At 36.6% G+C, this 67,659-nt stretch overlaps 2 protein-coding genes across 2 annotated transcripts; one reads left to right on the forward strand and one right to left on the reverse strand.

Moving 5' to 3' along the window:
- The first annotated feature begins 20,606 nt into the window (after positions 1–20,606).
- ABP1 (endoplasmic reticulum auxin binding protein 1) lies at positions 20,607–48,044 on the forward strand. Its single transcript, XM_090005824.1, has 5 exons — positions 20,607–20,743; positions 39,473–39,579; positions 40,658–40,861; positions 47,334–47,401; positions 47,696–48,044. Exons 1-5 carry the CDS (start codon positions 20,644–20,646, stop codon positions 47,808–47,810), a joined length of 594 nt encoding a protein of 197 aa, XP_089861950.1. The 5' UTR covers positions 20,607–20,643; the 3' UTR covers positions 47,811–48,044.
- Positions 48,045–49,751: 1,707 nt separating this feature from the next.
- LOC149837110 (RNA-binding CRS1 / YhbY (CRM) domain-containing protein) lies at positions 49,752–55,970 on the reverse strand. The gene is made up of 5 exons (XM_090007250.1): positions 55,260–55,970; positions 54,849–54,976; positions 51,003–51,228; positions 50,780–50,907; positions 49,752–50,393 (listed from the first exon to the last, which is right to left on the reverse strand). The coding sequence occupies exons 1-5, from the start codon at positions 55,918–55,920 to the stop codon at positions 50,271–50,273; spliced, it is 1,266 nt and encodes a 421-aa protein (XP_089863376.1). The 5' UTR covers positions 55,921–55,970; the 3' UTR covers positions 49,752–50,270.
- Between the last annotated feature and the right edge of the window lie 11,689 nt (positions 55,971–67,659).

Here is a 67,659-nt window from a genome sequence, read left to right on the forward strand (position 1 = left end):
AAGACTCGCTTGGCTTACCAACGGGGGCTCCGCTTGTCTGGTAGGAGCAGCTAGTGCACGTCACCTTGTGTTGAGATGTCGCAGGTTATAAACCCAATGTATAGTTGTATAACTGGTAGGGGTCCTAACCCCAGCTTGACTTTAAAAAAAAAAGACTCGCTTGGCTTGAAAGTGTCACCCAGGTACATCACCAAATCAACCAACTTGAGTCAGCTAGGAGTACTTCAAATCCACAAATGCTTAGCCTTAGCCTATGCCTATTCTAGGATCAATGGCACCTTTGCGTGCTCAATATAGATGGACATAGATGAGGCTGCAACTGAACATCTGATTACTGCTTTCTAAAATTAGCCTAGCATGCTGGATCTATGCTTGAAGGAGATAGAACAACAAAAGGCATTGATAAATTAGTGATGAAGAGAGCATTCTTGGCCGTAGTACTGCAAATAACAAGTATAAACTTGAACTGCTAATGCCGGGCAGCGTCCCCAGTGGATTAGGTCCGGCAGAACTGTCTCTATTCCGGTAAAATCAGCTGCTCAGCAGCTGATTCTTCTAATGTGTCTTCCTAGTTGCCAAAGGATAATGGCATTGTATACAATGTGTAACAGCAGTGTATGAAAGAGCAACGTTGAAATCATTGGGAGCACTTCATAAACACACAGAAAGTGGGAGCAAGAGTTTGATCAGTTCTAGGACTGCTACAAAGCAAGATCAATGACTTTTGACTGTTCAGGTGATTGCACGCAAAATGCGAATTCATGCGATTGGATTAAAAGATGGGAGAGAAAATCAAGTTTGTTGGTAGTTTTTGTGCTGAACATGCATCAACATATCACTATCAACAGGTATAATTTACATAACTAATGTACAATAGCAACAACACGGATTGGAATTCAATCCAGATCAATGACAAGTTTAACAGGTATTTCACTTTCACAAGCAGTGGAAGGCAGACATTCACCAAACTATGTTGTCATGTTGGTTCTTGTAACATTCAGGCAGGCATGGTTTGGTGGACAGAGGTTTGTTAATGGATGAACAGCATTGCACAACAAACAAACAAAAGATCACTGTCTGTGTGATTCATATCCTGTGTCATGTGGATTCTCTAGAATAGATTAAGATAAAATGCGATGTAATGCTCTATGTAGTCAAAAGCATCCACTAGTCTGCCTAGTCAGCCTAGGCATAAGTAAAACACCTAGGCTTTGCAATTCTTAGGTGGGTACCTTAAAAGGTACCAATTTTGCTAACTAGCCATCGACTAGAGTGCCTTGTCAGCAGCTAAGCTGCCCTCGCCTAGGTGCAAGGGAAGTTTAGTCATATTTTATTATTATTATTATTATTATTATTATTATATATATATATATATATATATATATTTTAAACTGTACGAAGGGAGGAGGGTTAATTCTAAATAATGATGTCTTTTATATTTCCAGTGGCCAGTTTCCTTTTCCAGCTCTAGTCATCCAAGTATGGAAAGGAAAAACTCCTAGCCAGTCTCTCATGCTAGTGCCAATAACCCCAAAAAAGTATTGGGCAAAGGGAGAAGGTAGTACTGGCCATCAAGTCTTTTTTTACTGTGACGCCGGTATAGATACACAGCTTGCTCTTTCACAAACCAACTTAAAGAGAAAGAGTAGTTCTTTGCGGAAGGGGAAGATCGATGTGTCCCCGTCAAAGGCAACCTTTGCGGCTAGACATTCTGTCTCACTTCTGTTTGATAGTTTTGCTTGTCCCTCCCTTGTATGTTAATTTGTTTTTAATGAATTTTTCGGTTAAAGGCTGAAAGTGATATATATATATATATAGAGAGAGAGAGAGAGAGAGTCCACCCCCTTCAAAATGTGCATGTTAGATATGTTTTTTTGGCAAATTTGACCATAAGGATGTGATCTCCTGGTTGAAAACATATGAATAGGCTCTTGGATCAAACTTTTTTAATGTGTAGATAGGATTTTACAAGGATCTAAAAATCAACACTTTTAAAATTTATAAAATTTTTTATGTTATAAAATCTTACCTACGCATCAAAAAAATTGATCGAAGAGTCTAATTATATGTTTTCAGCCATGGAGATCACATCTATACGGTTAGATTTGCCAAAAAACATCCAACATATAGATTTTGAAGGGAAGGACAAAGAATGGACCATCCCTCTTCTCATATATATGTGTGTGTGATTTTTGTTTGTATATATGTGTGAGTTTTTGTAATTTTTTCTATAAAAGCTTGAAATATATATATATATATATATATACCAGAGTTATCAGTCAAGAAAGCGGAGTGGGAAGCAAAATACTTCTAAAATTTTAAGAAGCGGGAAGCGTGGGACGACTTAGAAGTGAACCGAGAATCGTCTTTGAAGCGATAAGAGAAGCGAACCATAAGTGACCTAGGAAGGGAATAAGAAACGAATAGGGAAGTGATGTAGGATTCGAGTGAAAAGCGAATAGGAAACGATTTTTCCCGATATTGGGCAAAAAAAATTTGTTAAAAGCTTCAATCCTCCCAAAAAAAGAAAACTCACTTCCTGGTATTGGAAAGCGAGTGGGAAGTGAGCAGGAAGCGATCAGGAAAGCAAAATGGGAAGCACGCTTTCTATTTAAAATGCTTGTTTCCCACGCGTTTCAGAAGCAACGTGTTTCGCGCTTCCGAAACACTTTCAGGGAAGTGTGCTTCCCTAAGTGCTATAGTGTTTCTGGTAACCTTGATATAAACACACATAAAAATCATATTTTTTGCCTTTCACAGCAAAAAATCATAGAAGCACACACACACACACACACACACACACACACACACACACACACACACACACACACATATATATATATATATATATATATATATATATATATATTTGCAGATCCGACCCCATAAATGTGTTGGGCATGGCTGATTTACTAGGAATCCACACCTGGATCATGTGTTCTCGATCAAAAAAATGATATTTGGGGACCCAAAAATTTATAAAGATTTTGCATTGTTGATTTTTTGAACCTTATAAAAACTCATCCATGTGTCAGAATTGAATGCTTAAAGAGTTGATCCCTATAAAATCAAGTACATAGATCACATCTGTATGGTCAGAATTTAAAAAAAGATAAAGCATGTCCCTAATGGACAACACCTATTACAAATAGGCAAAAAGATCAAAATGCCCCAAGTGGACATTACCTATTGCATTGTATATATATAGACATATTTTAACATTCAACACTAGGCATTCTAGTTACGGGTGCAAAGGTCTCTTTATAATCTATCTCATACTCTTGTGAATATACCTTTGCAACTAACCTAGCTTTATATATTTCTAAAGTCTCATCACTCTTAGTTTTTACCTTAAACACCCATCTACAACCTATAGGTTTCTTTCCAACAGGTAGACTAACAATTTCTCAGGTATTGGCTTTTCGAAGGGCATATAATTCTACATTCATGGCTTCCATCAGTGAGGGTGATCTTGTGAATCATTGTAATGTGATGACTTATGATAAGAGTGGAGTTTAATCAAACAAGATCTATAATATGGAGAAAATGTTTTATAAGAAACAAACCTATTTGGAGGTACGATCACACGGTTAGACCTTATAAGATTTGAGTTTTCTAGGGGTAATCCTTGAGAATATTTTTCAAGTGCACACGGTAGATCTTTCCACTCATGTAGGTCATTATTTGGTCTCTCATTAGAATTATGAGACAAGTCAACCACATGTTCTCTATTAGTTTTATTGACTACAGAGTTATCACACAATATCATGATCATTCATATGATCATTTCCATAAGCTTTTGATTCATTTGAACCATATCATCTCTCACTAAGAGATCAAACTAGAAAGAGTAGTCCACTTCCCCTTTAACATTGTTTTCATCAAAACCATTCTCATTTTCTATGAAAGTCACATCCTTAGAAACATACAATTTATTATTTTTTAAATCAAAACATGTATAACCTTTTTTATCTTCTCCATAGCCAATAAAGGCACACTCATTAGCTTTTGGAGACAATTTATCATTTTTATGAGTGATTACAAAGCATTTGCAACCAAAGATCCTTAGTCTCTTGAAATCCAGAATCATATTGAATAATTTTTCAAATGGAGAAATATTTCATAAAGAATAAGGCATTTTATTTATCAAATATGTTGAAGTTAAAACAGCTTCGGCTCCAAATTTTTTAAGAACATCCTTAGAAAGGAGTAGAGTTCTAGCGGTTTCTATAATATGTTTATGTTTTATTTCCACTAAACCATTTTATTTGGGGGTTCTTGGACAACCTTTGATAACAAATTACATTTTGTTTAAGGTAATTTTGAAAATCTTTTAACATATCGTCTCCACCCGAATCGGATCTAAGGATAGAAATATTACTTTGAAATTGGTTTTTAACAAGCATGTAAAATTCTTTAAAAAATAAGAATACGTCGGATTTAAAACTAAGGAAGTAGATCCACACATATCTAGTGAAATCATCAACAAACACAACATAATATGAATAACCTCCTTTAGACATGACCGGAGATGGGTCCCATACATCCGAATGCAATAATTCAAATGGTCTTTTTGAGATAAAAGTTTTATTTGAAAAATGAATAGACTTCATTTTTTCAATAATATAGTTTTTGCAAGTAGTATCATTTTTATTCCAATTTTTCACAAAAAGAGAAAGATACATCTTTGATAAGCTTGGATGTCCAAGTCTTTTCTGTCAAGTTACAATATCTTTATCTTGGACATAGTTACAAAAAGATTTAGAAAGAAAAGACAAAAAATGCATAAAGTAGAGATCTCCTATCCTATGACCTTGCCTAATCAGCTTCCCTGACTGAAGATCCTGCACAAAGCAACCCTTAGATGAGAAGGAGATTTCACATCCATGATCAGAAATTTATGAAACAGAGAATAAGTTCAAATTTAATTTGGGAACAACTCTAACCTTTGGAACAAAAAAAGTTGAGAATTTTTTAACTCTTTTAAAGTTCCAACACTTTGAATTTTTAAAGTAGTTTCATCGAAGGTTAAAACACTTGACAAATTTAAATTAGTGCATATATCGGATAAAAGAGATTTGTGAGGAGTCATGTTAAAAGAATCTCCTGAGTCAAGGATCCAATAAGACATACCTGGAAAAGAGGATGATGCAATTGCGACATCGGATGTTGAAGATGATGACTTAAAAATTTGTTGAAGAGCCTCGGCCAATTATGCAATGGACAAGTTTTTGAAATCTCCTTCCTTTTTGCTTGTCTCATTGTTTATCTTGGATAAGGGGTCTCCAACGGAAGCCACCTTATGCTTGAGTTTAGGGCATGCCAGCCTGATATGACCCGGTTCATTACAATAGTGACAAATGATCCTCCTTGGTCCTCTATTGTTATTTTGTCTCCCAAAATATGGAGGCTTGTATGTCCTAAAGTTGTTGTCGGGTATAGCTACCGCCAACACTTCATCTCCTCCTTTGGTCATGCCAAGACAAGTTTCTTCTTAACACACCTCGGCAAGTACATCATTTATAGGGATCAGAGATGATCATTGTAGAAAGGAGCCTCTCACTTGCTCAAATTCTGATTGTAGGCTATGAAAAAAATGAAAAAAGTGTTTTTTTTTTCATTTGTTTTCGCCTAAGTTCAATGGTGGCACATTCCCATTGGGGTTCAAGAAGTGCTAACTCATCCTATAAAAGGGATAAGGCACTAAAATGATCCCAGACACTCATGTCCCCTTGCTTAGTTGATCTCACCTTATCTTGCAAAAAATATTGTCTTGCAAGATCCTTTTGAGTAAACATATCCCTCATAAAGAACCATGTCTCATTTGCCATTTTAAATTTGGCAATATTGGCACATATTTTGATTTCTACATTATTCATAAACCATGCCAAAAATTTGGCATGGTTACTTTCTCAATCATCCATCTTTACTTGATAATCAAGTATTGTTTTGATTCGGCCATCTCCTTCAAGAGCCTTTTCTTGACCTCCTTCAATCTTTCTGAGTTCTAATTGAGGCTTGGAAGTAGTGCCACTAACATATCCCCAAAGCTTCTTCTCTTTTAGATGATTCTCCACTATGGCGGACCATATTATATAGTTGTTTTCATTTAATTCAATCTTGAAATCATACTCCATGATGAAGAAGAGAAAGAAAGAGGATAGATAAAGGAGAAGGGTCACAAACACGCGTTCTCTCGATCACCACAAGTAATTAGGTCCAAGGTTCAAGAACCTAAAGGCTCTAATACCATGTAATGAAACAAATAGTGCACAATAATATGCCACTGAAGGGCTACAAGAGTATAATAGAGTGCACAAAAACAAGAGCCACTAAAGGGAAAATACAAACAACCACAAAGGCACACACAAAATACTCACAATAGAGAGAGAGCACAAGAGTAAAAATATAAAAACTCTTGATTAAACTCTTGATTAACAAATGCTTGAGCAAAGCATGATACAAGGAGGGGAAAAACCCCTTTTAAATAGGCATTAGAGAGGCTCTTAGAGCCGTTGGGAGTTGGGATGCTCCCAACGGCTATAATTAAAGTCGTTGGGAGCTCTTAATGACTCTTTTGGTTATTAACCAAAAAGCCTCTATAAACAATAAAAAAAATACAAAGGAGAAAAATAAAATAAAAAAGACAAGTATGTCCCTAATGAACACCTATTACATACAAGTAAAAAGACCAAAATGCCCCTAGATGGCTTTACCTATTACATATGTACATACATATATATACACATAAATGTATAAATATATATAGCATATATTTACCATGTGTCTTTCTTGGATATGGTGAAAACCAAAAAGGATTTAGATGTTATGATTTCAAAAATGATAAACTTTATGTTTTAATGAATGTCTCATTTATAGAAAAAAAAGTTTTTTTTATCAAAACGTGCCTAAGTAAGCCACTAAATATTCTTTTTTGTTCCAATTATTACCTAAGAGAAATGATGAATGTGTGATTGATGATGTTGATGATGAACCACAACTAAATACCAAAGATGGTGAAAATAATGACATAGTTAGAACTAAACCAATGATAATTCAATATAGTAGGCAAAGAAATGATAGACAACCTAATGCCCTAGAAAAATAGTCTAATCTAGAAGGACAAGAACAAAGTAACTTAAGAAGATTTGATAGAATTTCTAGACCTCCAGATAGATTTGTATCATATGAATCATTCTCTCCTTTATATGGAGTCTATCTACCTAAAATTATTTCCTATTTTGAATCTACCGCATATAACCAAGACAACCATAGGTTGTAAATGAGTTTATAAAGTTACGACCAAGAGTGATAAAACCTTAGAAAGATACAAGGTTAGATTAGTTACTAAAGGTTACTCCCAAGAATATGATATAAATTACGATGAAACCTTTGCACCTACAACTAGGATGAACTCTCTTAAAAGTTAAAACCCTCATAGTTGTGGTTGTTGTTAAGGGTTGGGTCATTTATCAAATGAAATGAATGTAAAAAAGGCATTTTTAAATGGAGAATTAAAAGATGAAGTTTATATAGATCCACCTCCTGGATTTGAGGTTCCATCTGGAAAGATTCATTTAGGAAAAGCTTTATATGGTTTGAAACAGATACGACAAGTTCAATTTTGTAATGAATAAACTTTGTTATAAGTCTTGTTATAATGACACTACTACATTTGTTAAGAAATCTGATGTAAATATCGTTGTCCTGCTTCTTTATGTCGATGACATGATAATTACTGGAAGAGACAAACGGGGAGTTAGTTATATTAAAAGTGTTCTTAAAGAAAAAATTGAAATGACTGACTTAGGGTTTCTCATATTCTTTCTAGGAATTGAAGTAGCTTATTCTCCTCGTGGTTATTTGTTAACTCAAACTAAGTTTGCTACTAAAATTATTAACAGGTCAAGGATTACTAATGAGAAGATGATGGACACTCTAGAAGTAATCAATGCTAAGATGAAGGAAGATAACAGATCACCTCCAAAGAATACCACTTTGTACTCTCAGATGAATGGAGTGCTCACGTATTTGACTATTACTTGACCTGGCATAGCTATGCAGTTCATACCATAGTTGCCGGAGACGGGTAAAGGTACGAGATACTAGTACAGGTACGCAAGGCCCTTAAAAGTTTCGGGTACATTTTTATTGAATCGTTGTATCTAAAAATTTTGGTACGAGTTTCTAATAGACATTGATACGAGATTTTGGTACCTAGTTTCCTTGATGATCGTACGAGTTTTTGAAAATTATATCTCATCATTTATGTTATAAGAATAATACCACCATATATATTATGACAAAAGAAATGCTAAGAAAAGCAAAATCACTAAAAAAAAAATCACCTAATTTCACTATGTATAGCTATAGCAATGGGCCAATCTCTAAAGCAACATAAAATCAAAAGCAATATTTTTTACGATAATAACTAAATGGAAAAAACATAGAACAATCTCAAGCTAATGATGTAAGGGTTGCCTCTTACAAGAATATATGAAAAGTATATGCAAGTATGAGAATGATTTCTTGAATGTCTTCTTAAATCTCATTCATGAAATCGATATAAAAAGTACAAAAAACATATTTAGATTAAAGAAAAAGAAATAACCTCCTGTGGTAGCCTCAATGGAAGTGAGAGAAGCTCGTTGATGGTTTTAATGAAAGTAGGCTAGATCCACACATATAAGAAAGGTGTAAGAGGGGGCTGCAGAGGTCCTATTATCCCATGTCTTACCTTGTTTGAGAGGGATACAATTATTGCCACCACCATAGATGAAATCAAGTTTGCTTTTGGTTTCACTTATATAAGAAACTGGTTTCCTATATTTTTAGGGATGAGTTTCATATGCATTTATAGATGAAACCAAGTTTAGTACCAGTTTCAATTATATAAGAAACTGGTTTCCAACATTCTTAGAGATGAGTTTCATATGCATTTAGAATTGGGGTTCTTGGTGTTTCTGAAACTGGTTTCAAAGTTTTTAAACCAGGCACTGGTACACCTAAAGCGGGATACGTAGGGTGAAATATGGTTTCTATGCAACTATGGTTTATATTACGAGTGAGTTCCAACACTCACCTACCACAATACATATGAGTGCTATGATGAGAATTATTAGATATTTACAAAATTTTGCTCCTAAGAGTCTTATGTTATCTTCCTCCTCTTCACTGGAGTTAGTTGCTTATTCTGATCTAGATTGGGGAAGAGAATTATTAGATATTCACAAAATTCTGCTTCTAAGGGTCTTATGTTATCTTCCTCCTCCTCACTAGAGTTAATTGCTTATTATGATCTTAATGACAAAAGCTCAACTACCAATTTCTATGTCTTTTTAGGTTATCCTCAGGTGTCTTGGAAGTGCAAAAAGCAATAGAAAGTGTCATTGTCATCAACCAAAGTTGAATATTATGCTATGGCTACTACAACTAGGGGTGTCAACGGGTCAGTTTGGTTCGAACCCAGGTGGAACCAGATTTGGACCCGATTTTTGGGTATGGTATCGGGTCTGAACCCTAGTCTAATTGGATCCACTATAAGAGAAACCATACCCGGACCCGATAAGGACTACATGAACCAGACTCAGACCATACCCGGTAAAATAATATTTGTTATAATTTTTATATTGAAAATTTGAGGGTCTTAATCGAAACTCGGGTCAAGCCTGGGTATGGCTTAAAATCTCACAAACTATACCCAGATCCATGTATTAATCGAACCTTCAGGTCCAGACCCAAGTCTTAATCGAGTCTTCTTATTTATCACCATACCCAAACCCTATAGGGTTTGGTCCGGGTTGGGTCTTGAGTAAAACCGACATATTGACACCCCTAACTACAATATCAGAAATTATGTAGTTGAGAAGATTGCTTGAAGATATAGGGGTTCACCTCCAGACACTCTCAAAACTATATTGTGACAACAAAAGCACACTTTATATAGTTGGCAACCATACATTTCATAAAAGAACTAAACATATTGATATGGATTGTCACTATGTGAGTGAAGAATACTTGAAGAAAACTATCACCTTGCCTTTTGTCACCTCAGAATATCAGTTGGCCGACTTTTTCACCAAGGCGCTTTCGTCCCCTCGGTTTCACTTCCTACTTGACAAACTTTTGGTGATATCACAGTAAGTTTGAAGGACAGTGTTAAAATATATAGTTCTTTGTAAATATATATATTAATATATATACATTACATATGTATATTAGGATTTTATATGTATTTTTTCTTATTTTTATTTTTGTTTTGTTTTTATTATTATTTTTATTTTTACTATAATGTAATAGGCAGTGCCCATTAGGGGCAATTTTGTAATTTGTCTTGTAGCGGGGTTAGCCCAACTAGCTGTTGGGCTAGTTGAGCTCCCTCTCTCTTCTTTCCTGTATAAATATGTGGGATCTAACCCGCATATTTTATGCTTCTCTTGAGCATTTTGTGATAATAAAATTATTAATTTTTTAAGTGTGTTTCAGCCCTTTAGTGGCTTGTGCTTGTGCTTGTGCTATCTATTAAGGACTTGTATTTGACCATAAAGGCACTTTGTGTTTGCCTTGTGTAGCTTTGTATTTGTGTAGCCCTTAGTGGCATCTACCTGTGCACACTCTTGTTTCATTACATAGTTCAGCAGTAAAGCAGCTAGTGTTCCGACAGAGCTTCCATGATCCTGTATTGTTTGTGTCTATTTCTGATCCTGGGTATTTTGAATATTTTTTGTTGTTACTCTATGTAGATGACACGGTTATTGCAGGTGATGACGTTCATGCCATTCAGAAAGCGAAAAGAAAGTTTGCTAAAGTATTTGAAATGAAGGACTTGGGCAAGTTGAAGTACTTCTTGGGGCTTAAAGTAGCATACTCTCAATGAGGTTATCTCTTGACTCAAGCATGCCACTGACTTGATAGTAAAATCAAGGTTAGCATATGACTACAAGCATGTTGATACTCCCATAGAGCCTAATGCCAAGTTGAGACATGATGTTGGAGACGTATTGGAGGATCCAACTGTATATAGGAAACTAGTGGGCAGCTTGATTTGTTTAACTATCTCCAGACTTGATATCACATTTGCAGTGCATGTAGTGAGTCAGTTTATAAGTTTGCTCAGGACAGTGCATTTTGCAGCTGTTCTCAGAATTATTCGATATATTCGTGGTACTATGCACCATGGATTATTTTTCTCGGCATCATCAAAATTGGAACTTAGGGCATATTGTGATTCTGACTTTGGAGAGGCATCCAAGGATAAGCATTCTACCTCTGGATTTTGTATGTTCCTGGGTGATTCAATGATATCTTGGAAAAGTAAAAAGCAACAAAGGATAGCATTGTCGACTATAGAAGTTGACAATAGAACCATGGCTAAAACTAAAGCTGAAATAGTTCGGTTGTGATGGTTGCTTGACGATATGGGTGTGAAGTTGACTAGTAGACTATGCTATATTATGATAATCAAAGTGTAATTCCTATAGCCAAGAATTCAGAATTTCATGAGCGCACTAAGCATATTGAAATAGATTATCACTTCACTAAAAGGGCATATTTGGGGGGCATTATATCATTGTCTTACATTGGGACTTCTCAACAGATAGCAGATTTCTTCACTAAGAGTTTGTTCACATCCCTATTTCGGACATTTCTCACCAAACTCAGGATGATAGTCTTTACATCATCTCGAGTTTGAGGGGGAGTGTTAAAGGTTGCTGTAATATAGTGTTGTATATATAGGTGAATAGAGTCAAAGTTGAGAGTCAAATCTGTCCTGTTTTCAGTTCTTTATGCATTATTGTATTTATTCATATTGTAAAGAGGACTTTAGTCAAGAAGAATGTTGTAAAGGGGAAGTCGACCCCTATATACTTTGTAATCCCTAAAGGAAATATAGATATGAAGTCTTACTTCTCTCATTTACTTCTCTTCTTCTTCCTCTTGCATCTTGATACTTGTATAGTATTTAAGCTAGCAGTTGAATGTAATGAACATAAAGTTGAGGGGTTTTCTGTAAAGAGCTGATAAGTTGGGTGGTTTTTTGAGCTGATAGGTTGGAGACATCATCTTACTTAACATGTGTCCTTTCTCTAAAGAATACAATAGGCCAGTTTTGAAGTCTAAAAACTTAATAGGTCTATCAAAGATCATGAAAGTACAGTGCATAGTTTGATGTTATAGCAACAATTTCCTCTCAATATCATTAGTAAATCAACAATCTATTCAATTACAAATTTCTTCGAATAGAATACAGTCATGTTATGTAAAATTATCCCCAGATTGCCAGAATAATAAAAATACAATTCAAATCATTCTGACTTATAACGATAAAAGATTTAAGAAATAGCTCCTAGAAATAAGAAGCTGAAAGAAATAAATCTGGAAAGAAAAAAACTGCTCTAGCAAACTGTTGTTGAACAAAATGTGGTTTGAAAAAGAAAACAGCCACAGCAACAGAGATCAGCACTGGTGCTCCATATTGAAGCAGAGGATTGTATAACTATCAATTTCATTGGTCAAAGAAATTATTACATGGCCACAATTTAAATGGGAGCTTTATGTGTTGATCTAATATGGCCAGGCCTTTTGCATCTACCACAAATCAAGGTCTGTCTTCCTGTGTCCTGTGATTCAACTCGTGTTTCCTTGGACGTCCAGACAATCAGTGAGGGTAAGAAGGATCGGATAAGCCATATGCATTAAAGATGGTACTAAGATCAGAAATTGCATTAATGGAGTCAACAACAGGAATTGGATTGATGCATTCTGAATATGTTAACTTATGGCAGTAAGTTGTAAAATATCTCCCACAGTAACTGGAAGGATGCACTGAAAGCAATGACATGCTGGCATGGAATACCTGAAAGCTTCCAGTTAAGGCATGCACATGTTGCCAGCTCAAGATCAACACAGCTACCATGATCATCAAGCACCTCAAACTTGCTGACCAATTGCAACAGAAAGCGAACTAAAACAATCTCTGTCTCCACATTTTACTTCTCTTTACATGCAAGCCTCGTCGCCCATTGGGCAGATTCCTCCAAACACACATGGATCAACTCCATTATTTTGCACCTTATGGTCTCTAGCCACACAAGAAGTGGTAAATTATTTGTCTTTGATATACTGCTTCTAGGTTACAACTACAATTTTGCTCAAGTAATGCAAGAAGATCTACAATCTCAAAAAGATCCATACACCCCATATTTTATAAGGGAGGCTACAAATACTCAAATAGAAATCTTGACGTTGCCAGAAACCATGCATTGCCAACACCAACAAGAGCTATACCTACCGAACTTCAAACTCATTCGTTCATAATTGCCAAATAAGCCAACAAGGGTCAGAGTATATCACCATTAATACAACCTTTTTTCTTCTCTAGCACGCAGGATACGTGACAATCAGTGCATGGCAGAAAGAAAAACTTCTTTAGCTACTTCGTCAAACGGATAAGTCCCAGTTTCTAGCATTCAGACCCACAAGGTCTGCATTTCTATGTCACCATCAAACTACCACTTTCACATGCTTAAACACGTAGCCCAATCCATTTTATAACAAGAAATCAGAAGCCTCTCTGAGGCATTTCATCAAGCACTTGTCCCCATGGTTCGATTCCTTACATCTAGCAGAAGACTCCCACAAATTATGTGAACATCTAAAACAAACCTATATCTCATAAGGAAGATGGCTTACCTCTCTTAATCAATAAAGTAATAAAGAAGCACTTCTAAGGGACAAAAGTGTTGGAATGCTGGTCGAGTCCCGGCAAAAAACAAGCGAACTTCTGGCCCTCAATAGACTGAACACCCCATCAATCGAAACCCTGAAAGAAGCAAGGATTGCTTTAGACGGTATTTGGTGATTTGGGTCTGAAAGTTTTGTGGGATTCGAGTGAATTCTTCTCTTTTGATGAATCTTGTGAATTTGGCGGGAGGGGGTGGCTTTGGAGTAGGGTTTATTCGGTAGGGCTTCTTGGGCATCTTAGCCCTAAGGGAAGGACCCCCAGGTCATTTGCTCATAAAAAATAACGCGTTTTTGCGATGTGCCCAAGACCCAAGTATTCTTAACAAGAATCATTTTCCCAAAATGAATATTTTGACGGTTAACTTCTGGTCACTATCCGTCAGTTTTCAAGAAACCTGTGACTTGGAAAATTCAAAAAAGTTAATGCTCATTTTTGGAACTAGGTGCAAAAGGTTGAGCCTTAATCGAAAATTTCCTATGTCTCACTTTCAGCTTTGATTAATTTTTTTTGTTTGTTGGTGTCATGACGTGCTTGCTTAAGGATGGTTGACCCTGGAAACGCCCCGGCCTACCTTAGTTTGGATTGGGCATGAAACGGGAATCGATTGGGGATGGAGGTTAAAATCAAAACCGATGTCGGTACGCGGGGATTGTAATGTCCTAAAATTTAACCTAAATTTTAAAAAAAAAAATATATCAATAAAAATATTTAAATTAACCACATTAAACATTTCAAGCACATTATAAGAATCATCAAAGCAACTAACATTCATTGTATTTCTAATAAAAGTTTAAAACGTGATATCAGAGTTCGAAATAAATGAATGACATAATTAAAATAACCAAAATAAAACTTAACATCTCGAAAACACAATAGATCATATATCCTGATCCGCACATCATTCTGCAACCATTGTTTATCTTTTACTATTCTCCTGAAAAATGATAAAATAATTTGTGTTAAACTACAACTAGTCTGCGTAGGAGAATACTATGATTTTACAGATATACTATGTAACAAGTATGCAATGTAATTGAATAGTCATAAATAATAAAATATAATATTGCGCATGACATAATTGAACAAATAATGAAGAAATTAATTTATTGTATATTATAAAGCTAACTCACTAAAAGCATATCATGAACCATTACCTAATCAAACAAATAATTACACATTTAGATAATTAATCACATGCTCAATTAACTATTTGCAAGTTAACAACTTCAAGTTCAAGTACAAAGTTCATAATCTTTTGTCTGAGTGATAAAAAGTGAAATGTAATGTTTCTCTTGAATTATCTCACGGGTACTTACAGGCCAAGGCAACCGTAACAGAAGAGAACATTCAATGATTTATTATGCACTGATATTTTATTAACCCGAATGTCTAACCAAAATTGAAATCCTAAGAGAGCGGTTTAACATCTGAGAGAATCTCTCAAAGGCCCAAAACAAAAGGATGTGTCCCTAACTTCTACAGAAAAATATGGAGCTACCGCCTAAGACAAGATTTGGTAGTTTGGGTCCCTAAACTCCAAGAATTGAGGACCAACGAGCTATTATCGCTCGAATCAAAAAACATATATCCCCGAAGTTGTGTACCACCTACTTTCTCCAAGGTAAGCCTGAATCTGAGCGGGTTGCTATTTTATTAATTTATATTTTTTTAGTTATTAGGGTTTTTTCCTGGTCTTAATCCAGTAGCTCCAAGACACTGGAGTATTCTCAAAATTTTTAATCATACTACAATAGTAGAAGATCCACAACCGTTCATACCTTAAATGAGTATGTTAACCCACCTTTATCCATTAAATTGTATAAACCCACCCAAAGTGCTCCGGTACCTTAAAACCGTCAAGCACGAATGCCTTTGTACCTTTAAACCAGTCAGGCAAAAAATATACATATATGTTTGAATCTACTTGTGTATTCATTCTATAATTTTGAGGGTTGGTGTATGTCCCTCAACACTCAGGCTTGTCACTTATATATCCACAGTAAACCGACCTACAAGCTCGGTTAAGAGATTGTCATTTCTCTTCACTAATGGCAAATTGCCACAACCTACCATTAGGTTTTACTATGTTCCATACCTGGTGACGTAAGTTGACAGCTTTTGCCAAACAAGTAGAGACCCGATTGATTCATTTAGAGATCATGCTATGTAATCTCAAAGATGTTGTAATACATTTATATACATCTTTCTTCAATCACTTTTGCTTTCGATCATTTCATATGATATACAATTAAATAGGCATTTGAACGTCTCAAGAAATATGCAACCTTATATGTATTTGAACATCAATTGAATATGTAGCTAAATAGGCATTAAGTATCAACTTGATATGCAACTTTGTATGAAGTTGAACATCCACTTAATATCCAGTTACATAGGCATTGAGCATATGATTAATATTCGTATGAAGTGAACATCAACATGTAGGCAGCTAAATAGGCATTTGCATATCAATATTAACTTGAATATCAACTTAATATGCAACTAAATAGATTCTCATTTAAACATGCTTCCAGGATATTTTCCAAAATAGATTACGCACAACAGAAATTTTAAATGCTTTAGAATATTTCCTACGCACACACACAGATCAGAGAGTCTCAAACCATTTATGCATATTCAGAAATAGCAAATGCTTTAGTTCATTTCCAACGCACCCACGCAGACCAGATGTTCTCATATTAAAAAAATTTAAATGTTTCAGATCGTTTCCAACAAAATTTGCATATACCAGAACTTTACTAAAATTTTCAAAAGAGGTCAGGATATGACAACAGTTTCAAGGCCAAAATATGTAGAACACTGACTGCTCATTCCGAGTTCACACATATTTACACCCCACCGAACCCTACAAGCCCCAGATTAAACTAATCAGGAGCTTCCATGTTGCTTCCCTAAATCAATACTTACCGAAAAAAAATTGGGTAGAGCATACTTACATAACCAATATGTACATACAACCAAAACACACGACTTAGGTTATACAGAAAATCGCAAAGAGAGAAAATAAAATTGTGGGAGAGTCTCCTTTATAAAAACATAAACCGAGCCTCCAGCTATGAACCACAAGGTTCAATTTGTTTTTTTTTCATAGAATCCATTAACCCTCAAAATATGCTAACAAATGATATTATATGCAAACCCTCCTGTTTGGTGTCTCGTAAACACATAGGAAAGCGATTTCGTGTCTGCGAAATCTCAGATTCTCGCAGAGGAGTTGTGCTTATATTTTGCGTTCTAGAAACATGTACACTACAAAAATCATAATATCTCCTACCTCGAAATCGTGAATCCCTATTGTTGTTGTGTTTTCGGGAAGTCGTGTTCACCTTATGCCCTTGATGTGCAACAGAGAGAATAAGAGAACATTGAAGGGAGAGGGAGAGAAGAAGGGAGGTAACGAGTGACTGAGGAAGAGAGAGCGTGAGGGAGAGAGAGCATGGAGAAGATCGTGGGGGGAGAGGGGGTCGGTTACCCCATCTCTCTTTAGCGGCTGCATGAAAACACACAACCCAACTCTCCATATTGATAAGTGCGTGAACCCTTCTTTTAGAGTTTCAAGTTCTCCCCTAAAATGCCCCTCTAAATATTTTTTTTCATGTTTCCCTTTTAACACACCAACGGTTGCGGTTTTGGTTCGACCGAACCTGTGACCCGCGACCCACATATAGTTGGGTCCACTATTGGGCCTATCCGGATCCATTTGTAGATCTGGATCTTCTTTTAGATTTTTTTAAGGTATTAATATTTAAAATTTTAAAATATAAACCCAACTAAATTACTTTTGGATCCAAATTCATTATCATGGATTTTCACTACATTATTATAGATCCAGGATCCGTTGTGTTCATAAAACTCTAAAAAAAATACGAATCTAAGGATCTGAAGTTTTCTTTTCACCATGATTTGGAACTATGGATCCAAATTAATATTCATGGATCCCAATCAAATATTTTGGATTTCCCAGCAATATCCAATATATAATTTTTTTCATTAAACTCCGGTTTAAACTTCGTGGATTCACTCCATTCGTCTTGGATCCAATATCAAATTTGATCATGATATTGAGGATTCAATACCAGAGATCCGATTCATTTGACCGAAATCTATTATTAAATATCAAATTTAATGTCCATGATTCGACCTCTAAGATCTGAATGAAACATTGAAGATTCAAACAATATATTAGGGATCCGACATTAAAAATCCAACCAGTACATCCAAGATCCAATATTAATAAACACATCCAACAATAAAAATATCCTTGTACCAACTTAAGAACATAAATGTCAAGTTTATTTATCTGATAAAATTCACGGGTATTACATGGATGAACTTACTCTTGCCCTTGCCCACCTCGCCCCATCCTGTCGCCGATCTCTGTTATGAAAATTACTATTATACCTATATATATATATATATATATATATATATATATATATATATATATATATATATATACAAACCTAACATAAAACCCTTTCTCGAATCTTTTATCTTTCATTTTTCTTTTAGTGAGCTGAGCGAACTCTCATTTCCTTCCTCTAGTCGTGTAAGGCGAAAGGTTGTAGCAGTGGAAGGACCAGAAAACTGGGGCCCACCCCACCTCGCCTTGTTTGGATCAAAGATGAAAGACATGAAACCAAGAATGAACTGAAGATGGAAGTTAAAATCAAAACCTGTGTGAGGATGGATGGCAAAATTTTAAGACATGGTGGGGTGAGACCTTGTCCCCCACACCAGCCCCAGTCCACTGTCATCTCTATGCTTGTGATTTTAATTTCGCCAAAAATTTGACAAGATTATCCACGTTTATTCAGATAAACTCACCCTTGTAACCATTAAGACAAACGGATTCTTCCAAAAATAAATTAAATAAAATTTTTACTACAAATTAAATTTTTTAAAAATGATAGTTTTAATTTATCAAATCCTCCAATTCTTATGCTTATAATTTTTTATTTTTCTTTACGTGGTCATGGTAACTATGAGAGGGGTTGTCAATCAGTCTGAGTCTTGTTTAAATGTGTAGGTTCAAACCTGGATCCTACTAAGTGGTATTGGTATCATGGTCAAATTCGGTATGATCAGATCTTTAGTAAGAAATACCATACCCGGATCTCATAAAGATTGCATAAACCAAACTCACTCTTTACCCAGTAAAATAATATGTTTTAAGTTTTTTACATTGAAAGATTGCAGATCTTAATCAAAACTCAAGTGGGACCTGAATTTGTCACAAAATTTCATAAATCATACCCAGACCTCACAAATCCGACTCAGATAGTTAATTAGGCCCCTTTCTTTGTTACCAAACCCTATGGCCCTACCAAATCAGGTACAGGCCAGGATTGGGTCATACTTGACCTATTGACACCCCTCACTACGAAACTGGATTATGGTTGATTGATTCCTGAATTTGGTAATCGAAAACCTGATATAATTTGGATCTGGGTTTGATTTAGATTTACAAGGACACTGATACAAGCCATATGTTTTATAACTATAAATAGTCCCTCTAAAGGGCTATGTGGGCAAAAGTGGGATGGTTTGGGACTGAACAATGCTTGCTTTGGATCCGGTTGCACCGAATCAGAATTTGCAGATTCAGTCACCTAGACCTTATTTATGGGATTCATATCTGACAATGGGAGCCCATATCATATCCAATCCAATTTCACTCCCCTAAGAGAGAGAGAGACGAAAAATGATCAACATTACTTAAAAGTGAAACTCAACAAAGTGTTGAGTCCCACAAGCCCAAACACAGCAGCAAAACATGAAAACACGATTTACACAAAAACAGAAAAACCAGAACACAAAACAGAAAACTCATCAAGGATCACAGACATCTAGATGAGGATCGGTTGTAGAGAGAGAGAGAGAGAGAGAGAGAGAGAGAGAGAGAGAGACGAAGGGTTGGTGTGGTGGGGGTGGGGCCTTGGCTGTTAGACTGGCCGTTAAGGTTCACTCTTCTTCTGTGCAAGCCAATGCTAGGCTTGCACAGAAGAAAAAAAGGGTAGAACCCCTTGTGGTGGTGGTGGTGGGGCTCAGCTTGTCTGGCAGAACCAGTTATTGCACGTTACCTTGTGTTGGGACGTTGCAAGTTCGAAACCCAAATGGTATGGTTGTATAACTGGTAGGGGTCTGCCTAACCCCAGCTTACTCTGCCAAAAAAAGAAGGGTGGAGCCCCTCATAACATACTCGACACGCTCAACAGCGTGCCCCTTTGGCTGCCGTTGATTTGCACAATGCACTGTGACGATGCAGAATCATTGATAAATGGTCGTTTGGCAGATCACCTGAGCTGTTTGCAACAAGACCATAGACTATTTGTACATAAAAAATCATGACAACCTTTTCCAACTTGAGTCATTTTCCATTCGAAAGTATTGAAGTGCATCAAACACTATCTGAAAACACCACCTTCTCTGTGTCCAAACGACGACGACACCTTTCATATGTAACAAATACCCAAGACATTATTAAAGTGTTGTTATTTTGACGTGATTTTCAGATGCCTATATAAATTTGAAAATATGATAATATTTTAGGATGTTAGGTAGTTCAAAAAACATTGCAAGTTTGCAACATTGGTGTGATATTTATTCAATAAAAGCCACCATGCACATTCTTATTAATTTTTATATAATTTTATATTTTATAATTATAAATATTTTGCCAAGAATTTCCCCACAAACAATACCCCCACACCCATTGTTTGGATCCACACACCAGCGGAGTCTGTAGGGATAAACTCGTCCATTCCTCGAGGAAGGCAGAAGTGTCGTTTGGTTCTTCCTGAAGCCCACCGGAAGCGCGCACGAGAGAGAGAGAGAGAGAGAGAGAGAGAGAGAGAGAGAGAGAGAGAGAGAGAGAGATGGGTAAACTTGTCACCACCATCTTCTTCTTGGCGTTTGTTTTATTGGTGGTGCGCTTGGAGGGGGTCAACTCCCAAACTTCTTCCTGCTCGATCAAAGGTTCTCTCTCTCTCTCTCTGTGTGGCTTCCATTATGGGTGGTGGCACAAATAAGTACACCCATGTTTCTGTACAAGCTCAATTTTCTTGGTTTAGTTTTGGGGAATTTTTATTTCTTCCTGGGAAACCCAGAAATTATCTGGGTATACGCTATTTCAAGATTTGATGTAATGTATTTGTCTATGACGGTTTCTGAGTTGATATTAATACCATATGTTGAAATAACCCAGTTGCCAAATTTGCTCTTGGAGACTAATGCCACTTAATTAGTGTCTTCTTATCAACCACTTGGAAAATTGCTGCTCGACTAGTAGCTTATGCTTTTTTAGGGTATTTTTGGCTTATTGAAAATTGTATTTTATTTTGTTTCTGATGCCTAATTGGATTTGTGTGGTTCATCTATACATATATCCATGTATAATAATTAATAGCCCATAGCTGATAGTGAAGTTTCACGCAATACGAGATCTTTCTGAATTCATTAAATGGAAAATGTGCATAGCCGAAACCATTATCAGTATTATGAAAATTCTCCTAGACATGTTAAAGGGCATGACTATAGCAAGCTTAGCGTTACGATGAAAAATGTTCGTATTGCTCGATATCGATCAAGCCTTCATTTACAGACCTATGCACTAATGTGATGAATTGATGGCATGAATCTCATGCTTGTTTGATCATTGTGCTGTTTGGTCATGTAGATGATTATCAAGGACGTTCTGAATCACCGATAATCCTTGTAGTTTACAGAGCATAGTTTAGGCTTCATCTGTAGTTGCCAAACTACCTGCTATCTGTTGATATATAATTGGTTTAGAAAGATTGTTATAGTTCGTAGTTTAGTATTTTCTCTATTGCAGTATCATCTGATAATCATCAAACTTCACTCATATGCAACAAATGCTTAATTTAGTTTTAACAACAAACGTCATATAGGTGAATAAGCTATCATACTAGACATCTAGCTTCTTCAACAAACTATCTACCATCAAGTTGTGATGAATGGCAAACTAAAAACATGAAACAGATCACCGTAAGTTACGTGATTCTGATTGTACTTGTTCATGCTTTCTTTGCTATAATAATTTCCACTTCCTGGTTAATATAAACATCCAAATGCTTGTGTCTTCTATTTATCACCTGCCTGTGATGTTCACATTTTGACACTGTTAACCTCCAATCATCACCAATGTGTGGCAAACAACTGATGTCTATTCTTCCTCGTCCTGCATTCCCTGGGTCTCTGGTGTTCCTTTTTTTTTCTTCTTTCTCTTTTTCCTTTTTGATGCCTTCGGTCAATGAGCTATTTTGGTTTAAAAACTTAAAATTGCCTGGGAAAAGTTTGTCTAATCACAAGAATATAATACTGTCAATAGGTTGGGTATCTGACCCATCAGGGTGCACCCAAAACTTCACAAATAGCAACCTCTTGGGTTTTGGTTCAGGTTCAGGTAATGTCGGGTCAAGAAAATGGAATCACAAACCTGACCTGCATGATTTAAAGGGTATTTAGAATATATTTTTTACATAAAAAGTATATAAGAAAATACTCAGGTCAGATATCTGAAAAGCATAACCCAGTCCTGACCCACATGTTACTCAGGTCAGGTTTAGATCTACCTGAATAATGTTCGGGTTAGCATAGGAGCTGCCAGTGCACGTTTCCTTGTGGTGGGACGTTACAAGTTCAAAACCCAATGGTACGTTGAATAATTGGTGGGGATCTGCCTAACCCCAGCTTGCCGATGATACGGTCTAGCATCTGGAGGACCCTGCTACGGATCCATTGCCCCAGTCAATCAAAGCAGATCTCAGTGTGAAAGACCTCAACCCACATCCATTGGCTCAAATAGATCTAAGTATGACATACTCAAATCCAGATCCATATTCATTACACCAAGGGAATTGGATGGATCCAATTGATGTTGCTCCAGATCCAATCTCTAAGTAGGCCACCTCAGCTAAGTGTCGTCACATCAGCCATGCAATCCACATCATCATAAGCGTCATGTTGGACTAGCAGGATTCGCTCCAAGGGCGCCACCTCATTTCATGATTGAAGGCATTAATGGGAACTAGATCCTCCAACCTTCCCTAAAACCGGCCAGCCCTTGTGTGGCCCACCTAGGGAGGTCGACCTCTCCTCTTGAAGGCCTAGGTGGACGTGTGGCTTTGTTCAATGAAAGCCTAAGAAAAGAGAAGAAAAATCTAGATTTAGATTGACTAATTTGGCTAAGTCAAAGGATGTATTTACTTGGAATAGACTAGGTCAAATAGGTGTACCTAATTCTAGTTGAGGCTTACCTAATGTTGGTTGTCGTCAAGAAGTCTTTTACCTAGTTTTAGAATCTCTTTACTAAGTGTTTTGTAACTTGTGGAGAGGTATAAATGTCCCCTCTCAAGTCTATGTAAGCCTCATGTAATGTGTTAAACATATCATGAAATGAATTATGTGTGATCATTGCAAAAATTCCCTCTCGTTTCTATCTTTCATTTCTCTTTTCCCTTCTAGCCTCCATTCCCTTTTTGAAGGGGAATAAAAGATAGAAAAGAAGAGAGAAAAGAAAAGGAAGAAGAGAGAGAAACTCTTTTGCAAAGGTCTCACTTGACCTTTATTTTGAAAATGTTTTGAAATTACTCGCCTCCATTTTGAAATTTTTTGGGAAAAATGGAGAGACGGGATTCGCTCGTCGGTACGAGGTTCAACCGTTCCTGGCACCTTTACCAGGGGTAATTGAACCAATGATCGAACTTATGCCTTTTGCTTTGCCTAAATAATATCTAAGAAATTATTCTAAGTCTAGAATGCACATTGAATCATGCTTGTGCAAATGCGAATGCAGATATGTATGCTTTTGAGAAGAATAATTCAGAAATTCTGGAGATTTTTCAAGTGATTTCGAAATAAGTTTGAAAATATTTTGAAGAAATGGTTTTTATAGAGTTGAAACCGGTTTGAAAGAGTTTAAGCCTTGAATCTAAGCTTAAGACTTGAAATAGTGTTGAGAGAAAGAGACTTGAAACTCTGATCTTTGAAATAATCAGAGTTTTGAAAAATAGATATTGAATTTGAAGAAATGAAGAGAAAAGGAGATTTTGGAATTGAGATAGAATTTTGAAGTCAAAATGAAGTTTCAAAGTCAAAATGAACCTTGAATTTCAAAAATCGATTCTGATTTTGAGCTTAAATTCAGAACCTGAAACAAAAATTTGAATTTTGGAATCAAAGTTCAAAGAAAGAATTTAGAAATTGAGATTTTAGAGAAATGAATTTTGGAAATAGAATTTGAACTTGGACTTGGAATTGGAAATCAAGATGGAATTAAAAAATGGAATTGTATTGGGAATTTGGAAATCAAGATGGAGTTTGATATTGAAAATCAAGGTAGGATGGAATTAGATCCTAAATTGATTTGAAAATAGAAGTGGATTTGAGAAATCCAGGAAAAATGGAATTTGGATTTAAGAAAATCCAGATAGAACTTAAAAAATGGGTTTTTGGATTTGAGAAATCCCAATGAAAATCGAAAATGGGATTGAGTCTGGAATTGGAATCAATTTGGAAAATGGAATTGGATTTTTGGATATCCAGATAGGATTTGAATTTGGATTTGGATTTAAGAAATCCAAATAGAATTTGAAAAGGTAGTTGGATTTGAGAAATCCAGATGAAAACAATGGAGTTGGATTTGGGAATCCAGATTAAATTTGATTTTGGAAGTGGATTTGAGAAATCCTAAGTCGATTTTGAACTTGGAAAGGAAAGGAAGATGGAATTTTGGAAAAATCGATTTTCGGAGAAAATACCAAGTTCTGATTTAGGATTTAAGAGATAAGACTTAGAATTTTGGAATTTTTGAGAAATAAAGAATAAAACTTGTATTCAAACTCGAATTCTGAAATTAGGAGATGAATCTGGGATTTCAAAGTTTGAATCGAACTTTGAAATTTGATGTGGAATATTAAATTGAATTTGAAATTGAATCCTGAAAATGAATTTGGAATTTCAAAGTTGAATTGAACTTTGAAATTTGATCTTTAAATTGGAAATTGAATTTTGAATCTAGAAATGAATTTAAAATTTCAAAGTTGGATTTGAACTTTGAAATTGGGATGAAGTCTGAACTTTGAAAATAAGATAAAATTGGAAATAGAAAGATGCATTTGAATTTACATATAAGAATTGAAGATTGATTTGAGAAATGAGAAAAATATTTGAAGATTTATCTCAAAATCACTTGGATTTTGAAGATAACTTTGAAATAATTTGAAGAATGATGAACTTCTATCCTAAATGATGAATGAATTAAAAGAATTTTGAAATCAAATTTGAAAAACAAACATATTTCATTCTTTAGGAGAATTAAAATAAAATTAAAGATATAATACATTCCTGACTATGGTCATAGATGTATTATAAAAATAATCTGTATTTAAATTTTGATTTAAATTCTGATAAAGAATAAAATACATTTTGGTGCCTTTATGGAGTTTGAAATGAAATTAACTTTCAATATATCTTGATTATGACCATTGATATATATTTTAAGTTAATTTACAAGTTAAACTCTGATAAAGAAAGAAAATTTCAAAAAATATGATGATTTTTGAAGGAGACCCAGTGTGGATCCAATGTTATTCTATAAAAGATAAAAATCCTAAACATTGTCCACATTTTGACTATGACCATCAATGTGAATTATTTGCTTAGGATTTAATTACCTCTTATTAGAATGGTGCACGTGTCATTCGTGTTTCCATTCGTGAATTTTTGAAATAAAAGAGAAAATAAGATGAAACAAGTAATTCTATAAAATATGCATGCCCATACATTCTATTCTAGTACTGAAAAGTAAAATTTCTCATTAATATCTAACTATTATAACTTGAAATTGAAATTCGAAGTTAAAATCCCTAATCTAAGAAGGAGATCAACATTTTACATGTATTTTCTGCAAAATACTGAGTTAGCATAGGACAAGATGTGAAAATATAAAGGAAACTGAGGAAATACTATGTTAAGAGTCAATGTGCATATGGTCATGCCTAGGCTAACAATGAAATGTAAGCATATCTATCTGAATATGACGATTATACTAAATGAGGGATGTATGTTAAATATGAGAATGTGAAGGTAGCAGTTATAACTAGAGTGTGATAAAATTGCAGTTGGAGCACATGCACAGAGTTTACACCTCACATTCCGCAAGCAACTGTATGGAAAATATGTGATGATATGCAATAATCCAAAAGAAAGCCTAGAGTATTAGGTACTAATGAAATATGGACAGTATTACCTAAATGGAATGAGGGAAGTCTATGAAATCAGAACATCACGATGATGATGGAATTTGAATGTTATTGCAGAGATTTACAGAAATGCACAGCCATGAACCAATGCGAAGAAACGTATGTCATTAACCGAATTGCAGGAAATAGATGCAGTTATGAACCAGTATGGAGATGTGTATAGTTATGAGCTGGTGCAGGGAACAAGATGAGTGTAATGTGCAGGAGTGTGAGAAAGTTGCAGCAACAATGCAGAGATATGCTGTGAAATGTGTCGAAGGAAGTGAAGGGAGATAGGTGGGTGCTGATGGGTAGCTGATACAGGAGATGGATAATGCAGACACTAAGATGCTAGTGGTGGGGTGCGTGACAATGATCCTTTGCACTGCTGCAAATGTAGAGAAGTTACAGCAGTACTGGACACTGCTGTAACTACAAGGATGTCATAATGCCATACACCCTGAATTACTGAAAGTGCCATTGCAGAGGGATCTTTCTCAAACTTCTCAACTGCATCCTGCTGGATATCCTCAAGGCGAAGAAATGAAGCAATCCTGTCAAGGAAAACCTTTGCCTGCACAATCATCGAAATTGTGTCGGGAAGCTGATATATAGGCTCCTGGAACACTTTGAAAGTTGCAAGTGCAGAGAGAATCCTTCCAGACATAAGTGGTATCCCCGGAAGAACACGAACACCAAATGAGATCATTGATATGAAAGTAGGAGCTCCCCAGAAAACAAAGGTTAACATGGCATATGTATACGGATACTTCTTCAACCAACTTGCTTCCGTCTTCCTCGATTCAATTATTTCCTGCAAGAACCTCATTTCCCGAACTTGAAGTTTCAGTATCCTCGTGTTCCTTAGGATCTCTGATGTTGCTTTCATTCTCTTGTCCTCTGACTCCATCATCTTGTCCTGAAAACCTTCCTCCAATTTTGCCTAAAGGGACGTTGGCAAGCATAACAGCAAAGGTGACCAACAAAGCAGTAACTGAAGCAAGACCCAAGTTCTTGTACAAGATGACCAATGCAAGAAGTACTTGAATTGGCACCATCCAGAGAGCATGCATACACCAACGGAACTCTCCAACCTTTTTAGCATCAATGCTCATGATATTGATGATTTCTCCTATAGTACGCCCCTGCCTAGCTTTGTTTGAGAGTGATAGTATGAGTACCAGTCTGCCACAGGGGATAGATGGATATGTATGTGTAATGAAATATGCGGAAAAGCAAAGAGTGCACTAAGCACTTACAACATCTACTAATGAACAAACAAAGAGGGGCTAATACCCAAATCCACAAGAGACAACACAACATAAAAATATAAATGCCTCTTATTGAAAGAGAGAGAGCTCTCAAGAGTAAGAAATACAAGAGGGGAGCACCCCTATTTATACACAAGAGAAGGAGAGGGAGAGGGCCAAGAGGCCTTAAAAGGAGAGCCACCTAGGGGGCTCCCCATGTAGTCGTTGGGAGCCCCCAATGGTCACTAATGTGACCGTTGGAGGCCCCATCGACTACATGGTGGGGCCCCTTTTTAGTGAGCAAAAAACAAAAAAATAAAAAATACATATTACAAAAAATAAAGAGAAAAATAAACTAAGAAAAACAAGTACCCCTATCGGGTACTTGTGAAATGACAGAAATACCCCTATCGGGTATTATATATATATATATAAATATATATATATATATATATATATGAATTACATATATTTTAACACCCTCCCTCAAGCTTTACGGGGATATAACCGAAAGCTTGTTAAGGAGAAACAAAAACCGAGGAGCCGCAAGAGCCTTAGTGAAGAAGTCCGCCAACTGGTACTCTGATGTGACGTAAGGTAGTGCTATAGTTCCTCTTAGGTATTCATCCCGAACGTAATGACAGTCCATCTCAATATGTTTAGTACGCTCATGGAAGGTGTGATTGCTTGCAATATAGATTGCGCTTTTGTTGTCACAACACATCTTCGAAGGAGTAGATATGACAATGCCCATATCACTGAGGAGGCTTCTTAGCCACACAAGTTCCATGGTTGTAGTGGCCATAGCACGATATTCTGCTTCCGTCGAGGACAATGATACTTTGTGTTGCTTCTTGCATCTCCACGAAATCATAGAGTCACCTAAGAAAACACAAAAACCGGTAGTTGAGACACGGTCATTGGGATTTCCTCCCCAATCTGCATCAGTATAAGCAATTAAATCAAGTGACGAGGCATAAGAAAGAAAAACTCCCTTAGTTATGGTATTTTTGATATATCTGACAATCCTTAAGACTGCACTCATGTGCACGGTTGTAGGTGCATGTTGAAACTGACTGACAGAGTGGACGGCATGAGCAATGTCTGGCCGTGTGATGGATAGGTAGGTTAGAGACCCAACAAGTTGCCGGTAGGGAGTAGGATCCTCGAGAGGTGTTCCATCTTCCAACCTTAATTTTGCATTGATGACTTCTGGGGTTTCTATCTTCTTGTCATCGGAGATACCCGATTTGGAATAGATGTCAGCAGCAAGTTTCATCTGAGAGAGAATGTACCCTCGAGGAGAGTACGCCACTTCAATTCCTAAAAAATATCTTAAGAAACCAAGGTCAGACATATCAAAATTTTCTTTCAAAACCTTTTTAATATCATTAATGCCTTGCTCATCACTTCCTGTGATGATCATATCATCAACATAAAGTAGTAAAATAACTACAGAAGACCCTGCACTTTTCACAAACAAAGCAGTGTCAGTATAACATGAACGAAAATTTAAACTTGTCATTACATTACTAAATCTATCATGCCAAGCCTTTGGAGCTTGTTTTAAACCATATAATGCCTTTTTTAAGTTTAAGAATTTTATTTTTACCAATACTTGGAACATAGGGTCTTTAACTGGTAAGTTGGTAGAGTTAGTAGATGTTATGTGTAGGAGAAAGATTGATATTTTATGTCTTCAAGAGACCAAATGGGTAGGTGAGAAAGCTAAAGTGATAGAACCTTGGGGATATAAGATTTGGTATACAGGAATAAATAGGAATAGGAATGGAGTAGGGATTGTTATGAGTCGTCAGTTTATAGATAATGTAGTTGAGGTCCGTAGGAAGGGTGATAGAATTTTACTTATTAAATTAGTATTAGGTACGGATATTATTAATATTATTAGTGTTTATGCACCTCAAGTAGGTTTAGATGATTCCATTAAGCATCAATTTTGGGAAGATTTAGATGGAGTAGTACAAGAGACATCTTATGGAGAAAAGCTTTTCATCGGCGGTGACCTTAATGGACATGTAGGCATTAGTAGGGATGGATTTGAGAATATCCATGGAGGCTATGGTATAGGAGAAAGAAATGAAAGTGGAGAAAGGATTTTAGATTTTTGTTTGTCCTATGATATGATCTTAGCAAACACTTGGTTTAGGAAGAGGGATTCTCACCTAGTAACATTTAAAAGTGGGGTTAATACGAGTCAGATAGATTTTTTCCTACTTAGAAAGAGAGATAGGGGTTGTTGCATCGATTGTAAGGTTATACCAGGAGAAAGTGTAGCTACACAACATAGAGTCTTAATTTTAGATCTTAGAATTAGACAATGCCGCAAAAGGGATAGACATAGGATAAATCCTAGAATTAAGTGGTGGGCACTGAAAGGAGCTAAACAAGGAATGTTTGTAGAGCAGGTAGTTAAGGAAGTTGATTGGTGTCTCGAGGAGGATTCAGAATCAATGTGGAATAAGATAGCGGGTGGTATGAGAAAAGTAGCTAAGGAGGTATTGGGTGAGTCTAAAGGCGGTGCACCACTAGGTAAGGATACATCATGGTGGAACGAGGATGTCAAATTAGCTATTAAGGTTAAAAGAGAGTGTTATAGAAATCTAAGTAAGAGTCGTGATAATGAGAATTTGGAGAAGTATATGATAGCAAAGAAGGAAGCTAAAAAAGTTGTTCGAAACGCGAGGGCTAAGGTATATAAGGAGGTTTATGACAAGTTGGATACCAAAGAAGGCGAGAAGGATATTTATAGGCTTGCAAAGATGAGAGATAGGAAATCGAAGGATTTGGGTATGGTTAGATGTATCAAAGATGAAACGCAAAGGGTTTTAGTCAAAGATGAGGAGATTAAGGAGAGATGGAAAGATTATTTTGATAAGCTATTTAATGATAGTCATGCTCAAGATCTTGGAGACTTCTCCATTCCTTTTCATGAGATAAATCGTGACTTCATGCGCAAGATTCAAAAGAAAGAAATTGCAGAGGCTTTGAAGAAAATGAAATCAAGAAGGGCAGTTGGCCCAGATGGTATACCTATCGAGGCTTGGAAATGCTTGGGAGAGAAAGGTTTAGAATGGTTGACAAATCTTTTTAACTTGATTTGGCGAACAAATAAGATGCCTAATGAGTGGAGGAAGAGTACTTTGGTGCCTTTATATAAGAATAAGGGTGATATACAAGATTGCACAAACTATCGTGGTATAAAACTCATGAGTCATACTATGAAACTTTGGGAGAGGGTGATTGAGTCTAGGTTGAGGAAGGTTGTCATGATATCGGAGAATCAATTTGGTTTTATGCCTGGAAGATCAACTATGGAAGCTATACATCTTCTTAGACAACTTATTGAAAGATATATAGAGAGAAACAAAGATTTGCATATGGTTTTTATTGATTTAGAGAAGGCATACGATAGAGTACCTAGGGACGTTCTCTGGTGGACAATGATGAAGAAAGGTGTTTCTCTCAAGTACATTAGTATAATTAAAGATATGTATGAAGGAGTAGTAACCAATGTCCGCACTTGTGGAGGGGTGACAACCAATTTTCCGATAACGGTTGGGTTACATCAAGGATCTGCTTTAAGCCCTTTCCTATTTGCGATAGTGATGGATGAGCTTACGAGATCAATTCAAGAAAATGTACCGTGGTGTATGTTGTTTGCTGATGATATTGTTTTGATTGATGAGTCTAGAGCTGGGGTTAATGCTAAGTTAGAATTATGGAGACAGACATTGGAAGCTAGAGGTTTTAAGTTGAGTAAGAGTAAGACTGAATATATGGAATGTCGGTTTAGTAAGCAACGAAGTAGTGATGGGAGTGTAGTGAAGCTTGGTGAGCAAGATATACCGGTGAATGATTATTTCAAATATTTGGGATCCATCATTCAAAAGTATGGAGAAATTGATGGAGATGTAAATCATAGGATAAAGGTTGGGTGGATGAAATGGAAAAGTGCTACTGGAGTGCTGTGCGATCGTAGAATGCCATTGCGGTTGAAGGGAAAGTTTTATAGGACGACTATTAGACCCGCTTTACTATATGGTACGGAATGTTGGGCTGCCAAGAGACATCATATTCAAAAAATGAGTGTAGCTGAGATGCGGATGCTTAGATGGATGTGTGGAAATACAATAAAAGATAAGATTCGGAACGAAGAGATACGTAAGAAGGTAGGTGTTGCACCCATTGAAAATAAGATGCGAGAGAATCGTTTACGGTGGTTTGGACATATTCGGCGAAGGCCTAATGATGCTCCAGTTAGAAGGTTGGAGAAATGGGAAAATATATTAGTTAAAAGAGGTCGGGGTAGGCCTAGGAAGACTTGGATGGAGATGATAGGAAAGGATATGAATGCTTTGAACCTCACCGAGGACATGGCGTTGGATAGAAATGATTGGAGGAAAAGGATTCATGTGGAAGACCCAAAATGAATTTCTTTTTTGGTTCATATCGCTGACCCCAATTGTTTTGGGATGAAGGCGTAGTTGTTGTTGTTGTTGTTGTATACTCCTGGTGGGGGATCCATGTAAACTTCTTCATTTAATTCGCCATTTAGAAATGCATTCTTAACATCAAGTTGATAGATAGGCCATTTCTTTATAGACGCAATAGCAATAAGAGTCCTAACACTAGTCATTCTAGCAACAGGTGCGAAGGTTTCTTCATAATCTATACCATATTCCTGAGCATATCCTTTAGCTACTAATCGTGCTTTATAACGTTCTAATGAACCATCACTCTTGGTTTTAATTTTGAAGACCCATCTACACCCTATTGATTTCTTTCCAGTGGGTAACGAAGTTATTTCCCAAGTTTTTGCTTTTTCAAGGGCACTAAGCTCTAAGTTCATGACTTCAACCCATTGGGGAATATTTTTGGCCTCATTATAGTGTGAAGGTTCATGAAATGAATCTAATGCAATTAGACATGCTCTATATCTAGGAGTTAGGGACTCATAGGAAACAAACCTATTTGGAGGATTGGAGATCCGACTGGATCTCCTTAAAGATGTTTCTTCAATGTCGGATCCTTGAGAGTATTTTTCTAAGGCACTTATCTGAGTTTGTTGACCACGCCTAACATATGTTTGGATTGGTCTATTATTCTCATCTACAGCATTATCAAGAGGGATTTCCTCTAGGTCATTCAAAGACTCATTAGAAATTTCCTCTTCTTGAGGAGTCTCATCTTCTTGAGATAGAAGATCAAATAAAAAAGTATATTCACTTTCGTCAATATCTTTAGTTTTCACAAAACCATTTTCATTTTCCAAAAATGTTACATCTTTGGATACATAGAGTTTGTTATTTTTTAAGTCAAAACATCTAAAACCCTTTTGATTTTCTCCATAACCCAAGAAGACACATTCAATAGCTTTAGGAGATAATTTGTCCCGTTTATGAGTAAGGACAAAACATTTACATCCAAACACTCTTAATCTATTGAAGTCAGGTGTTCTTTCAAATAGTTTTTCGTATGGAGATGTATTTTGTAAGGATGAAGATATCATTCTATTTATTAAATAAGTTGAGGTTAAGGCCGCTTCGGCCCAAAAATTCTTTGGAATTTCTTTGGAAATAAGGAGTGTCCTAGTGGTTTCCATGATATGTCTATGCTTTCTTTCGGCCAAGCCGTTTTGTTGAGGAGTCCTAGGACACGATCTTTGATGACAAATCCCATTTACTTCTAAATAGTTTTGAAATTCATTTGATAAATATTCTCCACCCGAATCGGATCTAAGAGTAGAGATATTACTTGAAAATTGATTTTTAACTATCATATGAAATTTTTTAAAAAACTCAAAGACTTCGGATTTTAAATTGAGAAAGTAGATCCATACATACCTAGTATAGTCATCGATGAAAGTGACATAATAGGAGTACCCTCCTTTAGACATGACGGGGGAAGGGCCCCAAACGTCCGAATGGACTAACTCAAAAGGTCTTTTGGATACAAAAGTCCGGTTTGGAAAAGGAGTAGATTTCATTTTGCCAAAAATACAATTCTTGCAAACAAAATGTTTCTCATTACAAAATTTCTTTCCAAATGGAAAAGAGTACATTTTTGAGAAACTTGGATGTCCAAGTCTTTGATGCCAAATATTAATATTTTTATCTTGGACATGGTTACAAAAAGAGTTCATGGGGAGTTTCAAGTTGCTCATGTAATAGAGATCTCCCCTTCTATGGCCTTGCCCAATCAGCTTCCCGGACCGGAGATCCTGTATAGAGCAATCCTTAGTTGAGAAGGAGATTTTACATCCATGATCGCATATTTGAGCAACAAAGAGGAGATTTAAATTAAGTTGAGGTACAACTCTCACGTTTGGCACAAAGAAGTCTTTTGAAAAGTTTAAGGTTCCAAGACTTTTAACTTGTAAAGATGTACCATCGGCAGTTGAAACATAGGAGTTTTTAAAGTTATTACATAAATCGGAAAGCTCATTTTCAAGGGGGGTCATATGAAAGGAAGCTCCAGAGTCAAGGATCCAAGACGACATACCTGGAGGAGAGGAGGAAGCTACGGCGGCACCCGAAGTTGATGGAATCTTGAGTAGAGTTTGTAGTGCCTCCGATAGTTGAGCAAGAGAAAAAGAGTCCGTTCCTTTGATTGTTTCCTCTTTCTTTTGAGTAGCTTCTTCAACGGAAGCAACTTTATTTTTTGGTGCTTCATTCAACTTAGGGCAATTAGGTCTTATATGACCCGGTTCTTGACAATGATGGCAAATGGCTTTTCTATAGTTGCCATTATAGTTATTTTGTCTTCCAAAATGTGGAGGTTTGTAGGTTTTCATATGGTTGCCGGGTTTGGATACGGCCAAGACATCATTTCCTCCTTTAATCATGCCAAGACGGGTTTCTTCTTGGCATATTTCGGCTATGGCATCTTCCAAGGGAAGAGGCTTTGATCTATGTAGGAGGGAGGATCTCACTTGTTCATATTCGGGCCTAAGCCCGTGTAAAAATTGGAAAAAGTGTTCTTTTTCCATTTGTTCTCTTCTTAATTCCACATCTATACTAGAAACCCATTTTGGTTCTAGTAAGGATAGCTCATCCCATATAGGGCCAAGAGTGCTAAAGTAATCCCTAACACTCATTTCTCCTTGCTTGATAGTTCGGATTTTTTCTTGAAGAAAGAATTGACGAGCAAGGTCTTTTTGTGTAAACATACCTTTCATGAAGAACCATGCTTCATTTGCCATCCTAAATTTGGCAATGTTGGCGCAAATCTTGAGCTCCACATTATTCATGAACCAAGCAAGAATCTTGGCATGCTTACTCTCCCAATCTTCTATTTTAGATTGGTGATCTTCAATGGCCTTTATACGGGCATCTCCTTCAAGAGCTTTTTCTTGATCGCCTTCCATCTTAGTTAGTTGGAGTTGTGGTTCCGGAATGGTGCCCATAACGTATCCCCAAAGCTTTTTCCCTTTGAGGTTGTTTTCCATGGCGGCGGCCCACATCATGTAGTTGGAACCATTGAGCTTGAAGGAGAGATCAATCTTTTGTTCTCCTTCCATAACAACCACTTACAAGAGAATATCAAGGAGAGAGAAACAAAAAAACAAATATAGCTACACCACTAGCTATATTAAAAAGAAGAGCATACACAAGGCTCTGATACCATGTAATGAAATATGCGGAAAAGCAAAGAGTGCACTAAGCACTTACAACATCTACTAATGAACAAACAAAGAGGGGCTAATACCCAAACCCACAAGAGACAACACAACATAAAAATATAAATGCCTCTTATTGAAAGAGAGAGAGCTCTCAAGAGTAAGAAATACAAGAGGGGAGCACCCCTATTTATACACAAGAGAAGGAGAGGGAGAGGGCCAAGAGGCGTTAAAAGGAGAGCCACCTAGGGGGCTCCCCATGTAGTCGTTGGGAGCCCCCAACGGTCACTAATGTGACCGTTGGAGGCCCCATCGACTACATGGTGGGGCCCCTTTTTAGTGAGCAAAAAACAAAAAAATAAAAAATACATATTACAAAAAATAAAGAGAAAAATAAACTAAGAAAAACAAGTACCCCTATCGGGTACTTGTGAAACGACAGAAATACCCCTATCGGGTATTATATATATATAAATATATATATATATATATAAATATATATATATATATAAATATATATATATATATATATATATATATATATATATATATATATATATATATATATGAATTACATATATTTTAACAGTATGCTGGTGGTATGGTTATGCAAGCGGAATGGGTGGAGAGATGGGCCAGGGATCTATACTTAGTGGAAGAACGAGAAGCTTGAAGGTGCTTCTTGCAGTGTGATGATGATATATAAAAAAAAGAAGTCACCACAAAAACAGAAATAAGTAATGGATTTTATCAAGACATTATAACTCCAATGCATTTTCTAATAAGCGTCCAGCTCAAGAGCTAAGGAGCAAAAAAAAAAAAGATTAAGTCCCATTCGAGTAACATAACAAAGATCACCAACAATTCCAAGTAGTCTATGGTAGGTTCTCTCCAAAACCAATTAACAATATGAACACCACATACAATAGTAATCATAAGGCACATGACAGTACTGATAAGCTATTTACAAGTAGTATGATATGAGAAACACAGGGTCCTTTGATTTCTGGTTCATGATGGATATACAGGTAATAAAACACAGATGGAGATCAACAATAACTATGCACTGACGAAGAATTATGGAAATCGAGATGCAGAGAACATGAAGATCCCCGTAACATGGAAAACAATAAATACAGAAATAGAAAGCAAAGGATTGCAGAATACCCCTGTAAAATGAAGATGATAAGAAATATGCAGGATAACAACAAAATGAAGATGCTTTGATATGTCTAAGAACAATGGTATGCGATGAGGCCACAAGGAATCAATATATAGAGACGATGCTATACAAGGATGAGTAATAATAAAAGGAAAAGCAGAATCTAAATACCATTGTGCTTAAAACATAATGGATGCAAGGAAATCGATGCTGATTACATACAACACAATATGCAAAAATGAAACAGGGGAAAGATGTAGTGCCTAAAATGCTGGAACATGGATCCAGTTTTAATATAACAAGGAAAAAGAAACCTGTCATGACCGATGCAGACTGGAGAAAAAAAAAAACCCGATGTTGCTGAATCCAAGTAGAATGTATTGGATAATTGGTATGCAAAATACAAATCGCAAGGCTTCCAACGGGCTAATGGAGTGCTAGAATGCAAAGGCAGAAATGAAACTAATGTTGTATCACGAATGGTAAGAGAAGTGTAGAAAATCAAATGGAGCAACAGTGCTTCATGAAGAAGAAGGAAAGACAGATGCGTAAGTGATGAAAACGTAGAGCATGCTTAAGATGGGAAACATAAATCGGAGAAAAATAAAAGAGGTAATACCAAAATCATGTTGATGGCTATGCATTAATCAGAAATGACAATGATAAGAAAAAAAAATGTAGGAATGTATTCATTCCGTTGATATCGCAATATGCAGGTCGATCTTGCTATATGCAGACCGACCCTGCAAATCATGCGTTCAGTGAATAGAAATTGAAAGCAAAAGGAAGATAATGGATATTATGTGAGAACCGAAAAAAAAAGAAAAGAAAAAAAAATGCTTGAAACAACAATTTTTACAAAGGAACCGAAGGGAAAAGGGGGAGCTCTTACCTTGGATAGATAGAGGTTGAAATAGAAGGAGTGAATCCTCTATACGTGCTGCCGGAGGGTCGTTCCTCCAGTCGATGGGGAAAGATCAAACAAAGAAATAATAAGCTGACGGAGGGAGAAAGGGGAAGAAGAAGAAGGAAGAAGAAGGCAATGGGAGGAGTGCGAGCGATGGAGGATGAGAACGATGGATTTGCAGTGGTCAAACTCCTGTAGTTCTGTTGATAGAGGATCGACCCTTTTCGTAGCTTGCAGAGTTTCTGACGGAGGGAGCTCCTTCTTTACTCTATCGTGGAATCCCTCTACTGTTGAAGAAGAGGAAAAGGGGAAGAGATCAGAGAAGAAACACAATGATGGGGTGAAGACGGATGAATCAGAGGAGGCCTGCGGCTTCTGTTTTATAATAGAAGGCCGTTAGGCTTTCTTCAAAATTGGTCCCTCTTGTTTTTTAAAATTTTATAAAAAGGGGGCTCTTTAACAAAGTTTTCAGAAATGGGGTTTTCTAATTGCGAAAAAGGGTTTTAAGCTATATTTTTCTGAATTTCCTTTTCTTTTTCTATTTTTTTGTTTTTTTCTTGGCATTTTCTACATTTTTTTTGTGTTTTTGAAATAAAAACTCTTCAAACTATGGGAAAATAAAGGGTTTTAAACTATTTTTTGCAAAATTTTAAAAATATTTACAAAAGAATGGATTTCTGAGAATTCAGGGCTATTCTTTGAATTTTTTTTCAGAAAATGGGTTTGGATCCAGAGTTTTGAGGAAATATTCGAGTTTCAGACCTCGAATTGAGGAATATAGAACTGTGGATCCAAATGGATACCAAATGAACTGTCTGAGCTATTCAAAGATTATTTTCGGTATTTTTGTAATTTCAATTTGAAAATTGGATAACGAGGCTCAAATTTGGATTTTGACACTGGATCCGGATCCGAAATTGAGTCAGATACAGAGAATGGATTTGCATTTCAGTAAATTCCGAGAAATAACTGGAATTTAGATTGAAACTGACTCAATTATTCAGAAAATGGGGGCCAAAGGCAAAAAGGGATTTTTTACAAAATTTTGAAAAATTTGGGGTGTTCACACTATGAAATGCTAATTTGAAGTGAATCTTGACTCTCTCTCTCTCTCTATTGGTCGTGACCCTCCCTTCTTTCTCTATTGGGTGTGGCCCACTCTCTCTCCTCTCTAAGGCACATGAGTTTGACCCTCAATAGGTCTGCTCCCTTGGACCTTGGTTGTTGCATGTTCTCAAGGGTTGGGCGGTGGACTCAATCAAGAAACTACGGTGGCCGACCCCCTTCCCGAACCAACCTTCACCTAGACGACCTACTAGACTTGCAACCCAGTGGTAGACACTCCCCAATGTGTTTACTAGGTTCCTGTAAGTCAAATCAGCCCTTACCTTAGCCCAAACTCACGTCTGCACCCATTTGACCCAAACCGGTTCCAAGAAACCCAACATATTCTGCATGTTGTGAACTACATAATCTGACCCGAGTTTCTTGAGTCACATCTCCCTAACTCGACCTGATATAATCCTCAACCATAGGTGCTCCCACGTGTCCCCAACTAACCCTCCAAAAATCAGCTAAGATCCTAACCCAGTAGAGAGAACCGAATTTTCTACTGAACTCTACCGCACCCAAAACCCAGTCTAAACCCACTTTCCTTCAACCTGATCTCGAGCTCATAAATCCTGAACCCAGTGGAGTTTGACCTTGATATTTTACCAGGACCTACTTCCATGTTGTATTTTGGGTGTACTGATCTTTTTCCCGAAACCTGTCAGAACCCAAATTGAACCTAACCCTGTCTCTAACCTAACCAACCTACCTTCGAACCTAGACCTACTCCGTGGGCCCAGGCACGTAACTTGGTATCAGAGCAAACCTTGGTCACCCTAATGCTACCTAAGTGAGGTCAAGTGACTCAAGTCTCAATTCCCAACATGAGCTTCTACTTACGCTATCCAAAACGCCAAGAGAAATCTCAACACCACGTGCAATGCTGTTGAAAAGCGCATGGTTGGAAAGCACGTGACCGGTGTCATAAACGACATCGCGGGCTTGCTGCAGAAAATGCAAGAGGAAGTCCGGGCTATGCAGCAGCTGCTCTAACCTGCTTCTCAAGGCAGAATTTTTCTCAAGAAGCATGTTGAAGTTTCAGCATGCGAATTAGCCCCATTGCTGCAAACCGTGAACAAAATCGGCGAGAACGAACTTTTCATCATTTCCGAGGTCAATGTCGATACAAACTTAATTCATTGATAGCCATAATCATATTAGTGCTCACAGTTTTTGGCGACTACTTCTCTGTTTTGGCTATTTCTTCTACGTCTGACCATTTGTATTCACAAACTATGTTTAAATCTTTTGGTTGCTCTTTTATGTTGTATTGAACAAGTTAAGGAATGGCGGTAATGTATGTTAGACTTATGTCTGTTTGGTGATAATATTGTATAATGTGCATGTGACTTTCCTTTGTGTAACTGTTGCAGCATTACCACTCGTGAGGAATCTTAGTGATACTCCATCAAATAACTATGGAAGAGAAGGTTTTTCACATGTTACTGTTGCTGGATTTGGCCTGCATGGAATGAAAGAGGTATTCCCTGTTCCCTTTATCATTTGAAACTTAGTGAGGATTAGTACCTCACTTTTTACTTAAATAAATGATCAAGTAAACTGGTTACTGCTTCCCTGTGTCATGCTTGTGCCAACTGCAACCCTTTATTTTTTCAGAGGGTGAAAGTTTTCAAATGTTTTATGTACACTGTTCTTCTGGGGCATGCTTCATGTATGTGTTGTTAAGTGTGAAAATGATCCATCTTCCTGTGTGAGGACTTCACGTAGGAAACTTGATTGTGTTTGAATTTGTGGAGTTTATTTTTAGTGGTCTTAATGTGGTTGTCTCTTTTATCTCTAGACGATAGGTTTGAGACTCTATTTTACTCTAAGGATCATTACCTTCAGAAGGGATTTTGATGTTTTTATCAGGTTCTCATTCTAAAATTTTAAGGTGCATTTTATGTCAAGTTGTTTCTAGTCATGCAATTGTATTATTCTTGTCTGCATGGTTGTTGCTAAAACCTATAATTTTCATAAAGCATCTACTGAGATTGCATATACTAGTTCTGTACTTTGGGATGCAATGTGTAATACACTGTTACAAGCTTGTTAGAATCCTTTTCAGTTCAAACAATTCTACCTTAGAATGGGTTTTCTTGCTATTTTTTGGCCTGTGACGCACCATCGTCAACTTTGTTGACTAAGGTTGAGAACAAATCTTGCATGAGTCCTCCTTGGCCCAGAAAACCACTTGGGGCTACTGTTGCCTGACTTTTATGATTTAATTCCATCATAGCTTATTGTCCCAACCTATACATTAATTATTCTTATTCTTCTATGCAAAAAAATAATGTGAGATTGTCACAAAATTCTAAAAAGAGGATTGGTATACATTGGGAAGTTCTTCACTTCTTACTGCGTGTGCCAGAAAAATGGTGGTTATCTACTTTCTGAAAGAGTTAGCTAGCTAATATTTTCAAGAGCAATGGATATAATTTGTGTACCCCCTTTTTCAGAAATGGTTTTGGAAACAATGTCATGACATAATTTACCATCTGAATGTTGGAGGTTCAAAGACTTTCATCATTTAGAATAACATGGCTTTTGTATTTCAGATTGAATTATGGCTGCAGACTTTTTCTCCTGGAGTACGTACACCCATACATAGGCATTCTTGTGAAGAGGTATTTATTGTGCTCAAAGGGAGTGGAACCCTTCTTCTAGCCCCTACTTCACACATGAAGCAACCAGGAAAGCCAGATGAGCTACCTATATTTCCAAATAGCACATTTCTTATTCCAGTTAATGATGTTCATCAGGTATCCTTGCTTATAATGAACGAGATTTTTCCCTCATCTTTCTAGTGTTTAGTTCTTCATTCATTAGTTTTTGTTTGGTAAATGACTATTTTCGTGGAAACTGCTCAAGTGGAAATATTTGATTGATCTGAGAGAGTTATTTTCATTTTCTGCCTTGTTGCATTGGTATAATGAACAGAGTGATATGGAAAACTATTAACTGATGGTGACCAACTACAACAACGTTTTTAATATAATCTGTGTAATGAAGTATGCGGAAAATGTAAACAAATGCCTCTTAAGGGATTACAACAATACACCCACAAAGTGCACAAGCACAAGTCCACGAAGGAACAATACAAGGACGAATAATGGCAACACAAAAGGTAAAAAATATGATATTATTGAACATATGCTTGAGCATCAAGCATTGAAGAACGAAGAAAGGGGAAACACCCCTATTTATACAAGAGGAAAAAAGGAGACCTCTTGGGAGCTCCCAACGGCTCTATGGTCAAATGGCGATAGAGCCTATGCTCTAATATTAAAAAGAAGAAAAACAAAAATAAAATAAAAACAAAAGGATTAAAACCTATTCCTAATTACAATATATAAAAAGACTAAAATGCCCCTATAGGGCTTTACATATTACAAAGATGTTTAATACAATATATATAAGTATATATATACATATATTTTAATACCCCTCCTCAAACTTATGGTGAAATAACCGAAAGTTTGTTAAGGAGAAAGAATAAAGATAAACTGAGGTGTAGAAAGAGCTTTGGTGAAAAAATCAGCCTTCTGGTACTCTTATGTAACATGCGACAACTCAATGGTTCCTCTCAGATACTCATCACGTACATAGTGGCAATTCACCTCATTGTGTTTGGTTCGCTCATGAAAGATGTAGTTGCTTGTAATGTAAATTACACTCTTATTATCACAACACATCTTCGAAGGTTTTGAGATTATTGCTCCTTTGTCTCTAAGAAGACTTTTTAGCCATACAAACTCCATAGTTGTTGTAGCCATAGCATGATATTCAACTTCTGTTAAAGACAAAGATACTTTTTATTGTTTCTTGCACCTTCACGAAATTAAAGAGTCTCCTAAAAATACATAAAAACTGGTACTTGAGACACTATCATTAAGATTTCCTCTCCTATAAGCATGCAAATCTAATGAAGAAGATGAGGATAATAAAACTCCCTTTGTTATAATATTCTTGATAATTCTTAATATTGCCCTCATATGCACAGTGGTCAGAACATGTTGAAATTGGCTGACAGAGTGAATAGCATGAGTTATATCTGGTCTAGTGATAGACAAGTGAGAAGCCCGATTAGTTGACGGTAAGGTGTAGGATCTTCGAGCAGAGTCCCATCCTCCAGCCTTAATTTAACATTAATCACCTTAGAGGTTTCTATCTTCTTATTATCTGAAATGTTAGACTTAGCATAAATATCAACAAGTTTCATTTGATAAAGAATATACTTTATGAGAGAGTAAGCAACTTCAATACCTAAGAAATATCTTAAAAAGCCTAAATCAGACATCAATTTTTTTTTAAACATTTTTAATATCACTAACTCCCTACTTGTCACTTCCGATGATTATCATATCATCTACATAAAGTAGAAGAATAACAATTTTAGAACTTATACTTTTGACAAAAAGAGAAATGTCAATATAGAAAGAATGAAAACCCAGATGAGTCATTACATTACTAAATATGTCATACCAAGCCTTAGGAGCTTGTTTAAGACCATACAAAGCTTTCTTAAGTTTAAGAGTTTTACCTTTTACAATACAAAACCTCGGTGGAGGATCCATATAAACCTTCTTATTTAACTGTCCATTTAAAAAAGCATTTTTAACATCAAGTTGGTATATGAATCACTTTTAAATAGATGCAACGACTATGAGTATTCTAAAACTAATCACTCTAACTACTGGTGCAAAGGTTTCCTTATAGTTAATTCCATATTTTTTAGAATATCTTTTGACCACTAACCTAGATTTATATCTTTATAAGGTCCCATCACTCTTGGTTTTAACTTTGAAAACTCATCTACATCCTATAGATTTCTTTCCTAAGGGTAATGAAACTACTTCTCAAGTCTTAGCCTTTTTAAGGGTATCTAGTTCTATATTCATTGCTTCAAGTCTTTGTGGAAGGTTTTTGGCTTCATTATAATATGATGGTTCATAATAGGAATGTAAAACTATTAAACATGCTCTATAGTTTGGTGTAAATGTGTCATAATATACAAACCTACTTGGTGGGATAGAGATACAGTTGGATATTCTAAGCGGGGTTTCTTCTATAGGAAAATTTTGTGAATATTTGTCTAAAGCACTTGGAGGATTTCTTTGCTCACTCCAGGTGTATATTTGTATGGGTTTATTAACAATATCATCATTTCTTATTGGTGATTCGGCATTCTCATCATTTGGATGCCCATTATTATCACCATCTTCATTATCATTCAAAGTATTATCACCATTATCATTCAAAGAAACATCACAATAAGTCAACTTTTCTTGTGGTAAGAGATCAAATAGAAAGTATAGTCTACTTCCTCTTTCTCCTTTGTTTTCTCAAGCCCATTTTCATTTTCTGAAAAAGTTACATCCTTAGAAACATTTAATTTGTTATTTTTAGAGTTAAAACATCTATAACCTTTTTTATTTTCTCCATAAAGACACATTTGATGGCTTTTGGAGACGATTTATCTCTTTTATGTAAGAGTACAAAAAAACTTACAACAAAAAACACGAAGCGTTTGAAATTGGGTGTTCTTTAAAATAATTTTTCATAAGGAGATACATTTTTTAAGGATGATAAGGCCATTCTATTTATCAAATTCGTTGACGTTAGAGCAACCTCAGCTTAAAAACTTTTTGGAATATCTTTAGAAATAAGAGTGTCCTAGTGGTTTCTATAATATGCCTATGTTTTCTTTTGGCTAATTCATTTTGTTGAGGACTTCTAGGACATGACTTTTGGTGACAAATCTCATTTTATTCTAAATAATTTTGAAACTCATTTGATAAGTATTTACTACCCGAATCGGATCTAAGAATAAAAATGTTGCTTTGAAATTGATTTTTGACAATCATATAAAAATTTTTAAAGAAAGAGAACACATTGAATTTAAAGTTAAGGAAGTAGATCCACACATATCTAGTGAAATCATTGATAAAAGTAACATAATATGAATATCCTCATTTTGATATGATGGGAGAAGGTTTCCAAACATCCTAATGCACTAATTCAAAAGGTTTCTTAGAGGCAAAAGTTTTATTAGGAAAATTGATGAATTTCATCTTTCCAAAGTTATAATCTTTGCAAATTAAGTTTTTTTCATTACAAAATTTTCCCCAAAATGAAAAAAATATGTCTTTGAGTAACTTGAATGTCCAAGTCTTTTATACCAAGTTTCAATATTCTTATCTTGGACATAATTACAAAAAGAATTTGGAGGAAGATTTAGATAATTCATGAAGTAAAGATCTCTCCTCCTATGGCCTTGCCTAATCTGCTTCCCAGACCGAAGATCCTACACGGAGCAACCCTTAGATGAGGAGATTTCACATCCATGATCAGAAATTTGGGAAACCCTAACTTTTGAAATACAAAAGTTTTGAGAAGAATCTAAAGTTTCAATACTTTTAATTTGCAAAGATGTTCCATTGACATTGAAAACATAAAAAGTTTTTGAGTTAGTGCACAAATCGAATAGACCATTCTCACGAGGTGTCATATGAAAGGAAGCTCCCAAATCAAAGGTCCAAGAAGACATACCTAGGGGAGAGGATAAGGCTATCACGACACCCAATATAGATGAAGATTTGAGTAGTTGTTGAAGTGCTTTCGATAGTTGAGCAAGTGAAAAAGAGTGTCTTCCTTTAATCGATTCTTCCCGCTTTGATGTGGATTCTTCAACGAAATCCACCTTGTTCTTGGAGGTGTTATTAGGCTTGGGACAATTGGGTTTTATGTGTCTCAGTTCATGGTAATGCTGACAATTAGCTTTCTTATAACCACCACTACAACTATTATTTTCATTATAGTTATTTTGCCTCCCAAAGTGTGGAGGCTTGTAAGATTTCACATGGTTGTTAAGTTTAGATACGGCCAACGCTTCATCTCCTCTCTTAATCATACCAAGATGAGTTTTTTCTTGGCATATTTCTGCAACCTCATCTTCCCAAAGAAGAGGTTTAGATCTATAAAAGAGAAAAGATTTAACTTGTTCGAATTCGGGCCCAAGCCCATATAAAAATTGAAAAAAGTGTTCTTTTTCTATTTGTTCTCTTAATTTCACATCTTCACTAGCCCACTTGGGTTCAAGAATAGACAACTCGTCCTATAGAGTACCAAGAGTACTAAAATAATCACGAACATTCATATCTCCTTGTTTAACGGTTCATATTTTTTCTTGCAAGAAAAATTGCCTTGCAAGGTCTTTTGGGGTATACATACCCTTCATAAAGAACCATGCTTCATTGACTTTATGGAATTTAGCAATGTTAGCACATATTTTGAGCTCAACGTTATTCATAAACCATGAAAGAATTTTTACATGTTTCTTTTCCCAATCTTCTACCTTGTTTTGATAATCTTCAATAGCTTTAATTCGAGCATCTCCTTGTAAGGCTTTCTCTTGATTTTCTTCAAACTTGGTGAGCTTGAGTTGAGCCTTCGGGATAGTGCCCATCACGTATCCTCAAATTTTCTTTCCTTTGAGGTTATTTTCTATAACGGATGTCCATATCATATAGTTGGAACAATTTGGTTTGAAGGCGATATCATTTTTTTTGTTCATGCTCCATTTTGACTTGATAGAAGAGGAAACGGAAAATGTGGAAGAACATGGAAGATCACCTTCACTTTGAGTTATCGCAAGCACTACGAATCCATGAACACTTTAGAATGCTTTCCCACAATCACGATCCTTATTGGCACTTTCCCAAAAGACCAAGAGCACTATGGCTCTGATTCCATGTAACGAAGTATGCAAAAAATGTAAACAAATGCCTCTTAAGGGCTTATAACAAGTGCAAAAGCACAAGTCCACGAATGGACAATACAAGGGCCAATAATGGCAACACAAAAGGTAAAAAATATGATATTATTGAACATATGCTTGAGCATCAAGCATTAAGAATGAAGAAGGGGGAAACACCCCTATTTATACAAGAGGAAAAAAGAGACCTCTTGGGAGCTCCCAATAGAGCTGTTGGGCGCTCCCAACGGCTCACCCATGCTCTAATATTAAAAAGAAACAACAAACAACAACAAAAAGAAGATAAACAAAAATAAAATAAAAACAAAAGGATTAAAACCTATTCCTAATTACAATATGTAAAAAGACTAAAATGCCCCTATAGGGATTTACATATTACAAAGGTGTTTAATTCAAAATATATATATATACATATATTTTAACACTATGAAGTCCGTGTGAAAGGGAATATGCCCCTAAATCTGTTGTATGAATGTGCTCATCCCATAGCCTGAGAATCTTGACATGTGATACAGAGAATCAGAACTCATAAATCCTACTTTTGTACCCAGTACCAAATGTGGCTACTTCGTATATGGAATCACTGTGGATTCCATGGAAAAAGGCATCCGTTAAGTGATACCATTGTTTGTCCTTTGGATTAAGGGAATATGAAACCTGTATTCCATAAAATGTGAAAGAACTAGTTCTTAAATATACAAGAATGCACTTTCAGATTCATGATTGTGGGCACTCTTGGAGAGTCTGGGGATGAGACCGGAAACTGGCCAAGAATTGTTTCTGGGTCTACTGAAACCCATTCATGAACCGACTAGGACTTGGATCATGCAAACAGTGATCTGGATCCACCAAAGATCCTATGTAACTGATAGGGACCTGATTTCAATTGGCTAAGATTTGCACATGAACCGAGTAGGATTCAAACTAAGATTCACTAGGGGCAGACTGCACCATCAGGGTCCAGGCTTGACCAGCTGGCCCCTAGGATTCAGATGCCACCCAGGACGTAGGTGAAGATCCTGAAGTTGCTTTGTCCCATGATCCTAGGCTCATTCTCGTAACATGATAGAAGAGATTTCCTAGGATTTTCAAGCTGCCAGTACATGCACAGACATTATTTGTGACAGTACTTGAACAGACATTATCTGACAACAGAACATCTGACGCATGACAGAATTCATGTTATATTCGAGCCTGCAAAAAGGTTTATAATGCTATATGACTAATGTCGCTGTTAAAATTTAATATATAAAGGTATGAATATACGTTGTTGGTACTTCGTTGGGGAGGACTCATATAAGAAAACTGTTTCATTAATGCACATTTTATTAGTTGTCATACCCCTAATAGTTTTTCTCCAAATGATTTATGTGCTGTGTTTCATATGGTTTCAACTTTCAAATGCTCCCTTTCCAAGGATGACCTTTAAAAAGCTTTAATCTTTCTGATTTATGCAGGTGTGGAATTCAAATGATTCTATGGATCTACAGGTGCTAGTTGTAATATCATGCCCACCAGTGAAAGTGTTAGTATTTATTTGTTTACTTATATTTTATAACTTCACATACTGAACTGTTAATTGATTGGGTTGAAAGTTATATGGATGCTTGATCTAGTTATATAGCTTGAGTCTTGTTCTCTTGCATAAGAAATCTTTTCCTTTTTCTTTTCCTGATTTTATAGAATCAATAGATTCAAGATCCAACAGTTGTATTTAGATATCTGTAATAAACTGTCATCATAAACATCTAGGTTGCTAAATCTCGGAGTATATTTTGTGATTAATGCTCGTTAACCAAATGTTATATTTTCCATGTAGGTTCGTATATGAGGACTGGTTCATGCCTCATACTGCAGCCAAGTTGAAGTTCCCCTACTATTGGGACAAGGAATGCCTGCAAACACCAAGGGATGAGTACAAAGACGAGTTATGACGTCCAAATATCTGAGAATTTTGTGAACTTGATGACTTAATCAAATTTTGAAAGTGGGCTTGTTTCTCACTACACTGTATAGGTTGCTTCAAATGCATTTGATAATGAAAGAAAGGAGGGTTTTTGAAACTTTACCAATGTAAACCAGAAAGGATTAGTATGAAGGGACAGCAGCTCCTTTCCAAACTTTTATTGTTTGCTTTGTATGTTCGGTGAAATTCATACAGTTACAACTTCAAGGTTTGGTGATACATGGGCACGCAGTTCCAATGATTTAGCATCAACAAATGTGTAATTGAATTGGAGCTAGTGTTGATCAGGTCGCTCATCTCCATGGCCCTACTTGGCACTGGATTGGGTGATTCAGAGAAATTGGGAGATTGTTACATAAATCTGTCAAATGGCCATTCCTGTGATAAATTTGAACTCGGTTCCATCAGGCTTTAGTTTAATGCAGAATCAGTCTTGGAACAACTTTGAAGACAGTTTAGAGAGGCTCTTATCAAACTTAAGCATCATTCTTTTGGATTCTGGATGATGCTTCTGCTGCATGAGAGAAACTTGCTTCTTCTTGAAAGCTCTCAGCAGCTCAGTTTCAGATTTGCACACTGGCGCGTGTGTTCCCTGCATTTCTTCTATCCAATATATTTGCTGTTATGAACAGATGAATAAACATATAAATTTACGTAGGCTCCACTTTCCAATATTTGGTAATTAGCTTGTGGTGTCCATTTAGCAGATAGCATCAGGTACACATTCCACTTTCCAATATTTGTAAATTTGTTTATAATCTTGGAATAAACAGGTAGGGGTCTGCCAACCCCAGCTTCTTATGTCGAAAAAAAGGTTGAATCAATCAGAAAATTCTTAGAGATGAAATGTAAAGTCACCAGTGGCTATAATGACTAGAAAGCAGCCTAGCACCAAAATCAATTACCCTTCACATCACAGTGTTCCATTGCCAGTCCCTATAGTCTATGCAGCTCATGTCATCAGTGCCTCTTGTTGGTCCCACTGTTTTATATCAAAAAATGCACGTAACGTTTATGCAAATGCAACCATGGCAGGAAGTTCACACCACAGAAAAACAAAAGTTTTTATAGGAATTTGCAACAGCCCACCATGTATAAGACATCCAACAAAAAGTAAAACTTGAGCATGCATTAACTTGACGGCATTAAGTTGTAAAATTGTTGCTAGGTCTATAAATCTTCCAGCAACTACAGCCAACCCAACCCAAGTAAGGTTTGAGATTTCATTTTCTTGACCCAACAAAACCTGAATCTGAACCTGACTCCCACAATTAGTTATTTGGACAGGTATGGATAAACCCTGATGGGTCGGATACCCGACCAATTGACAGCCTACACACAACCCAATATAACCATCCAACACTCTTGGTCCAGGCAGGGTGAACCAGGCTTGCTTTCTTTCCTTGGCCAAGCTGGCTTCCTTTTTCACCCTTGATCGTGAGCACAATGGTAGGTTCATTTTTCTGGATGCATGATGCTATCGATTGGAAATGACCCACTAACAGAATCTTATTGGGCTTTACTGGTCCCATGCAGCAGTCATAGGGTAATTAGGTTACTAAATTAAAAGACAAGCCAACCTCGTGTGCTCCATGCGTATAGAATCAGTGATCATTGGAGAACTACCAAAACGGCACAGATATTGTGAAACGTTGCCAAGTCCAATCTTTTCACTGTTTCATGTAAGAATGTTGTCACAGTTTCTATCTCCAAGCCAGTGCAGTTCATGGACTAGACCATATTTTACGTGATTAAAGTAACTATCGAAACAACCACAATAGGCATGACCTAAACACAGCTGGCACGTGCATGCAAGGAGACCAACTTCAGAACAAAAAAGTTTCAACTCAAATACAAGCACCAATGAGGCCATTTCTAATTAAGCTGACAGAAAAATGGGAACTGACGTGATGCAAAACTAACTTTTGAAGTGCCCAAAAACAGTACATGTTCAACAGCCTCTAGGTTGTTGCTCAAATACAAGCACCAATGAGGCCATTTCCAATTAAGCTGACAGAAGAATGGGAACTGATGTGATGAAAAAGTAACTCTTGAAGTGCCCAAAAACAGTACATGTTCAACAGCCTCTAGGTTCATCACCCAACTGGCACCTTCAACTCAACAGGTACAATTCCCTGAGGCAAACCCACCGGAGTCCATTTTTTGCTGTGTGAACTGATATAATGTGAAGAATGTTAGCCCATTCAGTTTAATGCACATAATTCCTACCTTCCATCAACCAGACTCTCCTACCGAGCTTCATACATCTAGGCAATAAACAACGCTGTTCATTTTGCTTCTGGCATACAGAGGTGCACAGGCTTCTCCATCTACCACCCCCCAGTTCATGAAATGGACTTCACGTGACGGGAAGAGGCAGGTGGTCTTCTTTGAGAATAATTCTTGGGTAATAAATTAACTGCATCAGCTATGAGACAGAAGAGTCCATCGAGATGTCAGTGGCATCACTCACTGGTGGGGAGTAGTTCTTCCCTCGCCATACAACTATCTGCTCCTTATCGAAGGTCACCAGAACACATGGTACCAAATCCTACATGAACATCACCAAGAAACACTTTTTACAATGCATGGCTTATCTGTATATAATCGGCATTGCAGAACCACAAGCACAATAAGAAAAGGAAACGAGAACACGAGAGAAGCAGCTTGGTGGGAATACTGCCCTTAACCAATAAGTGCAAATCAACGAGTGAATGTGCACAAAATCATGCATTTTGCTTGCATGAATTGATGACAATACAATGTTATGCAAGCTCAAACTTATTGTTGGCATATTTATTAGCAAGAAACTAAACCATACTGAGCCACAGGTTGGAAGTGAGGAAAAAAAACAAAGAATCTCCAATAATCAACAAAAGTTAATGGCATGTTTTTTTTAGCATTTTTGAATAAAAATAAAATTAAAAAAATACTCACCCTGAGCTTACATCCTATCTTCCGATAGTCACTCTTGTCCAAGCCTCTGCAGTCTATACGCACTAACTCATCTGTCAGGAATGCATCTCGAACCATAGGTACAAGTCTTGAATACATACCATTTTTTGCTGTAATCGAAGGTTGCATGATCACATCAGGTATGGACTGTTAACTGTTTGCCAACCAAGAAAAGCAAAAGAAAGAAGAAAAACAATTATCTCACCGAGCTTTGTCAGGGGTGGAACTTGTAAACCTTTCTTCCTCATCTCCTTTGTTTCTTCAATGGTCAAACCATCAATGGTTGTCTTGATCAGTCTTGGATAAATAGGTTCATGGGGTTTCCAAAGCATAAGAGGAATCACGGGCCTATTTTTTGGATTATAATATCTGCCTCTGTACAATATAACAACACCACCTTGTTTATGTATAATCAGACCACCTGTTTTGTCCTGAATATAAAACCAATAAACAAATCAGCATAGTGCACAAATGCGCGCGTGCGCGTGTGTGTGTGTGTGTGTGTGAGAGAGAGAGAGAGAGAGAGAGAGAGAGAGAGAGAGAGAGAGAGATGGCAAAATTTTGAAACTTACATATGGGAAAATTATAGCTATATTATATTAATGCCAGAAATTGGGCATTCCATTCTGCTCTCTAAAAACCAGTTAGATATTCAGATTCATACTTTGGAAATCTGGTTAACACACACTTTCTGGATAGTGTCTAGGCCCACAATTTTACAATTTCTAATATGCAATAATGTAATACTTATATCACATAGGTAAAGGGTACCAAACGAGTACAAAGGACACAATACAGGAGTTTCTAAAAGGATAGGTACAGGGTTACGGCTACACATACACATAAAAAAGGTATAAATATACTAATTTTACAAAATGATCCATATATGAAGTTGTAAATTGTCAATTACAAGCTAAAAGTCTAAAACAGGTCAAGGATATATAATTAAGTTATTAACTAATAATTAATAAGAAAATATACAGATAACATTAGACACTTTTGATACTGAGTGTTGACTACATGAGTGTATAATAAAATGAAATGGGTCAACCAAGTCTAAAACCCAGCTGACCCATATGTGAAGCACCCAAATACCAGTGTGGATATGACACAAGTACAGCTGGTAGAAGAACCATGTCACAAAGTGTAATACCCTCTCAGATCTCTATGGAGCAATGACCTCCTATCTCATGACATTTCATTTCATTCCCAATGCTACACTGTAAAGTGCTAAAGAAAGGGCTTATCTCAGAAGTTGAATTGGATATGGAACAAAGAAATTGTGCTGGAACAGTTTTGTGCAAAACCAGGAAATTATGGACAAGCCAACTGTCTTACAAATGAGTTTTAAAAGTCTTATGTTTGTTAGGATTACTATATGGAGAAAACATGTTCTAAAAGTTCCCTAGTTGTGAGGAACTTGGCCACAAAAATTCACAAGAGTCTAGATGCTTGCCTCCAGAAAGAGTGGCCCAGCACACTAAAGTTCCAAAGAGTGGTAAACAAAATGAAGGTCCTAACCATTTGATGATGGGAGTGAAAAATATCTAGTCTTGATGTTAAAGATCTTAAAGTATTTTAGCTCTAAATAGCATCTCCAACCACTTCAAAACACTTCCAATTGGAGATATATTCACCGAGGTAGCACACTCTTTCGAGGAAAAGACACCTCCCACTATGAGCATCAGCTCTCAACAGTGCTGGCCTTTTTCTAACTACCAAGCATGAATTACATCTCAAAAGAAAGGACTGAAATAGGAATAAGACAGTTTGAAGGATTCAATCTAGCCCAAATGATGGTGTCCATCATGTATGGGGGAAAAGCCTTGGTCACAGCTAAGCAAAGAAATTACAAGTTAGTGGAATGGCCTTGGCAATGAAGGCCTAACAGAAAATGGGAACGTGGATCAAGATTATGGTATGTGGTTACATGCCTTTTCTCCCTTCACACAGCATAATAGGGCGGACCTGGTTAAAGGAGACACACTATTCTTTTGGGCAGCTGCGTGGTATGGAGATCTCTCTCTTTCCGTTGCCTTTCCAGACCTATTCAGGTTGGTTGTAAATCCAAAAGTCTTGGTTTCCCAATGTTGTGATAGAAGCAATGTTGTTTGTATCATTACTTTTTAGAAAAATGATATGATACACACTCATATCGCGATACGAGAGTGTATCATATCTCTATCGTATAATATGGGCTTGTATCATACCGTATCATACAATACAAGTTGTATCGTACAATACAAGGTGTATAGTACGATACGGTGTCAGCACATTTTAAAAAGAGCCAAAAAGTAATTTCGCATTTTTGAGTTTTAAACACTTCTTTAGGGCCGACTCTCTCATTTGTGTAGAGGTCATTAGAGAGATATCCACGCACTCTAGGAGTCACAACAGCGATTTGGGGCCCGATCTGTAAACAAGGGAGATGGTTTTGCGATTTCATCAAGAGTGCATTTCCATCATTTTTTCACTCAATAAAGGGTTAAGGTAAAAAAACCTTATTATTTGCTTCTTATTGAGTTTTTTTTTGGGAAGATGGCATCAAATGTTCCCGTATGACATGGGGTACTCGAGTAATGAGACATAAATGCTTCATAAGTGATTTTATGGTTGTATTTTGTGCATTATATCATTGTTTTGTGTGTTATTAATTTTTAAAATTTTTGCTGTTTTTTCTGATTTTTTAGATTTTTTATTTTTTTTTTCAAAATTTATGATTTTTTATGATACAATAAGATACATATCTTATTTTGGGTCCAACCAATACGGATTATGATACGATACTTACAACCTTAAATAAAAGTGTTGGCTGGTCAGTTCTATTCCACAAGGACCTCGCCAATGAGAAGTTCAATGACTGGATAACCCTCATAAAGTTTATCAAACTGTTCCAGCCTATAGATGAAGAGGGTAAGGTTATTTGGCCGTGTTTCAGCACAAGCGAATTTTCAGTTGCCTCCTTTTACCGGGCACTACTTCAGCCAGGTATGCACCGTTTCCCAAATGTATTTTGTGGGGATTGGGTCCCTCATCAAGAGCGAAAACATTCACAAGGTTAATGTCACTGGACAGGGAGCACACCGTAGAATCAAAAGACATTCAGATTGTTAGTAGATGCTCCATCTGTTAACAGGCTGAGGATTCATCTCAGCATCTCTTCTGGTATTGTAAAAGTTTCCAGAGTGGTTATTCCAACTTTCTTGGACAGAATAATGCCCGCAAGTAGCTGAAGCCTCGTGTATAAGGGACCTTCTGCTAGGGCCTAAATCATTGAGGCACCCCAAGAAGTGGAAGTAGGTGTCAAAGTGGAGGATCATGATTCATGACTGTGTGGAGGCTCACATGGCTAGAGAGGAAAAAATAGATTGTTCAAAGACAAATCCTCTCACCCTCTTTGTTTTACATGTAGACAAAGCCAAACTGAGATTTTTTTTCTATGCTTCTGTTAGATGGCAAAATTTAGATTTTTCCTGGATTGGCTCTCGTAGAGTTTGCTCTAAAATCTAGATGAATTGTAGTTTGGTGTTTGGTGATGGCCCATCGCCTCACTTATTTAATTAAATAAATAAATTTTCTTTTCCTTTCCAAAAAAAAAATGCTAGATTAGCCACTGCAACGTCAATTGTCACAGTATATAATTTTCCCCAAAAAAATGCTAGATTAGCCACGGCAACGTCAATTGTCACAGTATATAATTTTCCAGACCAATGTGGTACACCAGCAAAAAGATTTCAAGAAAGCAAACATAAAAAATAGATTGACACTAAGAAAATGGATTACTGCAACAATAGCAGCATTATTCAAGATACACCACACACGCATGCTAATGAGATCTTGGATATCAAACATATCCCCATAACCATGTAAACAATGGCCTTCAGAAAAAAGAGCGCCCACATCAGGTAACGAAATATCAGGCTAGACGACATTGGAAAATAAGAACAGGTAAAATTCATCACAAACATGAGATATAGTTGAATGGATTTTCCCCAAACAGAAAAAAAGAAAGAAAAGAAAACCTCAAATTGTAAGAAAGAAACACGTATACCTCAAGTTGGGTGTATATGTTTTCCATGTCAACAGTGGGCACACCCATGCACTTAATTCTGACAGCCTCAGAATGCTTCCAATTGTTGTGAATGTCATTCAGCATATTGTGTGTCAACCCATCTCTTCCTAAATCAACCGAATAACACAAGAATCATTACTCATATAACAACCAAAAGAAACTAAAAGAAAAGGAAATATTAAGACAACCACGAAACCATAAACGATCATTAAAGCAGGAAAAGGAGAATTTGGGAATAAAACCAATGAATTTTGTGCCAATTCAACTATTCCTAAATGAATGGAAATCATAAGAATCCATGCAAAAGAAAAAAAACCCATAAGAGCAAGAAAACCCATCAAACAGCAAAGACCCACAAAAAACTCGAATCAGATTCCGAAGAAAACTCACCCAAATTGACCTGTCTCTTGTTGCTATGCCTGAGGTGCTTCTCAACCAGGACCCTGCGCTCAGCTGGACTCAGCGGCTCGCCCAGAATCCGCTTCCTCTGCATCCTCGCCCTCTCGACAGCCTTCTCCGCCTCCGCAGCGGCATCTTCAGCATCCTCGCCATCGACCGAACTGACGGTGGGCTCGATCGCCGGGGCGCAAACTCCAGTCCACTTGCGGTTGATCCGGCTGGGGCCGAAAGGGGAGTACTTGGGCTCTCTTAGCCCGATAGGCCGGACGGCAGGGTTGCTCTCGGTGTAGCTGAACCGGAAGTCAAAGGGGAGGTCGGAGTGGGTGGGTTTGAGGCCGGTGCGGTCGAGAGAAGAGGGTGGGCGGTAGGGGGGCTTCGGTTTCTTCCTGTTGGTGGTGGCGGAGTCGTCGGGGTCGAGAGGGGGAGGTGGCTGTCGGGGATTGGGTGTTGTTGCCTTGGGGGTCGGGTCTTGGACGAAAGTTAGTCGCGGGGGAGGGTGGAAGCCGTAGTCGCGGAGTCTGGAGGGAGAGCGAAGGGGAGGGAGAGGGGTTGAGGCTGAAGGAGAAGAGGAGAGGAGACGATGGAGGAGGAGGAGGGTGGTGGTGGCTCTGGTTGCAGAGGGGGAGCGACTGTGGCGGACAATGAAATGCATGGGGTGGTTGTGCCGGTGGTGCCGGCGGTTGCGGTTCCTTTCTCTCTCTCTCGGCGTGTAGAAACTGAATCTGTCACGGACTTGACGGATACGGGACTGGTAGTGCAGTAGTGGTAGCTAGTAGGGCTGCAAATGGATCGGATATGGTAAAATATTCGATCCGAGTACGATTTGTTATTTTTGGATGTGGATCTTTAAGTAAAATAGAATGTACATTCGGATCGTATTCATATCGTTCAATCGGATTGCTTTTGGATTCGGATCAGCATTTTAAGTCAGATTTGGAGTTGATCGGGAATCAAAATCCGACCTTATTGTATTTTTTATATGTAAATAGCTTGTTTTTGTTTTATTAGTTTTTTTCAAATTGCCACATGTATTTCCGATTCAGATTCAACCTTACATTTTCAGATCTGATTTAGATCCAGATCCGGAATAGATCTACTGTTTACATTTGGGTTTGAACTCAGATCTGGCAAGATCCGACCTGAATTTGACCCATTTTCACTTGTACAGTCCGGATCATCATATATCCCAACCTAAATGTCGATTTTAGCTTCTTTTGATCAATGTAAGAATGGAGTCAGATCGGCTCCAAAACCAATCCTACAATGATACGAGGACATGCGATTAGTTTTTGACCCACAAGTTTAAAAAAAATATATATTTAAACAATACATGAGGCTGGGAATTTTTTAATTCATTGGAAAATTAATTTTGATATTTTAGTATTTAAAATGTCTTTTTTATTATTAAGAATATAAAAACATTCATACAATTAGTGTGTGAATCAATGTATCATAGCATAACCCAAAAAAATTTGTTTATGGGGCCAATTCAAGGATAAGTGTTTAACAAAGTCGACCAATTTTTATTTCAATCGAACGTATCGGCTTGGATTGGACCTATATTGCTATACCATACAGCCTGAATTGGCTGATTTTCTGTTTTTTATAAATTTTTAAAGTTTTTTTATTTGTTAAATTTTTATTTTTAATAAAATAAAACTTTAAATGGTCTGATTCAAACTGATTTTCTGAATCTCTTTTAGAAATCAATTTTACTCACAAATTGATTTTAACAACATTGCTTTTTAAGTGACACATCCAAGTCTAGTTAAATCAGATATGTTCTTGGTTGATTAGAGATGTCTGACTCAATTATGTGTAAATATAGATCCAATGAGTGGACAAGCCAGGCACTCCCCACCAGGCCGAGCGGGTCATAGCTGATGCGTTCAAGTCCTGTCAAATGCTGGGTGAGATTTAGCATTCTCACTCAGCGTTTACAACCACAAACCCCACCCCTCTTTACTGTAGCTCTGTACAAGTGAGACACCAGAGGTGTGGAGTTTGTGGTTGCAAATGCTCGGTGAGATTGCTAATTTTACTCGGTGTTTGAATCCACTTTCATTGGAGAGTACCAGTACTTTTTTGACCTAAAAAAGGGCGATGAGTAAATTGGGGGAGGACCATTAAGTTATTGTAGCTTGTAGCATTGTTTCAAACATTTTATGTTTCAACAACTAAACAAAGTTTGTATCATTGGTAGTCCAACACAAGATGAATATCTATTTTTTTAAAATTTTATTTATTCAAGTCAATTGTACAAAACTCTTAGAAAAACAAGGTTTCAAGAACTCAAGTACCACTCTAAGGTATGCAAAATACCTGTCCGTAGGGCAAGAGTGCAAACTACACGAAAGAGGCAGTCAAACATCTACATTTTTGTTTGGTACGTTCAAAACACCCATCCAATGAGCTCGTGGTGTATTTAAACCGAGTGACGAAATTAAGCCCTGATACATTTAAACCAATTGAACATTTTATTAAGTTTTATCAAATTATATATCTTAGGTGTACCCATGGTACCCCGTAGGTTAGTGTCAACCACAAGCGTGTCACACATAGTGCCCTAGTGGGCCCCACATGACCCCCTTTAGGCGCCATTCCAAACTTGTTTTTATTTGGATTTGGTTTGGATCCATATAACCTAGAAACCCTAATTCGGTTTCTACAATATATAAAAATCATTAAAAATTATAATACCATGTAATATATATATTTTTTATTTTATTTTTCAAAATAGAATATTTAGAAATAGTTAGAAACCCTTTTAAGTTGTTTTAAAATCCATAAAACCCTAATTTGGGTCTAAACCCATATGGGATTTGGGTTCATACTAAAATCCCTAATTTTTTTTCAAATAAATTCTTTCACCATACTAACTCGAATAAATTCTAAACCATCATTTTGGCATATTAAAAAATCAAAATTTATTTGATTAAAATATTCTTCAAAATTTATTTATAATTAAAATACTCTTTGATAGATTTTTTTTCTGAAAACCACAAAAATGCATCTAGTTATATTCAAAACACTTAGAAAACACCTTGATGAGTCATAACTCACTAAATGTAATAGTTTTAATGATAAATTAAGTATTTTAAATAATAATTTATCTAAAATAATTTTAAAAATGCTAATTATGCCTTTATTGACCAAAAAAGAGTAATTGAACATGTAAAATACTCATAAATGAAATTTTAAAACTAGAAACACATTTCTAACTTGAGGATAAAGTTGAATTCTTTATTTATTTATAATATTCAAAATTTAGAGGTTTTACATGGTGTCCCAAGGATGTTATCTATTTGTAAATATGGTTTCGTAAAAAGAAAATGTTGCTTGATTATGAAGACTACTCTAGGACATCAAGTATTGAGAAATTGTCATTTATTGTTGTTATTGAAGTACTGTATGGCTGTGCATGCTTTCACATTTATTTTTACCATATTTTCCTTCTTTTTTGTTATAGCATTTTGACCATTGTTAGCATTGGCCTGCAGTTCTATTGTTGTTCATGTGAGTTCCTCCTCGTTGCCAACTTCCTATTTGATTGATAGGAGGTGATAAACCACCTTGAACTGAATCAGTACTATTTTCTTTCTCGAAGATAAATTACTATTGCTAATACTTGCAGATATTTGTGACCCATGTTCCTTGTGGAAGGTGCAATTGATGAAATACTTGCAGATATTTGTGGCTGATTTTTGTTATTTTACATAACAACTTCAGGGCCTTGGGGAGGTGCTGCTGAAATTTTGTTTGTACGTACAAGTTACGTGCCTTCATGAGATTGCCAGAAGCCTACGAAAGGCAAGAATTTTGTGTGGTAAGCAAAAAAAGGTGCCTACTCAGTATGAGAATATTGTATTGACATTTTTATATTGCCTAATTTAGTCATTCTGAGATCTAAATATCTCGCTTCTTTTGAATAATCTCTATGCTTATCTTGATTTTTATGTGATTTTCTGACATCACTCTTTATCTCAACATCCCTCATTCTGGTGCAAATAACAATACACTATAGTTACCATGCTTCACCAAATAGAGAAACTAGGATTCATATGGCTAGGCAATCCATCCCTATGGCTTGCATTTCCATTAATTGGGTCTCTTTTTAATGGGTTATTTATGGTATACTGCTATTGTTAAGTGGTTTGTTGATGTTTGAATATTTATATCAAATTGAGGTTTACTTATTTGTTCTGTTTCTGCTTTCTCTTAGGAACAAAAGGCCAGAGTTAACTGCATGGTTAGCTGAAGTAAAACAGGTATTTTGTTCTCTTTTCTTTTAGTTGCAACATAGATGAGCATATTTGCTGCAGTTTTGGTACTATGATTTAATTGGTAATGTTCAATTATGAAGTAACTTTTTTGATTTATTATGCATGTGTTTGTCTTTCGTATGCACATGTAAAAAAGAAACTATTAACTACTACCATTGGCAGTAGTTAATAGTCAGCAGGAACCACTGTTATTAACTACAGCCACTGGCTGTACTTAATAGTATCATTGACTACGGCTTCGGGTCAGTATCCTCATTACTACGGCTTTGGCCGTAGTTGAAAATAGTATTAACTATGGCTATGACCGTAGTTAATACTATTTGATATGGTACTACCCACTACGAAGCTGCTACGGCTTAATAATACAAAATTTTGTAGTGTGAATCTTGAATGTGAAGTGAAAGAACCAAATTTTCATTATCTTTGCGTGAAGCCCATTGATTTTTAAAAGGAAACTCCCTCTCATGAAATTTCACATCCCAGCTTGTAAAGGTGTCATGACTATCAAGGTTATATAACTTGTATCCAACTTTGACAGCCAATAAAAACACATCAAGGAACACGAGAATCAAATTTATGAGGTTTATAAATGTAAACTTTAAGGTGATCGTATGTGTTCTTTATTATGTAATGTCTCATAAGAAGTTTTGTAAAGCAACAAATGTGATGGCAATCGATTAATTAGATATGATGCAGTTATATGCAATCACCCCAAAATTTCAAGGAGAGATTAGCTTGGAAGCAAAGAGCATGAGCAATGTTAAGAAAATCACAATGCTTGCGCTCGACAACCCCATTTTGTTGAGGTATCGATGCACAACTATGTTGGTGGTCTATACCGTTGCTTAAAAAATATAACTACATGTCATTGAAAAAAAATCAGATACATTATCACTTTGAAAATATTTGACACGAGTATTGAATTGGTTTTCGACCAAAGCAACAAAATTTTGGATTAAAATGCAAGCCTCCGATTTACATCGCATCAAATAGCCCCATGTAATTCTGGTAAAATCATCCACAATAGTTAAAAAATAATGTGCTCCGATCAAAGATGGTATTCTATATCTACCCCAAGTGTTATAGTGGACCAATTGAAAAAGAGTTGTGGTGGATATAGAACTGTTAGGGAAAAGGGAGACGAGTTTGTTTGACAAGTGGGCAAACATGACAATGATCATTCTCACCAAATTTATTTGATTTATTCAAATATTTGAGTCTAAAATGGGATAAATGGCCAAGACAATAGTGCCAAATTTTAGAAAGGGAGAGAATGGATTGAGGCATTCAAAGCAATGTTACTACCATTTATTTCAAGAATATCGAGCCCATTTCTAAGCTTACCCACTCCAATCTTCATATTCAAGTGAGGGTCCTACAAAACACAAGAATCTATAAATGACTTCACATTTTAAGTCTTCACAAATTTTATTAACAGAAATAAAATTGAAACAAAAATTTGGAACATGAAGTACACTATGCAGGACAAGGTTTTGACCCAAGTAAACATCTCCAACATGTGAGATGAGAATGGAAGATCCATTTGGTAAACCAATTGGTGGACAAGAAGCGGGGGATAGAGATGTTAGATTAGACAAGGAGTGAGTGATATAATCAGTAGCACCCGTGTCAATAATCCATCTTTTTGTCAAGGATATTAAAGCCAAAGGAGAGGAATGGGATGTATCTACTAGCTTTACTTGATGATTTGGTTTACCTTGGTAGTCAATGAGTTCTTTGTCATTAATGGTTGCAACATTTGCTTGGGAGATCACATGTACATTGAAGTGAGATACGTACCAAAGACATCACTGGGTTGTCTGACTGATGTAAAAAGAACGAGGACATGGCAGATATAGTCTCATCGCTAGAGACCATGACAGTTTAATTTAGAGTGCCACTCATGATGACGACAAAAAAGAATCAATCCTGAATGTGTCACAAGAGATTTCAACAGAAAATGTGAACGTGTGCAAATGGAGCCACCGAAGACTGATGGTGATGAGTCACCTTATTGATTGACACAACAATAGTATTCTGCTCACTAGGAATTAAGAACAAGTGTTAATAGCCAGGATTCAGAGCTTATGCTCTGATACCATGATAGCGTGGAAACAAAAAGAAGACGTGAAAATGAGGAAAAAATATTCTCACATGTATTGATTATCTTAATTCAACAATTATATAGTATATCAGTTACAAGCATATTAGAAAAGGAAATCTGAATAGAAGATTGACATTCACAAGCTGCTAACCATTTTCAAATGTTGCTAACCCCTGGATGGCCCTCATTTGTTAACAAACTCCTCATACGTAGGCCTTGTAGTTAACCCATGGATAACTGGTAAAGTTATCATTTTATCAGATAAAGTTACCATTTATCAGATAAAGTAACCATTTTATCAATGTACTGCAAACTTAGTTGTCAAAGGTGGTAGGCAATGAGCCCTTAAAAAGAATAGGTGAACTAGTCAATACCTCAATTTTAAAAAATAAAAAATATACAAAATGTGTAAACAAATTGCTAAAATTAATAACAAACATGTATACAACATAAAATCAATCAACAATAAGGAATAGACAATACATAACATGTCATCGAACACTGTAAAATAATTATATTAAAAACCTAATAAAAATTAAGAATAAATGAACAATTGAATAAAAAAACCATACAACTTGAAAGGCAAACTGTACCAGTTATTATTCATCGTATCATTGGTTTTTGAGCCTGCAACATCCCACCACAAGGAGACATGCGTTGACAGCTCCTACCAACCACACAGAGCCCGTTGGTGCATTTGAGGTTAGTTTTTTTTTAATAAGGCAAGGTGAGGTTAGACAGACCCCTACTAGGGCTATATTAATCACAAAATGAGCTAATTACAAAAAAGACTATACAGTGTCCCTCAAAGGAGACCAATCCGAGGGTTGATCCTTCCATGACTTGTGGATACCCCCTAGCTAATCTAGCAAAAAAAAATTCTATACTATTCGACGTATATCTGACTTTAGACACTGTAAGTCTGTTAAATCTATACAAAGTATCCCGCAGTTGGGCAGGCACGGTACCTGAGCTTCGTCATCCCTCAATAAAGTTGACAACAGTGGATACTATGTCCACTCTACTTGAATTTATGTTGATATTAGAGTTTGGGTCCACCCTCTTAAGAAAATGTATCCATCCACACCACCCGCTACATTCTAAAGAGGCTTTTATGAAGAACTATTCAGCCAAAAGTAACCAACCCAAATTATCTGATAGAGAATCCAAAATGACATTGGTTGTGATATAATCCACAACAATTGACTTGTAACCAACCCGACCAAGGACTGAACCACGTTGATAGTCTGCGCCACCGAGAAGCAGTGGGACTAGTAGAGTCTAGCAAATAGGAAAGGGCTTAATGCAGATCCTTTATGTAACCCAACCGTTATAGGAAAATTGGTTGTCACCCCTCCACAAGTACGGACATTGGTTACTACTCCTTCGTACATATCTTTAATTATACTAATGTACTTGAGAGAAACACCTTTCTTCATCATTGTCCACCAGAGAACATCCTTAGGTACTTTATCGTATGCCTTCTCCAAATCAATAAAAAACATATGCAAATCTTTGTTCCTCTCTATATCTCTCAATAAGTTGTCTAAGAAGATGTATAGCTTCCATAGTTGATCTTCCAGGCATAAAACCAAATTGATTCTTCAATATCATGACAATCTTCCTCAACCTATACTCAATCACCCTCTCTCAAAGTTTCATAGTATGACTCATGAGTTTTATACCACGATAGTTTGTGCAATCTTGTATATCACCCTTATTCTTATATAGAGGCACCAAAGTACTCTTCCTCTACTCATTAGGCATCTTATTTGTTCGCCAAATCGTGTTAAAAAGATTTGTCAACAATTCTAAACATTTCTCACCCAAGCATTTCCAAGCCTCGATAGGTATACCATCTGGGCCAACTGCCCTTCTTGATTTCATTTTCTTCAAAGCCTCTGCAATTTCTTTCTTTTGAATCTTACGCATGAAGTCACGATTCATCTCATGAAAAGGAATGGAGAAGTCTCCAAGATCCTGAGCATGACTTCCATTAAATAGCTTATTAAAATAATCTTTCCATCTCCTTAATCTCCTCATCTTTGACTAAAACCCTTTGTGTTTCATCTTTGATACATCTAACCATACTCAGATCCCTCGATTTCCTATCTCTCATCTTTGCAAGCCTATAAATATCCTTCTCGCCATCTTTGGTATCCAACTTGTCATAAACCTCCTTATATACCTTATCCCTCGCGTTTTGAACTACTTTTTTAGCTTCCTTCTTTGTAATCATATACTTCTCCAAATTCTCATTATCACGACTCTTAGATTTCTATAACACTCTCTTTTAACCTTAATAGCTAATTTGACATCCTCGTTCCACCATGATGTATCCTTACCTAACGGTGCACCGCCTTTAGACTCACCCAATACCTCCTTAGCCACCTTTCTCATGCCGCCCGCTATCTTATTCCACATTGATTCTGAATCCTCCTTGAGACACCAATCAGCTTCCTTAACTACCTGCTCTACAAACATTCATTGTTTAGCTCCTTTCAGTGCCCACCACTTAATTCTAGAATTTATCCTATGTCTATCCCTTTTGCGGCATTTTCTAATTCTAAGATCTAAAATTAAGACTCTATTGTGTAGCTACACTTTCTCCCGGTATAACCTTACAATCAATGCAACAACCTCTATCTCTCTTTCTAAGTAAGAAAAATATATCTGACTCATATTAACCCCACTTTTAAATGTTACTAAGTGAGACTCCCTCTTCCTAAACCAAGTGTTTGCTAAAATCATATCATAGGACAAACCAAAATCTAAAATCCTTTCTCTACTTTCGTTTCTTTCTCCTATACCATAGCCTCCATGGATACTATCAAATTCATCTCTACTAATGCCTACATGTTCATTAAGGTCACCGCCGATGAAAAGCTTTTCTCCATAAGATATCCCTTGTACTACTCCATCTAAATCTTCCCAAAATTGACGCTTAATGGAATCATCTAAACCTACTTGAAGTGCATAAACACTAATAATATTAATAATATCCGTACCTAATACTAATTTAATAAGTAAAATCTTATCACCCTTCCTACGGACCTCAACTACATTATCTATAAACTCACGACTAATAACAATCCCTACTCCATTCCTATTCTTATTTATTTCTGTATATCAAATCTTATATCCCCAAGGTTCTATCACTTTTGCTTTCTCACCTACCCATTTGGTCTCTTGTAGACATCAAATATCCATCTTTCTCCTACACATAACATCTACTAACTCTACCAACTTACCAGTTAAAGACCCTATGTTCCAAGTGACTAACATAATTTTATGGTCTTGAACTATCTTCTTTACCCCCACCCGTCCAACAAAGTGAGGGAACCCTTGCCTATTTGACACCACACCCGGGCGCCGGTGTGACGAGTCGCTTCTGGGCGACGACCTAGCAACCCTTGCCCATTTATCACTGCCTCTGGGCCTACAGAGTACAGCGCGTCGCTCAGTAGGGAACGCCCCAACAAAATTCTCATATTGGTTCATATTCATAAGGTATGACTAAGTTTTTATGCTGGCTGTCACTGGCCTACCGCAACCCTCCTCCATTATCCGGGCTTGGGACCGACAGTGTATAACTAAACAGTTATACACAGGCAGAGTTTCTTGTCAACCTTTCCATAACTAGTAAAAATATGTAGGGGGAGATAGGGTCCCCTGCTTGATTCTCCTACTATCTCAAAATTGTTTACTTGTCTCACCATTAACAATCACTATATAAGATGACGATTGCACGCATAGGATTCATGAAGAAAGGTTCAATTCACCTTGTCTTAGGCCTTGGCTAGATCTGTCTTGAAGATGACACTTCTTTTTTTGCTATTGTGCACGGAGTTGGCTAGTTCATGGGCCAAAAGAATATTATCATTGATGCTCTGTCTTTTTAAAAAAGATTATTGATTATGGTTGATGATCCGATATAAGATAGGACACATTCTGTTGACAATTATCTTAGATATGATTTTATAAACAAAATTACACAAACCAATAGGTCTGAACTGTGAAAGGGAGGTCACACCTTTACACTTCAAAATAAGAGCTATATTAGTATAATTAATTCTCCTTAGCAGCTTACCTGTTTGAAAAAAATTTATGATAGCCTTTCCAACATCTTGACCCACAACATTCCAATATTATTGGAAAAAGTACCCAGGAAAACCATTTGAGCCAAGAGCACTGAAGCCTTCCATCTCAAAAATTGCGGCCTTTACTTCCTCTATTGAGATTGCAGCCAATAACCTTCTATTCTCCGCAACTCCAACTTTAAGACCCTCTAAGCTTTCCAACTAGGTATGGTTAGTAGATAATTTCTTAAATAGCTCAATAAAAATCATACTGCTGCTTCTTTGATCTCCTCCTTCTCCTAGATAATCACAACATTATCTAAGGTTAGGGAGCTGATGTGATTCCGTTTAATGTTGCCCTTCACCAACGAATGAAAAAATGCGGCGTTACAGTCTTCCCCTTTCAACCATTTGCATCGGGACCTCTATCTCCAAGCTTCTTCTTCCATTTCTTGAAGAGTACTCAGTTCATCCAAAAGAAGAAGCTCTTTCGAAATTCCTTCGCCATTCATACTAGCTAGATCTTCTTGATTATTTTGCAGCTCCTCCTTGATGAGCATAATGTGACTCGCAATGTTGCCAATAGCTGACTTTGCCCATTTAGAAAGATTCTTCTTGACCATTACCAGCTTTGAGACCACTACAAACATCCGGCAACCCTTTATTACCGTACTCCAGCTGGCCCTGACAATCTCTTCACATTCTCCTTTTAGAGACCATCCTTTCAAAAATTTGAAGGTCATTTTGAGCTTTAAAGTTGGAATAATCGAAATCAGAAACTCATTGTGATCCGAGATTGACTTTGGGATAAGGGATCCTGATGAGTTGGGAATGATATCTACCCAGTGCTTATTAACCAAACATCGGTTGAGTCACCATGCCTTAAATTTGGCTCCAACTTGCATGTTATGCCAGGTAAAATTAGCACGGGGAACATTCAACTCCGACAACCCGCATTGATTAATTACAGAGTTGAAGAGATCACTGTCGGTATGCCCAAATTGGGAGCCAAATCTTTCTATCACACTTTTGGTATAATTTCAATCACTTGCTAACATCTAGGGAAAGTCTTGCGAATGCGCCAAAATTTGAGACTAGAAAAGTGTGATTCTAGGCTTTATTATACCCATAGACTCCTGAGACTAAGCATAGAGAATTACCCTTTTCTACAAGCATCGTGAGTATTTAGGGGGATTTGTACATGACATCAACTTTGATCAAGGTTAGATCCCAAACACAGACGATTCTTGTGTTAGGGTCCTCGTCATGGTTTCCCTGCAATTTCATTCCAACAAACTCGCACTCCATCTTTTCAATTTTAGATCCGGCAGATTTAGTTTCCAAAAGGAATGCTAAATTAACATTGCTTCTTCTCATGATTTCTAAAATTTGTTGTTGGGCCCATACGCGACCTAGACCTCTAATATTCCAAAAAAGAAACTTAAAAAATAGATGGGGGATAAGGAAAGGAGCCCAACTCACCTGGCTTCACTGCCTTCGGTCCTGCCGCATCCTTTGTTTCCTTCTGAAGGTTACGAAATATCACCTTCATCTCTGTCAAATTTGATTCGTCAATTGCATCGCTTGATTGCTTCAATGACATGGAATCTCTAATTTTTATGTGCAATCCCTTGCTGATGGCAAGGCTTTTCCTTTTATATGAGATGCATTTTGTGACTGAACTATTCTCCTTTCCACCCAAACGGTCGCCAAATGCAGTCGATGAGAACCTGAGGCAACTTTTGGACTTGAATGAAGAGTCCTCCATGGATTCAGATGATTCCATCTCATTGAGGTCTAATGGTGAAATTGCTGAAAGAATAAAACCTCCGAGACCTCCTGTTCGGTTGAATTAATGATGATTGAGATTGGTGACTCCATCGACAGTGATGCCTGGCCTCCAGCTGGCCCTAAGCAATGAATGT

The sequence above is a fragment of the Nuphar pumila genome, chromosome 5, assembly GCF_984573655.1.
Source record: "Nuphar pumila chromosome 5, dmNupPumi1.hap1.1, whole genome shotgun sequence".
Classification (NCBI taxonomy): Eukaryota; Viridiplantae; Streptophyta; class Magnoliopsida; order Nymphaeales; family Nymphaeaceae; genus Nuphar; species Nuphar pumila.

What these genes read in the sequence shown, in the direction of transcription:
- LOC149837110 (XM_090007250.1), bottom strand. Translation starts at nt 55,920, where the DNA reads ATGCATTTCATTGTCCGCCACAGTCGCTCCCCCTCTGCAACCAGAGCC. An exon ending in CAAGAGACAGGTCAATTTGG is followed by an intron (nt 54,977 to 55,259) that starts GTGAGTTTTCTT and finishes CGGTTGATTTAG; the next exon opens with GAAGAGATGGGTTGACACAC. An exon ending in AGATAGGATGTAAGCTCAGG is followed by an intron (nt 50,394 to 50,779) that starts GTGAGTATTTTT and finishes ATGTTCATGTAG; the next exon opens with GATTTGGTACCATGTGTTCT.
- ABP1 (XM_090005824.1), top strand. Translation starts at nt 20,644, where the DNA reads ATGGGTAAACTTGTCACCACCATCTTCTTCTTGGCGTTTGTTTTATTG. An exon ending in GCCTGCATGGAATGAAAGAG is followed by an intron (nt 39,580 to 40,657) that starts GTATTCCCTGTT and finishes TTTGTATTTCAG; the next exon opens with ATTGAATTATGGCTGCAGAC. An exon ending in CAGTTAATGATGTTCATCAG is followed by an intron (nt 40,862 to 47,333) that starts GTATCCTTGCTT and finishes TGATTTATGCAG; the next exon opens with GTGTGGAATTCAAATGATTC.